Source organism: Pinus tabuliformis, chromosome Q (assembly GCF_031772625.1).
Source record: "Pinus tabuliformis cultivar Carrire ecotype Pingquan chromosome Q, CPIR1, whole genome shotgun sequence".
In the NCBI taxonomy this organism is placed as follows: domain Eukaryota; kingdom Viridiplantae; phylum Streptophyta; class Pinopsida; order Pinales; family Pinaceae; genus Pinus; species Pinus tabuliformis.
The window spans coordinates 1,159,164,071-1,159,236,159 of record NC_142296.1 but is presented as its reverse complement, the minus strand read 5'-3'; the positions used below and the strand labels follow the sequence as shown (position 1 = coordinate 1,159,236,159).

The 72,089-nt window shown below is 38.4% G+C and overlaps 1 protein-coding gene across 1 annotated transcript; it reads left to right on the top strand.

The window, feature by feature from the left end:
• The first annotated feature begins 14,378 nt into the window (after nt 1-14,378).
• LOC149223768 (uncharacterized) lies at nt 14,379-42,823 on the top strand. Its single transcript, XM_089387995.1, has 2 exons — nt 14,379-15,254; nt 42,749-42,823. Exons 1-2 carry the CDS (start codon nt 14,379-14,381, stop codon nt 42,821-42,823), a joined length of 951 nt encoding a protein of 316 aa, XP_089244121.1.
• Nucleotides 42,824-72,089: the final 29,266 nt, after the last annotated feature.

The following is a 72,089-nucleotide window of genomic DNA, read 5'->3' as shown; positions in this document are numbered from 1 at the left end:
TGAGAGAGAATTAGTTGTCCTTGTTAAATCTCAAATAAGTTTCAAATCTCTGTGTTCATATATGCATTCATGACCTGTAGATCTCATGTTCTCAATGTGTCTGACAGAATGACTACCATGGTTAGACCGGGCCAGGTGAAGTCCTTGATTAAGATTTCTGTTACAGGTTTTACATCTATGTTATTTATCATTTCAGGGAGTTTCATTAGGTTCTGGGTAGAGGTCTAGATCCTGGCCTTGAAAAAGTGGCTTAGAGCTCGCTGGCACAGAACTACCTGAAAAAGGCTGTAGCCACTTAGAAGAACGCTTGTGAGCGCAACTAAAGGGTTCCAATCACATGGAGGCCTTGTCATGGGAGCGACTGAGGCTCTAGGTCAATGAAAAATAATTTTAACTCGGGGGTTGGGCACCTGGAGTGGTTGGTTAGCTCCTGATGGTCCTGTAGCACCTGGGGGAAGTCAGTAAGGTCTTGTTTGTTGGATCCACTTCCTTAAGGTTATTTAGGAGGTTGAATCATGTCATAGTAGCACTTAGCTCGTGTTGACCCCAGGAAAGACAGTGAAAGTGGGTAGATATGGGAGGAGGCATTTACAGTGGTCATCTTTGTAATAGACTGGAAGAAAATTTGAAGATCTTATTTTGAGCAAACTTGGAGAGTTTTGAAGTAAACTTTTGGATATGACCTTGAAAAGGGGAAAAACTGATAATATTGCATTTTCCTTTTTCCCTCCAACTATTTATTTTCCCACAATTTCTCTTTAAATTTGGAAGCAATACTATTTTTAATATTATCTTAATTCTACAAGATGATCTCCTCTTTATTCCTCAGTGCTCTAGCCAAGACCAGACATCCTTATGCCACCCTCACTTCAATCGAAGGTGGAGGTTTTGGCTAAAGTTAGAAGCAATTTTAGGAAACCTCTTTACATCCATATTGTATAACTTCTTCTTATACATACCAACAAGGATCAAATCTCTTTTCACTCTAAAAGAGGTTTGCATATTAAGAGATTTGATCACTCTTAGCCCGTGATAGGGTGGTTTAATTTACCCCTTTAAATAGGCTATATTCTACATGAATACTATGGATTCTCAATACCACGGATCAATACCATGGGCCATTTTTATTTTTATTATTTTATTTTGAACAAGTTAAAATGTTTACATTACATTAATTTTTAATTTAATTTAATTTAATTTTTATTTTTGTGTGAAATGTTAAACAGGACATTACGTTAAAACATCTCTACCATAGTGGGTTGAGAGCACCTCTAGGTGCAATAAAATTAAAATAAAATATTTTAATTTTGAAATGAGTTATGATTTTTGGGCAAGTGGTATTGATAAGCCATGGTATTGTAACAAAGCCTATTTACAAGTTAATAATATCCATGGTAAAATGGGGGTGAATATCCATGGTTAAGAATCTTGTTATATTGTATGTTTATTGTAAGTATTAAGTTATAATTTAAAATTTTGGTATAAAATTAAATTAAAATAAAACATTTATAATTTTTTGGTTTTTTTTTTTAATTGAGTTATGGTTTTTGGGTATGTGGTATTGATAAGCCATGGTATGTTAGGGTCCAACCCTAACCCATTTATTTATGTAAGAGGGTTGAGTCATAGTTATAGTTAGTTAAAGAGTCAATAAATCCCATATTAATTGTAAGTGGTTGACCCGCATTTAAGAAAGGGACCACAGATAGTTGAAAACGGGCCATGGTATTATATAGATGGTATTGAGAGAACCATGGTACTGACCCATGGTATTGTATGTATGAATCCTCTATAAAGGATAGAGACTCCCCATTGAGGAATGTCGTGTCTTATTTTGTAATTGAGCTCTGCTCTACTCAAGGTTGCCCCCTCGAAGAGGCAAGTGAACATTGCTTTCATCTCTGAATAATAAAAATACTTGTTGTCTTTCTCATTTTTTTATGTGTTCTGGGTTGTATTTCTTCACATATTTGGTATTCTGGAATTTTCTCATGGGTCAAAAGCATAACAAGTGGTATCAGAGCACTTTCCAGGGCTGATGGTATCTCCATTTTTGGCAGAATTTGTTTTAGGCTAGAGACGTGTTCCGGCATCTTTAAAGCACGGGATCTGTTGTTGAGCGCATAAACCTATGGATTTGGGGAGGCATGCACGTAGGAAAGACAAGAGGAGGTCATTCTTGTTGGACTCCCTTGTAACCCCTGTGGGTACCCCTTCGAGTAGTAGCGCCTTAGATAGAACCGTGCACGGACTACCTCCCACGTACCCTTTGAGTATAATGGAAGCCCCCTAGGCTCACCTGAAACCTCACCTTAGATAAATTGTTGGTCATCTTACTGCTATAGTACACTGAGAACAACACTCAGGGAGATTACTCACGTGTACGATAGGGTAGTCGGGTAATATTGCTAAGGGTATGGTTGATCCTCCTTTGTTAGTGCCCTGAAAGTTGGGCCGAGTACTGTTGTTGGACCCTTATGTATATTGCGATCTGTAGCACCTGACACTCCTTTGAGACCATAGTCCCCTTCACTCTCTGAAGATCACCCATTATCTTATTTGCCATATCAGATCTAGCAGTTGGGGTTTTGTCGCTATAGCAACAATTAGATCCACCAGTTTAGGTTCTACCGCCACAGTACCATTCAGATATAGCAGTTGGGGTTCTGTCGCTGTCACAGTACAACTCACTTTCAGTAGTTGGGGGTTTGGCAGGCAGATCTAACCATGGAGCACATGGCCTATTTGATGGCCTATTTGACCCGAGACGCTTATAAGAGACTTAGCCCATAAGAATCAGGATGACGAGCTAATCGCAGTGGTACCATTCACTTGTCAGCTTCAATTTTCGGCAGGTCCGAAATTTTTTCAAAGTGACGACAAGTGACCAAGATCTGTGTATGGTAGAAACCATAGCTCAAGCCATGACCAATGAGAAGATTGAGAGCCTTGAAAAACAATTGCCTTCATTCAAGAACATAGCGGACCAGATGTAGAAATTCATGGAAACTTTCAAAGAGAGCATGTCGGGGTTGCATCCAGAGGCATATGGTCTTAGTGAAGACCTTGAAGGAGAATCTAGCCATCATCTTCACTTCCATGGAAATCACCAACATTCCCACCCTCGGCCACCCAAGTTGGACATGTATAAATTTCATGACTCTAATCCAATAGTATGGGTAGCACAAATGGAACTATATTTCCTTCTGAATGATATCCAAGATGATCCAACTAAACTACGTGTGGGAGCCCTTTACTTGGACAAAGAGAGATGGCAATGGTGGTAGTGGCATCAGAAATGATATCACGAGAAACTAAATTGGTAGGTGTTCTAAAAATTTCTTTGTGACCGCTTTGATAAAGACTCTAATTTTTTGGGTTGTCTTACCAAGCTCTGACAGACAAGCATAGTGAAAGAATACATTGCAACCTTTGGTACATTAGCCATCTGCACAGAAGGTCTGGGAGATGAATCCTACTTGGAATGTTTTATAAGTGGTCTCAAAGAAGCCATCCAAGCACATGTTCAGATGCACCACCCACCTACATGGATAGACACTTGCAACAAGGCTATCGAAGTGGAATGTGCTTAAGCTACCCATTCTATTCGTCCAAATTTCATAGCCAAGGGATGCCCCACCTAGGCTCTAGGCCCTACCCAAACACTTAAGGTTCAAAACGTGTCTCCAGCAGAAATGGTTGAAAGAAGAAAACAAGGATTGTGTTACTACTGCGATGACAAATACTCCCCCAGGCATAAATGCAAGGAACCCAAATTATTTCAAATTGATGTTATTGATCACAGCTCATCTGAGGAAGCCCCACTCCTTGAGGGACCAGAGGACGAATTTGAGGAAACCCATCAAGATAATGAACTCCCAGCTACGCCTGAGGAACCACTTATCTCGCTACATGCTTTGGCGGGCATTTTTGCACCCCAAACTCTCAAAATCAGAGACATTATTAAAAATCACCCTGTAGTAGTATTGATTGATAGTGGCAGCACTCATAAATTTATCCATCAGCGAGTCGCCGAAGCTATTCATTATTTTGTCAGGGCAGAGTCTAATTTCTAGGTCCAGATCGTTGATGAGGGGACAATGAAATGTGAAGGCCGTTGTGAAAATATCAAACTTCAGATGGGAGACTACCACCTCAAGACCCACATGTTTGCAATTAACATGGGTGGTTGTGACATTGTCTTGGGGGCTGAATGGCTTCGCACACTAGGCCCAATCACCATGGATCTCCAGGAGTTATATATGAGCTTTAAGAAGAATGACCACATGCATACCCTTCGTGGGATCCAGGCAAGTGCTCCTTCTATCATCAGCTCGCATCGCATGGAAAAGTTGTTGAAAAAGGGCCATCATGGAGTTATCACCCAGTTTAATGCCATCCAGGCCATCGAGCCCACTACTCTTCATATTCATCCTGACATGCAACAAGTCTTGAATTGACACTAGTAGGTATTTGACAAACCTAAAGAGCTTCCACCCTCTAGAGGGGAACATGATCATAGCATCACTTTGGCCCCAGGGGCACAACCGCCGAATGTGCGGCCATATCGATATCCTTTCGCCCAAAAGAATGATATTGAAAAAATCATCAAGTAACTCCTTGAAGTCGGTGTCATTCATCCTACCATAAGTCATTATTCATCACCAGTGGTCATGGTGCTCGAGAAAGATGGGGAATGGCGCATGTGTCCAGACTTCAGGGCCCTCAACAAGCTCACGGTTAAAGACAAATTCCCTATCTCGGTTGTTGATGATTTGTTGGATAAACTACATGGGGATCAATTCTTTACTAAGCTAGATCTTCACTCTGGCTATCACCAAATACGCATGAAAGAAGTAGACATTCCTAAGACTGCTATCAGAACTCATGAAGGCCATTATGAATTCTTGCTCATGTCATTTGGCCTCTGTAATGCCCAATCCACTTGTCAAAGCCTCATGAATCACCTGCTGAAACCATATCTCCGAAAATTTGTCCTCATTTTCTTTGAGGACATTTTCATCTACAGCCTCACTTGGGAAAAACATCTTTAGCATGTAGACCTACTCTTGCAACTGCTTCGGAATCATAAATTATTTGTCAAATTGTCCAAGTTCTCTTTTGGCATGGCAGAAGTCAAGTATTTGGGCCACATTGTGGGTCGCGAAGGTGTCCGGGTGGATCCTAAAAAGATACAGACAATGCAAGATTGGCCTCAACCAAAAACCTTGAATAGTTTGAGGGGATTCTTAGGTCTCATTGGCTACTATCGAAAATTTTTCCTCAATTATGGTCGCATTGCTAGACCCCTCACTAACCTTCTCAAAAAAAATTCATTCCTTTGGACTAATGCATCACAACAGGCATTTATGGCTCTCAAACAGGCCATGTGTTCCACTCCCGTCTTGGCACTTCCCGACTTCACCAAATCTTTTGTGATTGAATGTGATGCTTTAGGTACTAGTATTGGTGTTGTCTTAATGCAGGAAGGTTAACCCTTGGCTTTCACCAGCCAACAAATGAGTGGGAAACATCTAGGACAATCTACCTATGAGAAGGACATGATGGCCATCTTACATGCAATAGATAACTGGCGACCATACTTATTGGGGCAGCATTTCCAAATTCGCACAGACCATCAAAGCCTCAAATATTTTTTGGAGCAACGTCTATCATCGCCCCAACAAAATAAATGGCTGGCAAAAATGCTGGGATATGATTATGAGATAATTTACAAGAAAGGGCATGAAAATGTAGTAGCGGATGCTTTATCACGCCAATTTGAGGATGAAAGCACCCTATTATCAATCTCTCTCCCCATACCAGATTGGACTAAAGAAGCCCACAAGAAATGGTTTTCACATCCCTCTCTCTCCAAACTCATTAATAACTTGAGAGAAGATCCTAATTCCTGAGTTGGCTACTCTTGGAAGGATGAGATTCCTCACTACAAGGATAGAGTAGTTATATCGCCGACATCCACCCTCAAAACACGCATTTTGGCAAAGTTGCACTCACCTCCCACTATCGGCCATGCAGGCTTTCAGAAGACTTATGCTCGCACTCGTCATTCTTTCTTTTGGACAGGCATGAAAACTGACATTCTTACTTTTGTAGCTGAATGTGATTTGTGTCAATGCCATAAAGGAGAAACAGTCAAGTCACTAGGCACCTTACAACCATTGCCCATCCTTGACGAATGTTTCTATGGATTTCATTACTGGTCTTCCGAAGTTAGGAAAGGAGTCATTCATCATGGTGGTTGTGGACAGGCTTTCTAAATATGCTCATTTTCGCGCTCTACCCCACCCATTTATCCCCACCTTGGTGGCTCAATCTTTCATGGACCAAATCTTCAAACTACATGGCATGCCCACTTCCATTGTGTCTGATTGTGACCTGACTTTCGCCAGTAACTTTTGGCAAGAACTTTTCAAGCTACAAGGCACCCAACTCCAACTAAGTACTTCTTATCATCCCCAAACTGATGGTCAAACTGAAGCAGTCAACAAATGTTTGGAGACATACCTAAGGTGATTCACTTCAGAAAAGCAACATCAATGGGTACAGTGGCTACCTCTAGCTGAATGGTGGTATAATACTAACTATCATGCAACCACTAAGATGACTCTGTATGAAGTAGTGTATGGTCAACTCCCACCTTCACCTACTTCTTATATCCTGGATGCTCTAAGGTGCAAGCAATGGATCAACTCAAACAAAACCATGCAACCATGCTAGCCCGTCTCAAAGATAATCTCCATCAAGCTCAAAATCGCATGAAGCAATAGGCAAACGAACATCGTTTAGAGTGCACATTTCAAGAAGGGGATCAGGTATTCTTGATGCTACAACCATATAAACAAACATCACTCAAAGACAAGGGCTGTCAAAAATTAGCTCCAAATTTCTACGGACCTTATCAAATACTTCAGCGCATTGAAGAAGTAGCCTACAATCTAGCCTTGCCACCAACTTCAAAAATCCATCCAGTCTTCCATGTATCATGCCTCAAGAAAGTGGTGGGGAACAATTGCAGAATTTAAACCAGTCTACCTGAATTGGATGAAGAAAGTTCACACTAGCTCCAACCTGAACAGGTCCTCGATACGCGAGAACAACATCTGCGTGGTCGCACGATCAAGGAAGTCCTGGTCATGTGGAAAAACACCTCTCCAGAAGATGCGACTTGGGAACCAACCACTATTCTTCAGCAGTTTCCATAGCTTCAGCCTTGAGGACAAGGTTGCTTTAATGGGGGAGAGCATGTTAGGGTCCAACCCTAACCCCTTTATTTATGTAATAGGGTTGAGTCATAGTTATAATTAATTAAAGAGTCAATAAAGCTCGTATTAATTGTAAGTGGTTGACCCGCATTTAAGAAAGGGACTACTGTTAGTTGCAAATGGGCCATGGTATTAGATAGATGGTATTGAGAGAACCATGGTACTGACCCATGGTATTGTATGTATGAATCCTATATAAAGGATAAAGACTCCCCATTGAGGAATGTCGTGTCTTATTTTGTAGTTGAGCTCTGCTCTGTTGGACATTGCCCCCTCGAAGAGGCAAGTGAACATTACTTTCATCTCTGAATAATAAAAATACTTGTTGTCTTTCTCATTTTGTTGTGTGTTCTGGGTTGTATTTCTTTGCATATTTGGTATTCTAGACTTTTCTCACAGGTCAAGAGCATAACATGGTATCGGCCCATGGCATTGTAAAAAAACATATTTTAAAGTTATTAATATCGATGGTAAAATGGGTGTGAATATTCATGGTTAAGAATCTTGTTATATTGTAAATATTAAATTTTTATGGGCTTATTAATTAAATTTAAATATAGTTACAGAATCATTATTTTAATTTATATGGTAAAATGGAACTTATAAGTACTATTTATATGTGTTATATATTTTAATGTGATTTTATTTATAAGTATAGGGTAGATGTGTAGGTGTAATGTAACAATTTTAAATGTCAGCTCAATGAAAAACATTGAACATTTAAATGTTGGCTCAATTAATAATAAAAATTTAAAGTAATAAAAATAATAAAATTCAATTTGTTATATTTTTATTTTGTTATTAACCTGTGAATAGGCTTTGTTACAATACCATGGCTTATTATAACCACATGCTCAAAAACTATAAATTATTTCACAATCAAATATTTTATAACAATATGACAAGATTTTTTAACCATGGATATTCACCCCACTTTTCCATTAATATTATGAACATGTGAATAGGATTTGTTACAATACCATGGCTTATCAATACTACATTCCAAAAAATCATAACTTATTTCGAAATCAAAATATTTTATAACAATATGACAAGATTTTTACCATGGATATTCACCCCACTTTACCATAGATATTCTTAACTTGTAAATAGGCTTTGTTACAATACCATGGCTTATTGATACCACATGCCCAAAAAGCATAACTTATTTCACAATCAAAATATTTTATCAATATTTTATTTTTATTTTATTTTATAATTTTTTTTAATTAAATCTAAAAGGGAAAATGTTATAATTACTTTTGAGATATATCTAAACCCTCTATCCTCACTAATACTAAAAATATTTCCATAGAAATTAAATCAAGGTTTCAATAAAATTAAAAATGAGAATACTTTTATATATAAAGATGTGAAATTTATATAATATAAATAATATTATTAAGAACAAGCATAGATCCATCTTAACTAAGGATCCAAGAAATTAGAGCAAGCAAAGTGACTAACAATAATAGAGGAAAGATAATGCATGATTCTTAAGTTTTTCATTATTGTATTTTCTTTGACATGATTGATCCAAAATATATGTTTAATATTTAACAACCAATTGAGTTTTTTTAATTTAGATACTTTCTTAAACACAATACAATGGGATCAAATTTAAGAGAGAGAGAGGGGAGTAGAGAGTGACAAAGTTGGAGGGTGGAGAGAGAGAGAGAGAGAGAGAAAGAGAGAGAGTGTGTGTGTGATTGGGGGAGGGGGAGAGAGGGAGGTGAGAGAGAGGGAAAGAGAGGAAGGAAGAGAGGTGAGAGAGAGAGAGAGAGAGAGAGAGAGGGAGAGAGATATGGAGTTGGAGGGGGAGAGAGTGGGAGGAAAGAACAAAGACATAGAGAGATGGGGGGAGAGATAGAGGGAGGTGGGAGAGAAAGGGAGAGAGTGATGGGGGGAGAGATAGAGGGAGGTGGGAGAGAAAGGGAGAGAGATAGGACTCAAGAGAGAGGAGAGAGAGAGGGAGATGGAGGGGGAGAGAGAGGGAGGAAAGAAGAAAGGCATAGAGGGAGAAAGGTGGAGAGAGAGAGGGAGTGACAAGGGAGAGATGGAGAGAGAGTGAGGAAGAGAGGAGAGGGGGAGGAAAGAGAGGGAGTGAAGGGGAAGAGAAAGAGAGGGAGAGGAAAAGGGAGTGAGAGAGAGATAGATAGATATGGAGAGAGAGTGTGTATATTTGGGGGGTGAGATAGAGAGAGGGAATAAGAAAGAGACATATACAAATATAGATATTATATAACCAACCTAGATCCATCTTAACCTTGGATCTATCAAGCGCCAAGAGGGATAAAATATCCTTGGATCAATCAAGCGCCAAGAGGGATCAAATATCTCGATCCATCTTAACCTTTCCTCAAGTTTTCACTCAAAAAAGAGGTTTGCACCTCAGCAGATTTGATCCCATCTTAACCTTTCCTCAAGTTTTGCACTCAAAAAAGAGGTTTGCACCTCAAGAGATTTGATCCCTCGGTGCTTGATAGATCTAGGATAGGATGGTTTATCTAAAAAAATGTCCGTAATTTTATTAATAAAAACAAACTTACTATATAAAAAAAATAAAAAATTGAATCTAGAAATTATTTATGTCTAACGCCTAACATCTAACTCGTCTAACTCCTATATATTTAGTGATTAAATAAAGTATTGAAACAAAATTAAAAGAGTAAGGTGAATTGGTACTTTTTTATTGATCTCTTGTGATACTTTTTCACTTGGTAATGTTCTTTTAAGATTTTTCATATTATGATTTATATGTTTTCAGTTGGCAGTTGTCTTAAAATAATATCTTGAACATTCTATTTTTGTAAGACATTTATTAAATTATTTAAATATATATGTTTTTTTTTCTTAATTATTTTACCTCTAATCCTATGTTTTCAACAAGAAAGTGTGTTGGTATCTAAGTTTTATACTAATTTGAATTACTATAAAGTTTTTTACAAATTTTAAACCCATCAATTAAAGCAATTATAGTTCATAATTTTTTTTTAAAACAATATGACAAACATGATTTAAATACTTCACTATTTTAAATAAGGATGGAGGTTCAGAGTTTGTAATTACAAGACAAAAGCTTTGCATTCCATCACCACATAGAACCTTGCCATATAACAATGTATTAACATTTTTTTTATGTTTCCTTGAATTTATGCCTTCTTGTTGAAGTCAAACGGACAAAAAAAAATTGAGTATTATAGAATGACTTGACATATTACAATTAAAAATCCATGATATTTTACCTTAATAGTTGAACTATTTTTCCATTTATCTTATTTATTTAAAAACTTTGTCTATTATATTTTATGGCTAAGCATATTGTGAAACTAAACAAATAACTTAAAATGTAATATGATCCTAAAAAAAGGCTTAACAAAAAAAAGATTAATTTCAAAATAATATATTTGACAACATATTTTTTATTCAAATTAACACTGAGTTCAAATAAGAAATAAATAAATTATTTGATATAAGAAATCTTCTCTCGTTTTTGTCCATTTCATCATAAATAAAATCTCTTGTTTTATTTACGCACCCAAAAGTCTTACCATTTTCAAGTGAGAACTTTTGCATTTGGGAATCCACTAACTTCGAGCCTTTACTGCTATTATTACAAGTTAAGTTAGTTTTGGTAGTAAATGAATAATTTTTGTATTGCTCATTTGAAGTTCTGGAATCAACGAGGCTATAACATCCATCATATTAAAGTAGTCACTCTCTACGAAAAGAATTAACACAGGATTTGAACCAACAATTTCAAAAAAATGTTGCCAACTAATTTATATCTAAGAATTTGTAGAAATTTAAAATATAATTAAAATTGTTTTTATATTTTTGGGTAAGTAGATGTTTTTATTATCAAAAATTTACTTTCAAAAACAAAATAGAGAAAGCCCTACAACCAACATAAGAATATGATGTAAATCTCTACATTCATCATAGAATCGAATCTTGTAGTGTCCAACTGATCTTGAGAGTGGTTTAGTAAATTTTCAATGGATTGTGAATAATTTACACATTTATTTGTATTGGGTTCGAGAATTCATCAATGTCCTATTTGTATTGGGGACTAATTCTTGTTTTTAGAATTATAGTAGTCAATGATTGGGAAACATGAACTGATTTTTTTTAAGAATTAAGGCCAATTTTATAGATTAAGTGTAATATGGTCATACAGACAAAGCAGTTTATCTCAAACAACAACTTCAAACTTAGAAATTGGACAACACTTATTTGATTAATAGTTAATAAAATAATATAATGATATGTAAATGCATCCAGATTACGTCTCTTCTACCAAGAGCGGACTTGCACATCATGAAAGATTTATATTTGAAAATGAATAGAGCAGCCTTAATTTGGTACTCAATTGGAATTAGTTAAGCAGCCTTAAACAAAACACCTTCCAGTAATTTACTAGTTTTTCACAAAATCTTTACCGAATTCCTATTCCATTCGTAATTGAAATAATAATAATAACACTAAAGCAACTAATCTTTGAATTGAGGAAAGATGCGGGAGACGCGTAGGGTTATCGTGCGAACAGGGTTAGGCTAGGGTTTCTGTAACCCTGCAGCTGCTGGTAACTCGCCGCTCTCCGTTTTCACTTCACCGCACCCGCATCCTCCGTCAGCTACTCTGCCGTTTCTGTCACCGTCCGGTTGCTACACGACTCTCGGGGGTTTGCATTACCTGAAGCTGCGTTAACCGAACTCACCTGTGGCGGTTTCTCATCGAACCCTCAACCGCTACACGTCCTTTTCGCCGGGATTCTCTGCTCCGCAAAGTGCTCACCGTTCCGAGGCGCAGCTGGCCATGGAGGACCTGGAGACCGTCGATTACTCTGCTGACCCCTTGGAGGGGGTCTCCATCTGGCGAACCCCCAATGCCAGCTCAGAAGGTATGTATTACGATGACTTCTCTGGGAATTACTCACAGTACTCGCATGGTGAATCTTCTAGATCTATGCCGGTGGTCCTCCCGGATGAGCCTCCCACCTGGCCGGCCCTCTCGACGCCTCCTCACTCCCCGGCGACCCTAGGTTTTGTTACTGGATGCCTAAACCCTAACCCAGGGTTAGCCCCTCAGGCAACTGGTTCATCTTACCGCCTACCTCACAACCCTAACCTGGTACTATCCTCTTCCGGTCCCTTGGGTTATCTTGGTCCCTCATCTGGCTGTTTTACCTCCGTACCCCCGCTCTCGGGCCCCCCTTCTGGGTTTGCTCACGATTTCCCTGCTGGAATCCCTGCCACCCATCAGTCCTCGGCTCCATCTCATTTCTCTTCTCCGGCATCCGGACATCCGCAGAACCCTCCCCCTCCCGGCGGCCCTAAAAGGAAATCTAAGTGTTTCAAATCAAGAGAAGTCGATTATTTCCTCAGACTGGAAGAGGACATACAGTGGGGCGAAGCGATGGATTTTGCAGATCGGGTTTTGGTCGGCCGCATCAGGGGACGCAGCTATTCGGCGGCACGATTGAAGGCTTGGGCTACCGAGATTTGGGGTCATCACTTGGTAGATATCCCATTTGTGCAGACATTTGTGAGGGGATGGTTCGCACTGAGATTCGCGCGTGCCGATCACACAAACTGGGTTCTGTCCTCACATTGGCACTTTGACCATGCGCCTGTGCTCCTTAAGCGATGGACACCCTTGTTTGATCCTGAGACAGAGCAGATTGGGGTCGGACCTATTTGGATTCGGCTCCCCGGACTTCCTCTACAATACTGGTCTGAAGAAATTTTCAAGCGCATAGGTAATGCACTCGGCACTTATATGGGCTATGACAAATCCTATCTTCAGACGGGCATGATGGCTTATGCCAGGATTCTCATATACATGGACACTAGGGGAGGACTATATGAGTACATTACTATCCAGTGGAAAGACACGGCGCGACGGCAGATAATCGACTATGAGGGTATCCCATATCGCTGTCGCAGATGCCACAAAGTAGGGCATCTCTACAAGGATTGCCCGCTCCTCCGGAAATCGCAAAGGAATGAGAAGGAAGAGGTCACTGAAATTACCCGGTCGACCCCACTGGAACAACATCCGGTTCAGCCACCTGAGATTCATCAGCGCATTCATGGGGATGATGCACCTCAGGAAGAGCCAGGGCCTGCAAGTGTAGACACCGATGCACCTACCTCGGCACCGCCAACGTCCTCAGAGGTTCCGGAGCATACTCTGCCCCCTCCGGCGGACTCTGCGGTTACGGGTATGTCATTACCACCTATCTCTTTGTCATCTCATGCATCCTGCATTTCATCGGTCTCATCACACTCTTTTCCACCTGTTACTTCACATTCAACACTCACTCACTCACAATCAACCCTCTCTTGCTCGATTCCTCCCCCTCCTCCTTTGGCTCCCCCCTCATTGATCACATCGACCTTGGTTAATTCCAGGCCATCTCCCCGATATTCCCTTCGTCCTCGGGTTAAAGACCGAGGCCCGGATGTTGTTGGGCTTGACCCTATTAGTCCCCCTACCTCCCTCAAGACCTCACGAGGTCGTCCATCCCGTATTACTAAAGCGAGGCATACTGCGGACGAGGAGGTCGCCCTCGGGCGACAGCAAACTATATTTGGGGCCCTTAGAGCAAAGGATGGCCCTCCCCCTCCCCCCTCATGAAGTTTCTCTCATTCAACTGTAGAGGGTTTGCTAGTTCAGCCAAAAAACTAGCGCTTAGGAGGTTGCTAACCTCGGAACGACTGGATATTATCTTTCTTCAGGAAACCCTCTGCCAGGCGGACTATCTCATACATTCTCTTACCTCTTGGCTCCCGAACTGGACATTCCATGCACTTGATGCATCAGGGAGATCCGGAGGCCTGGCAATAGGGATCTGCAACAAGACAGTGGACATCTGCAATTTTTGGGGAGGCAAAGGGTTCATAGGCCTTGACATATATGATCATACATTTGAGAGGGACTTTCGCATCATAAATGTCTATGGACCCTGTTCTGATCGGGCTACATTCTGGAGATCCCTTCTTGAAACGGAGCTCTTTCAAGCGGATAACATTATATTGGGGGGGGGACTTAAACTTCTCCCTGGGCTATTGCGAATCCTGGGGGCACATGGCACAAGTGGATACACTCTCTGACACCATCTCCTCCCTATTAGAGGACCACCACTGGGTGGACATCCCCACTGCTCGGCTACAGTATACCTGGACAAATAATAGGAGTGGAGATCAGAGTTTGGCCAGGAGACTCGACCGTTTCCTTATTAAAGAACAGTTATACAATGAGCTACCCAGAGCTCGACAATGGGTAGGATCCGGTGGTTTATCCGATCACAGGCCAATCTTCCTGGAGGCAGATGGCCTCACACACAAAATTAAGAGCCCCTTCAAATTCAATGCAACCTGGCTACAAGATCCTTCATACATTCAGCTGGTCCATGAATACTGGCAGAACAACCCTGTCCGGGAAGAAGAGGAACTCTCTGCTGGTTTTGTTAGGAAGCTAACAGAACTTAAGCAGATAACAAAAAATTGGGCACATCAGAAGCGGATCCAGGATAACCACACTCTCAATGAGGCGGAAAGGGTCATCACTGAGTACGAAAATTCTACATCAGGGATTTTCAATACTCCGGAGAGTAAGGAACAGTATAACCTACTACTTGCCAAGCGCTCTCAAATATTGAAGGAAAGAGAAGAAAGTTGGAGACTGAGAAGCAGGGCTATTTGGCTCACTGAGGGAGACAACAACACAAAATTCTATCACAAATTTGCCAATGGTCGAAAAGCCATCAATACTATATGGGAATTAAAGGATGATCATGGCCACACCATCTCTAACCAGCAGAACTTGGCCAGGCTTGCCACTGAACACTTTAGGGGTATCTACAGGGCGCCAGGGAATATAAACATACTGGAAATCATGAGAGTGGCAGAACTCTTTCCTAGATATGTGGACCAGGAAAATTCGGAAGAGATTCTGAAGGAGGTGACCATGGATGAACTGGAAGCCACATTGAAATGGTTTAAAAAGGATAAGAGCCCTGGCCCTGATGGATGGACCATTGAATTCTACATCTCATTTTTTGACATTCTGGGCCATGACTTATTGAATATAGTGGAGGACAGCAGGAGAAGAGGTCGGATATCATCGGCTATCAAATCCACCTTCATCGCCCTCATACCTAAGACTGATGACCCGATCTCTTTCGATGATTTCCGCCCCATATCACTCTGCAACTGCCTCTATAAGATCATTGCTAAGATTATTGCAAACCGCCTCAAGCCCATCCTCTCACAGCACATATCATCTGAACAATTTGCTTTCTTGCATCATAGACAGATCCACGAAGCCATCGCTACAGCACAAGAGCTCATGCATACTCTTCAGATCAAAAAGCAGAAAGGAATGATACTCAAAGTAGACCTCTCTAAGGCATTTGACAGAACAAACTGGCTGTACCTTAGGTTGCTGCTTACACATCTTGGTTTCCCATATGATTTCATCAAATGGACGATGAGCTGCATCACTGATGTAACATACAGTGTCCTCCTCAATGGAGAAGCTACACCCTTTTTCACTGCTGAGAGAGGACTCAGGCAGGGATGTCCTCTCTCACCGCTGCTTTTTCTCCTAATTATGGAAGGATTGAGTAGGATAATCTTATCCACCAGAGATCGGCACCAAATAACTGGCATCAAAATAGCGGATAATTTCTTCCTCACTCACCTATTATTCGTTGATGATATTCTCATCTTCCTGAATGGCAGCATCGGTGACTCCTCTTCTTTACATAACTCCTTCCTTCTATTCCAGCAGGCCACGGGGATGCAGATCAACAATAATAAATCTACTATTACATCGGTTGGTTGCTCGGTGCATGAAATCAACTATGCCTCACAGCGCTTCCCTTTTGTCACCTTGGAATTAACTGATGGAATAAAGTACCTTGGTTTTCGATTGAAACCATCTGGCTATAGAATTGCAGACTGGTTATGGCTTATATCCAAAGTGGAGAAGAGGCTTCAAGTCTGGTACCACAGATACCTCTCGCGGGCGGGCAGACTAGTACTCATCAAAGCTGTAATTGAAGCCACACCTATCTATTGGATGGCCCTTGCTTGGATTCCAAGGGGCATCCTGAACAGGCTCCAGAGCATATGTTGCAGATTCCTATGGAAAGGACACCAGCCGGGGCGTTTATTTGCATGGGTAAAATGGGAACCATAACTAAGCCTAAGAGTTGGGGAGGATGGGGCTTAAAGAGACTGGCTATATTCTCAAGAGCACTGGCGGCCAAACTCGGATGGAGCTTACTCACAGCAGACAGTCTCTGGACCCGGGTGGCATATTCAAAATACATCAAGCCTCTATCCATATTAGACTGGATTTGTACCCGACATGGAAACAATCATCAATTCTCCAACATCTGGAAAGTTGTCATTGACTCCATTCCTCTGCTTCGAGATGGCATCACATGACGGATAAAAGAAGGGAATGCAGTGCGTGTTGGGGTGGACCCTTGGGTTGGATGTGGGAACACCCACAGATTGCCAGCTGATCTCATCCATCATCTCCATGATAGAGGCATCACTCATATCAAACACATTGGTGACCAAGCTAACTCCTCTTTCCTCCAGCAGGCTTGGTTATCCGCCAGAGCTCTAGACCTGCCTAATCAATGGATAAACGATTGGAAGGAATATACTACTGCTCTCACACAAGCACAAATCAGACTTACTGAGGGACCAGATGAGATTATCTGGGCACATGCAAAACATGGTGTATACACTCCTAAGCTGGGATATCTCAGACTCATGGAGCCTCATAAGCCCCCTGACATACAACCCACCTGGAAGTCGATATGGAAACTTAAGGCCGCACCCAGGACGAGACTTCTGATGTGGAATATTATTTTTGATAAAATACCCACAGGTTCTAATCTCATGAAGCGGTCCTTCTATGGACCCTTCCGCTGTCATCTATGTCTTAATGCTGATGAAAGCACAGAGCACCTGTTCCTATCTTGCAGCTCGACCATTACCTTTTGGCAGTCAATATCTTCTCATATCCCGCTTTTGAAGGATTGGCACGGGAACAACCTTCTGGAGGCATGGTCTAACTGGTGCCTTGAGCATACAGGTAAGGCCAAGAACCTGCCTCTGCTGGTTTGTTGGGCTATATGGATCGCCCGTAACCAATCTATCTTCAATCTTAAAATGCCTCACTGGCCTTCGATCATTCTTCACACGGTCGCTGATTATAATTTGTTACCTGATGAAGACCACTCCACCCCACCGAGAACTCTTAGACCTGTACCCATTGATAAATCAAAGCCTTGGGCTTTTTTCGATGGCTCAGCCCAAGATGATGGTTGCGGGGGGGGAGCCATACTCCACATTGACGAAAGGCATTGCTACAAGATCCAAATCAATTTAGGCAGAGGCACCAACAACTTTGCAGAACTCAGCACAGCCAAGCACATAATTCATTTTGCTATCCTTAAACAATGCAGACACTTACAGATTTTTGGTGACTCCAAAATTGTTTGCAATTGGCTCAATAATGCATCACATTGTCATGCTTTTTCTTTGAGACATATTCTTGACGAAGCAAAGAGATTGATCACCTCTTTTGAATCTTTTGTCTGTCATCATATCTACAGGGAACAAAACACCACTGCAGACCAGCTCTCCAAAGAGGCAGCGCACAGAATAGGTGAAGATTGGTGGATCCAAGAGGAAGTTGACGGCACTTTTTATCAGTATTATCATCGCCCTTTTGATGAACAATTGGAATGATGGGCTATAAAGCCTATATTCACATGCAGTTTTTTGCTTATTACAGTATGTAGATACAGCAGATCAGTACATCTTTTTGTTTTATTTCAGCAGTATATATTGCTCTCTCCGAAGAGCCAGCCATAATTTTGAACATAGTTTTGACTCATTTTTTAAATGCTCCTTGCGTGGAGATATTTTGTTTATAGCAGTTATAAAATGAACTCGACAGGCTAAAGCCTGCATATGAATATGCTTCGGCATCTGCAAAATGTAATTTTCTTAACTTAATGAAAATTACGACTTTTTCCCAGGGGAAAAAAAAAACTAATCTTTGAATTCCGAGCGCCCATTTTGAGCCTCCGGATCCCATCCCGCTGCCTTATTTTAAGAAAATTGTATGGGTCCGTAAACTTCAATATCTAAGAGAGAGATAAATTCTAACGGTTAAAATAAGATAGCTAATTTAAATAAAATAAAATATTTATTAAGAAAGGAATAGATTGGAATATTTAATTAAAAAAAATTAAAAACCCAAAAAATTAAATTGTTTCACATTTTAAAAAAAAAAGCGAAAGACAACCCAATAATTATAAATAAAATAATATCAAAGAAATAATAGAAAGTTATTAATTGATTCATATTAAATTAATTAAATAATTACTTAATTTTAATATTATTATTATTACATCACGCAATTAAAATAGTGAAAGGAAAAAGTGAAGATTATTTTAAAAAGTGTGAAAGAGACTAGATTAATAATTAAAAATTGTTTATTTGTTTATTTATTTATTTAGGGAAAAGAAATTTGAGAAAAAAATAATAATAAAAATATAAATAAATAAAAAGATTACATAATGTAAAAAATAATTAATTGTAAATCGAAAATGAAATAAAAATAAAAGTAGCTATAAATTACAAGGTAGGAGAAAAAAGGCAAACAATGACATGAAACAAAGGAATGGTGGAAAATTGGAATATAAAAGACAAAACAACTCGATAAATAGAACCTAAGACTAAATGGCAACAACTACTAATTTTTCATCCATCATCTTTATTTAGATTAATAGGTCTTCTTTCAATCTCTAAAGCCTCCTTAAACTTCCAGTGATGGAAATGATTAATCATTGCAACAACCCGAGCCTCTTCAATGCATATGTGGTGTTTTGTCTTCTCTGCATATTTTGCTAATTCTGAGTAGCGGGTCCTCCCATTCCTGGCTACATAACATTAACACATTTCATATTCTTAGGGTCCCCGAGGTCTTTCACTGATCTTAAGGAGCTATGAATGGTGTTTAGGGGCCTGAAGGTCGAGAGAACCTTATATTTCTTTAAGATTTTTGCAATCTTATCTGTGGTCCCTTGGATAAACAAAAGATGCATCCCTAAACTCTAATCTTTCGGTTCATTTCTAACCTTAGGGCATTTGTGAGCTTGAAGGAAAGCATTGAGATATTGGTGCCTTCTATATACATTATTTAAAGTAGCTAAATGTCTTACTACTTTAGTATAAGTAGCTAAAATATTTAGAACACCTCAAATTTGAGCATGGAAATGATGAGATTAGTGTGAAAGTAGTGCTTAGTATAAGTTTTCTTTCAAAAAAACTGGGTGAGAGAGAATCATTTTTTTTCCCGAACTAATAACATCAAGAAAAAGAAAAAAAAATAATAATAATAATTATGAAAGAAAATTTTAGTTAAAAAATTACTTAATAAAATCGTAAATTTCAATTCAAGCATTTTATTTGTGAGAAAGATCCGTAGGCAGGACTGGCATCTCACAACCATACGCAACAAGCGTCTCGGTTAATCAAATAATAATAACAATAATAATATATATATATAAAGAGAAAGCAACATCGATAGTATAATCCTGAGCTTGTCTGTGGAAAGTGTAGATTTTAGGTCACATCAAACTCACATCAAACAATCCATGGGCAGTATTACAGCGAGCAAAAAACAAAGTTGTTACGAGAAATTTGTTTTACATTTGATGTTACAATTTATTAAAGTCAGATTCCTCATCCTCAGAGTTCCACCAATAATAAGGGTGGTGAAAGTGAGAAGATGCATGGACTAGTAATCCAATTTGATCACGTAATCACTAGCCTTTGAGGGATCCATACAGAGACAGAAAATACATTTTATAATGTGATTGCCATACAACTATTGGATTGTGGACAACTTTGTCTTATAGATAATGTCAAAGGGACAGATTTTATAAAAAAACCATTACTTTCCACTTAATACATTATAGATCTGAGAATTTTGATTAAATTAGTTCTTAAAAAATTGCATCAATTGTTCTGTACATCAATGAAAAGTTGAATTACCTCAATGTTACAGCGATTGCACTATGTTGGATTTATTAAATAATGAAGGCTTAAAAAATCACTTTATAAAAATTGGTGAGTAATATGTCTCATAAATTAACAAATTCAGAGGAGCCCCATTAACAGAATCTAAAAGTTATCATCTTTATCACACCTCAATATCAACCAAATTAATAAAAGCCCTCATTTATCATTAAAAAGAAGAATCTAAAATTATCATCTTCATCACACCTCACCATCAACAAATAATAAATCATTATAATCACTTTTTTTTGTTGTTGTTGCAAAAAGCCTTTCACGGGAATTAGTTGATAGTAGATACTGTGACAACCAATACCAATCTTCATACTTTTTATATATGTGATAGTGTTGTATGAATATATTTCAGTACTTTTTGGCATATGATTATCTTGCACTCCCACTATATTAACATAATCACATATATGCTCTTGGCTGAAACCAGTTTTAAGAATTAAATGATGCTGTTGGATAAAATCAGGTTTGAGAATTATCAGATAGTCTGACATAACCAATACCAGATTTTATATTTAGTGGATTGTGTTGGTATGAAATTTTGTTGGTATGAAACCAGTTTTAACCATTAAATAATGTTATTACATAATCAATTGAGAATTAATTGATAGTGTGACATAATCAATATCAAATTTATCAAATTTAATATTTAGTAGATTGTATTTGTATGAATATATTTAAAAAAATCTTAGTATCATAGTTTAATATATTACATTATTAAAATTTTATATTGAAGTTTTAATATTTAAAATATTATGGAAAAATTTATTTTAGTATAAAGGAATAAAGTATATATAAAGTATAAAAGAGAAAAAAAATGAAATATAAATTCAAGATGCAAACTTTTTTTGAGTGTAAAACTTAAGAAAATATTTGCATCTCAAAAGATTTGATTCTTTTTAAAGGTTCGTAGAACAGGAGTTAAAATGGATCTATACTACTTTTGAGTAACAAGCTAATAAAATGTTTCAATTAAAAAATTTCTTTTTCTTTTTTTAGTTATCACTTGTTTTATAAAAATATATACACATTTGACATTGAATTTTTGTTATGATTCATCTTTTACATACTAAAATGTTAAACACTATAATGTTAATATGTGTCCTTTCATATTGGAAAGTCATAAACATATATCCATACAATTTTTAAAAATGTTACATGTTTATCTATATGTTTGTGTGTATGTGTATATGGTTAGAATTATTTTTGTTATTAATATTTTTTTAAATGTTACATGTCAACTCCATTTAAAACATTAAACATTCAGATGTAAATAAATATACTTATGTCGAGTTACTTCCAACCATTATTTGTGTCTACCGTACCATTTATGTAGGAGTAAAACTATAAATGTGTAGACTTACAAGTGGTTATCATCTACCAAATTTATGTAAGCCTTTGTGCCTTAGCAAGCAATTATTTATTCTACTTCACAACTCAAGTTATTCCTCCCTACCAAAAAAATGTTATAGGATTCAACTGGCCTATTTACCTTTATTAATTTAGCATTGACCAATGTATATTATAAATTTGTATGCAAATTTTGCTAGAGCATAAGTTATAACTTAAGTGGCATGTACTAAGCTTCCTTGTAACACTTGTTTAATATGGGCATTCAAATACTTTATTTATGACTAATAGTAAAGTATTTTTTTATTATTAATACATTTTTGTTTTAAATATTACATGTCAAATGAATATAGAATGAATTACACATCATGTACTATCAATAATATTATTTTTACATGTCATCTTTAAACTCCATATTATATAGTGAATGAATTACATATTATAACTCCTTAATACCAAAAAGTAAATTAAAGATTTTTTTTGTTTTCAATTACTTTATCTCTATATAAAGTTGATGTAAAATTAAGGTAGAAATTGAAGTATTTTATTTACAGCACACATTGATTTTTTTTGTTATTACTATTTTTTAATATGTTAATGTAATACTACTTTTAAATGTAATATTAAAAGACAAAGTGTAAAATGTATCTCACCACAAAGATAAATGATTTGATATATATATATATATATATATATATATATATATATATATATATATATATATATATATATAACCTACCTTTCAATTAGAATCAAAAAATATATACTTAAAATATCATTTCATAGATCAAAAGAAACAAATACCCTTCATCTTTAAAAAGATCTAGGGTTAAAATGATCATTTGATTATAAATATTTCTAACTACTATCATTATTTTTAAACTTTTTAATTATTATTGTTCCTTGTTTTTCCATATTTTCAATTTTAGCTTATATTCAAGTTGGACTTGACATATATACATGAGTTGTAAATGCACATTGTTATTATTTGTGCAAATATTAATTTTAAGGATGGAAATTTATCTTAAAGTATAAAAAGTTCTACCATTCTTGCTAGTTCCTAATTTGTAAATTGTAAATTTTTTGGTAATATTTTTGTAAAATTATTCAAATTTCTAATGATTTTATATAACGTCTATAAATTTTTTGCAATTTTGGCATCAAACATATGAGATTAATCAAAACCTTAAAATTTTGTTTTGCTAAATTTCAATAAGAACCAGTTAAAATGGTTGTGATACATGGGAGGTGTGACTTTTGAAGTTTGGATGAGATTAATACATATAAATTGTAAGAATGACCCTCTATATAAATGATATAAATACTCATAAAAATCCCTAGCCACCAAGTTTAAGGTAAAATATCTATTACTGAAAGTGCAAGCATGTTGTAACCACCCCTCCCATATCTACCCACCTTCACTAGCCTACCAGGGTAAACATGAGTTGAGGGCTACAATGACATGAATCAACCTCCTAAGTATAGTTAAGGAAGTGGAACTGACAAATTGAAATTTTACTTACCTTCCTCAGGAGTTATAGGACCCCCAGGAGATAAACAACCACTCCAAGCGCCACAACCTTGAGTTAACTTGCTTTTTCACTAACCTAGGTTGTCAATTGCATGCATAACAAGGCAAGCCAGTGACTGTAAGCCTCCAGTCACATGGATAACCCTGCCTCCCAGCGACTGCAATCTAATTTACCCAGTTCTGTGCATGCGACCCCAAGATCTGAGCCACTTTTTTAGGGCTAGGATCCATACATCTGCCTAGAACTTGATAAAACTTTCCAAAATGATGAATGACACAAGGCCAAAGATATTAATGGAAAAATTAGACAATAGCTTGACCTAACAAGGCCTGACCATGACAAATATTCCATTAAACACATTGCGAACATGTAATCTATAGGTTATAAATGTTGAAGAATCTAGGGCAAGATAACATTAATGATTCTTCTAACTGTGATAACTACTTATGATGTCTTTTTACTTATTAGGATTAAATTCTTCTTATTATTATTATTATTATCTTGTGTTCTTCAATCATCAAACAACTACCAAAACAAGAAGATCAACAGGATGTAGGCTCCAATCTAGGGCAAAATCTCACCTCTTGAGTGGAAAACCCTTCAATCTCTTCTTATAAATTCTTTATTGACGAATACCAAGACCTTTGACCGACACTGAAGTCCTTCCAAGACCAAGATTAGCTTCTCAATAATGTTCTTGCTTTACTGCTTTCCAAACCCAACAAAATCTCTTCTGGCAACACTTCTTCAACCTCCAGCCACAAATTTTCAACCGTAACTACAGATCTGCAACTTTAGACCCCCAGCAACAGTTGCTACTACACACATGTGGACAATAATTGCTTCTTCTTTACCTCCATCTACCTCACTTTAGCTAATTTGATTTCTGGATCTAGAAGGGGACTTTGTTGGCCCTTCTTTCAGCCCTTTTTCATCAGATCAAACCCTCACAAGGAAACCCTAGCTTGACTGCAGAAACCCTAGTGAAAAGCTACAAAATTGTAGCCTCCTTCTTCACACATGTGGAGAGAAAGAAAGGGAGAGAGACCCAAAACACTTCTTCTTCTTCTTCTTCCTTCTTCACTATCGTTTTTTGCTTCTTCCTTCACTTGAGAGAGAGAGGATTGATTGTGTCCAAATGTGGTCAAATTTCCTCCTATATATATGCTTCCCAGGGTACGAGTTCTAGCTTCTAGGCCGACTTGACAAGTTGGCCAGTCGACTTGGTCTTGGAGGGCTCAGTAAAATAAAAAAATAATTATTTTTGCAATTTACAATGGGACCTTCATATTATGACAATGCCCCTATTTGACTTCTTAACCAAGGAAAATCCTAGAAGCACTTTCAATTAGTGCTTGACCTATAAAACAAATTTCTTGGGCAAGAAATCCAAGCTCAATAATAATAATAATCATTTTTCTTTCTTTTGCAAAATACAAGAATCAAAGGTTCATTTCATATTTATGAAGATTGAATCTAGTTATGCTTTCTTCAATAATAAATGCATATCTGAACATAGGGGTCTCAAACTTATCTGAAAATCATCAAGAAGATCTAATTCCCTCTCACAATAGCTACAATAATATCTATTAGGTCATGCATTCATTAACCATTCATTCACTAATCAAAACATGATGAGAGCCATAACTAAGGTTTGTCATAAAACCATGCTTATAACTAGCATATAACCATAATAATAATAGTGATAGAACAACCTTCAAAGCCACATAATAACAAGTATAAATACTCATGAAAATACAAAAGGAAAAGAGCTCTTATTAACATATGCAAAATTCAACCAAGTCAAGGACTTCCACATACCACCAAACCATAGATTGGGTTGAACCAAATATTTCTTTCAACCAATCACCCTCATGCCATATTCCAAGAACGAATGTGGCACTCGTAACAAAATAACCAGAGCTGCCTCGAGCTTTACCACATATCTTGAAATTACTGGTTAAGGGATTTATAGGCCTGAAGAAATCACCTACCCAACCAGGGTTTACCACAATCCCACTATTACCAATCAAGGGATTCCTAGGCCCAAACAAAGAAATATACACTACCAATCTTTACTGAAATCCCGCCAAAACCGGTCAAGGGATCACTAGGCCCTAAACAAGCATGGATGCCTCCAAATTTCTTCACCAATACCTTGAGGAATTTTCTTATCTCAGCTCTCATCATTTACCGCGTATCCCATCATTACGAGTCAGGGACTTTCATATGCCACCTGACCATAGATTGGGTTGAACTAAATCTTTCTTTCAACCAATCACCCTCATGCCATATTCCAAGAATGAATGTGGCACTCGCAACAAAACAACTAGAGCTACATCAGGCTTTACCACATATCTTGAAATTACTGATTAAGGGATTTCTACGCCTAAAGAAAGCACCTACCCAACCAGGCTTTACTTCAATCCCACTATTACCAGTCAAGGGATTCCTAGGCCCAAAAAAAGAAACATACAATACAAGGCTTTATAGAAATCTCACCAAAACCAGTCAAGGGATAATTAGGCCCTAAACAAGCATGGATGCCTATGAATTTCTTCACCAATACCTTGAGGAATTTTCTTGTATCCACTCTTATGCTTTATCGCGTATCCCTCCATTACTAGTCAAGGGATTTCTAGGCCCTTGGTAATTTTCCTAAGACCACCTCACTTGGTTCCAAAGCTATCTGGTAATCTAAGCTCAACCAAAGAGAGAACTCCATTACAATATGGTTATCGGGAAATGGCAAGGCAAGGTTGAAACCACTGTCACACTTGGAAAAACCCATGTCAATGACAATAAGAGAACTAAACACACACATGCATGTACCATGCATGTCCAAACTAGCAAGGAAATCATACATGCAACTCGATACCTGCAAGTAACCTTGTTGTAGTTGCTTGTTCCAAATCTTCCTTACTTGATCTTTGCTTCCTTTTTCTTTCTTTTCCTTCCTTTGCCTTCCTTTCTCCAATGTTATAGTGCTACAAGAATGTTGTAAGTGTACAAGAGTATGAGAGAATAGAGAGAACTCCAAAACTAAACTAGAAAAAATTATCACGTTGACAAAAGCCATGAACTGATCATCATAAGCCTTTTTATCATCTAGGCCTCTATTTTCTTCAATTTCCATTATTTTTCCTTCAATTTCCCTCTCATGCAAATATTTGACTCTTCATTTTCCTTTTCTCCTATTTTCCTTTATTTTCATAAATAAAATGTCAATTAATGCCTATTTTCCTTTTCAATGCCTTTGTCGATTTCCTTAGCCATAACAAACCAAAAGAACACACATTAGGATTTTCTCCTGCCATTCAGCTTGGAATACGTGTTCCATGACCTTGGTCTTATTTTTCCTTTATTAATTTTATTAAACGAACTTTTAACCTGAGGCTATTACAGACCTCTCCCCCTTAGGGGAACACTGTCCTCGATGTTCTATGACACCTATGACCAACAAACTGCTGAAAACAAAACACACTTCCTATGGAGCTTTATAACCCAACTCGTTGCAGTATCTACAATGACATCCTGCTGAAAATAGGACAAACATATCGTTCACTGGAGCTTTATAACATAGCTCATTACAATACTTACAATAAAAACCATATATAAATATGTACATATACAAAATCTCATTGGCCTCAACTGGAAAACAATGAAGGATACATAGCCCACATCAGCAACAAGGGAATCCAGAGGCTCACACCTCCGCCATCAAAGTAATACCAGGATTCACCTCCTTCCCGGGAAGTCTAGAAGAAAGCACCTACCCAACCAGGCTTTACTGCAATCCCGTTATTACCGGTCAAAGGATTCCTACGACCAAACAAAGAAACATACACTACCAGGCTTCACCAAAATCACGCCAAAACTAGTCAAGGGATCACTAGGCCCTAAACAAGCATGGATGCCTTTGAATTTCTTCACCAATACCTTGAGGAATTTTCTTGTATCCACTCTCATGCTTTACCACGTATCCTGCCACTACCAGTCAATGGATTTCTAGGCCCTTGGGAATTTTCCTGAGACCACCTCACTTGGTTCCAAAACCATCCATAAATCTAAGCTCAACCAAAGAAAGAACTCCATTACACTATGGTTATCGGGAAATGGCAAGGCAAGGTTGAAACCATTGTCACATCTAGAAAAACCCATGCCAATGGCAATAAGAGAACTAAACACACACATGCATGTACCATGCATGTCCAAACTAGTAAGGAAATCATGCATGCAACTCAATACCTGCAAGTAATCTTGTTGTAGTTGCTTGTTCCAAATATTCCTTACTTGATCTTTTCTTCCCTTTAATTTCTTGTCCTCCTTTTCCTTCCTTTCTCCAATGCTAGAGTGCTCCAAGAATGCACTGGAAAAAGTTATCACACTGACAAAAGCCATGAACTGATCCTCATAAGCCTTTTTACCATTCAGGCCTCTATTTTCTTCAATTTCCATTATTTTCCCTTCAATTTCCCTCTCATGCAAATTTGTGACTCTTCATTTTCCTTTTCTCCTATTTCCCTTATTTTCATAAATAAAATGCCAATTAATGCCTCATTGCTTTTTCAATGCCTTTGTTGATTTCATTAGCCATAATAAACCAAAATAACACCCATTATGATGTTTTTACCACCATTCAGCTTGGAATACGTGTCCCATGACCTTGGTCTTATTTTTCCTTTATTAATTTTATAAAATGAACTTTTAACCTGAGGCTATTACAAACTTCTCCCCCTTAGGGGAACACTGTCCTCGGTGTTCTATGACACCTATGACCAACAAACCGCTGAAAAAAAAACACACTTCCTATGAAGCTTTATAACCCAACGCGTTGCAGTATTTACAATGACATCCTACTGAAAGCATGACAAACATATTGTTTACTGGAGCTTTATAACATAGCTCATTACGATACTTACAATAAAACCATATATAAATATGTACATATATCAAAACTCCTTGGCCTCAACTGGAAAACAATGAAGGATACATAGCCCACATCAGAAACAAGGGAATCCAGAGGCTCAAACCTCCACCCTCAAAGTAATACCAGGATTCACCTCCTTCCCAGGAAGTCCAAAATCCACTGCCAGAGTCAAAATCCACATCCAATATCCAACACTACAATCCTTATGCTACTTGTTCTCTCAATGAACAGTTATCGACTCATTGTTCCACCAAACACTCCCAATGTGCTTCTGATTCCATTTGGCAATGCTAATGACCAAAACAAATCCATCCCATGACCTTCCCTTCTCTACTACATAGTCCCTCGGGCAATTTGGTAACCCCCTTTCATGCAACCAATCACCTTCCAAGTTCCCAGGCATCCCCTTTCCCAGGTGATCCATCCCTTGGAAAGGTTTCCTCGCATCAGAAGGTCCAAAAATAAAGGCATATCCTTACCTCAAAACCATCATATCAGTCATAGCATGTTCATGGCAATGAATGGACACTATTGGGTACCATTGTCCCATAATGGCCCTGCTCCTAAATTCTTTACTAGCGCAATATTATCTGTTCCAATTTTTTTTTTTTGCTTCTAATTATCTAGAAGTCAATCCAACCACCCATATCGGGCACATTTTCATGCTTTCATGTACCAAGCACATAATTGTCATTAGACTCAAAATGAATTGAAACAAATTCAAATCATACCTCATTGGTATCCCGTCAATAAGGTACATTTGGAATTATGTTTGCTTCCTATCACAACAAGTCAAACTAGCTCTTTGATCAAATCATCATGAATAAACATATCACATCTGGTTAGCTCAAAACACAACCATCATATATCAAAATCATGAATCACATGTAATCATCATAAAACAGAATCATTGATCACATGTAACAATCATAAATTAGAGTCATAGATCACATGCATAATAAAACTGAAATAAAATACTTAAACTTATCCTTCAATCAATTCTTTGCTTCTTCCTTTTTTCTTTCTGTGCACCCACCGGATCAGTTTCCATACCCAACAAGCACCCAATACTTCTCTTCTCTTCTCTTCAATCACATACACATACACAATGTACATCACAACATATGCATCCACACATGGTGTACAACACCACACAATACATACACCTTCACCTAGTATACATCAAAACACATACACCTACACCCGGTGTACACCACAACACAAACACATACACCTGGTGTACAACACCACATATACACTTACACTCGGTGTACAACACAATACATACACCTACACCTGGTTTACAACACAACACATACATACACCTACACCTGATGTACAATAAAATACATATACGTACATAGAGTACAACACAACGAATACACATGTCAGGATACCACGACTACATAATGCACATTCACATTACCACATGTACATAAGACAACATGTACGACTTGAACAGAATACCACATTTACAACAGTACCATATGAACAACAATGTACACAACACCACCTGTACACAACACCACCCGCACAACGTGTGCACAACACCACATATACACAGCACCACCTACGCAATGTGTACACAACACCACATGTACACAAGTCCACCTCCATAATGTGTACACAGCACCACATTTACCCAACACGACCTGCACAACGTGTACACAACACCACCTACATGACGTGTACGCAACACCACTTGCACAACGTGTACACAGCACCACATGCACGCAACACCGCATGTACCACATGTACATAGTACCACATGCACACAACACTGCATATACAACATGCACACGACACCATATGTACACAGTACTGCATATACAACATGCACTCAGTAGTATATGTACACAGTACCGCATATGAAACATGCACACAACATTATATATACACAGCAACGCATACGCAACATGCACATAACACCATATATGCAACATGCACATAAAACTACAGGTACACAACCTTAGTATTGCACATCCAGATACCACACACTGACTCTACCAAGAAACCTTTCTTCTAGTGTCTTTCCATTATCCTTGCTTATCCTAGTGTGTCGTAGATCACACTTCTTTCATTTCACTGATGTATCCCTCTAGTGTACCTGTCCATAACATAAACATAGACATAGTATAATCACATAATATTAATTTATATCCACATGATACTAACCTCACGAATTTTTCAGAGCTACTCTTCCCACTCGATTCCTCATAAGATTAGGAACCGCTTCATGCCATTCACCTACCTAAGAAATCATTCCTCCACAAGAATGATCCCTGGCAACCTTGTCATACAACAACATACATACATGCATATATACATATAAACGTTAGCATAAAACAATCATGATCCCTGATGACCCTGTCATACAATGACATACATACATAGATATACATGTAGTCATCAGCATAAGCATGATCACAACATAATTACCAGATATCATAAGGTCTGAGTTAAGAGAAATCCATTTATTCGTGCACAATATGCACAAAATTGAGAACAATTCCCAACTTAGCCAAGGTATCTGTTACCTTAAGCCCATTTACTTTACCTTTCTCATGATTGTCCTCCCCCCATTCATTTACCCTAATGGACCCAACCATTTCAACTGGTTGTCATATTATTGCCTTCAGTTTCTCTTTACTCATGCATTGGGCTTCATCCGAGTTCTTACATTACCTGTTGGGTTCCACACAGCTCTTCCCGAGCTCCATTAACTTTCTCTTTTCCCAACCATTTCCCACGACCCTCAAACATAAAAGGAAAGAACAAGAAGCAACAAGAAGAAAGCCATGAAAAACCAATAGCAGTATGACACCACAAACAAAGTGGCCTGGTCATGCACTAGACATAATAAAAGCTACAAATCAGGAGAAAACAAATCACAAAAGACCGAAAGAAAAAAAAAATCAATAGACACCATAACTCAACCCCATGGTTCCCAATTCTTCCAAAGGAAAGCTCAATGCAAGCCTTATCCAAGATTTCACGACAGTCTCTTTTGTCATGCAATTACTGGTATTATACTTCCATAAACACATATTTTTCAGTGCATAAATAAACATAAAATATATCGATTACCTTACCTTGTTGTACCCAGCACAATGACCTGTAACTGAACACGTACATATTTCATCTCTCAAGGAACTCTAATTCCTTGATGAATCCATCATAACTGAAAGCCAGTTTTTATACATGTCAAGTACATGTTCATGAATATAACACATATCTACACAATGTCAGAGAAAATCAAGGTAACGAATACTTCCTGTATGCAAAGCACTCATTTTTTTAGAACTGCGATTTCCAAACGTAGCCAAATGAATTCTTACCCAATTCATTTCTTTAAACCTTTACCTTGTTTCTATTAAGTCTTATTATGTCTTGTCACATCATCCAACTATTAGTTATATAAACAAATCAACTATTACCTTGTCATGCTAATGTCAAGCATGTTTCCCTGCAGTTGTTCACACATGTCAGTCACATGTTCCAAAGATCAAAACATCATGTCTATTAATTTGAAATCTATTTTTGCCAAGACTAACAACCATGTCATAATCTGCAATCAACGCATAATCATAGTCATAATACTAGAACTAGCACTCACTTGTGCTCAAGTTCATATCAACTATATCAACACATATTACGTTAGTACAACCGTCTTAAAACAAGATCATTCCTTCATGCAATCTTATAGACACATACCCATATCATGAAATTAATCAAACATTCAAACAACCTGTAAGTATACCATGTTAGATAAACCAAATAGATGACATAATCAAACTCATACCTCAATGTATCTTAGGGGAGGTTATCACATCTGCACAAGTCAATCTAGATTAGTATGACACAATATAACAAATATATCAACTCATACCTGGATATCATAACCATAACCATCTGCACAGGCCAATTCAAACTAGCACGATACATATCAAATCAATATGTTAGTTGCAATAACCATAATCGTCATGTGTACGATCACAATGGATATAACAACAAGTTAACTGCCATGCATGACTAGTCGACACACGTGCATATGACCAAACTAATTAACTAGCTTCTCCTATGCATGTAACCACAACAAAAATAGAATGACAGGCATGTATATAACCATAATGCATATGAAAACCATTAACAAACATACATGCATGCCCAACATACAAACCTTCATGACGATCTTCTCTTACCCTAAAGTCCAGTGCTACAAACTCGCTCTGATGATCTGCATCTCTTGCCCTTCTCAGCCAACATATCAACATCATACATTATAACATAAAATATGACATCGGATATATACATGACAACCATATCGATGAAAATGCATGCATAACAACATGCATCTATCCAAATGGGTTGAATGGGCTAGCCATAACCATATCCAGTCCAAGAGAACATGAACCCGCTTTGATACCACCCTATAACCACCCCTTCCATATCTGCCCGCTTTCACCAACCTACGAGGGTAAACATGAGTTGAGGGTTGTTATGACATGAATCAACCTCCTAAGTATAGTTAAGGAAGTGGAATCGACAAATTAAAACTTTACTTACCTTCCTTAGGAGCTACAGGACTCCTAGGAGCTAAACAACCACTCTAGGTGCCATAACCCTGAGTTAACTTGCTTTTTCACTGACCTAGGCTGTTATTCGCATGCATAGAAAGGCAATCCAATGACTGTAAGCTTCCAATCGCATGGATAAGCCTACCTCCCAACGACTTCATTCTAATTTACCTAGTTCTGTGCATGCGACCCCAATATGTGAGCCACTTTTTCAAGGCTAGGATCCACATCTCTGCCCAAAACTTGATAGAACTTTCCAAAATGATGAATGACATAAGGAAAAATCCATTAATGCAAAACTTAGACAAGACCTTTACCTAACAAGGCCTAACCATGACATACATTTCGTCAAACACATTGCGAACATGTAATATGTAGGTTATAAATGCATATTTGAACATAGGGGTCTCATACTTATCTGAAAATCATCAAGAAGGTTTGATTCCCTCTCACACTAACTAAAATAACATATATTAGGTGATTCATTCATTAACCATTCATTCATTAATCAAATCATGATGATATCCATAACTAAGTTTTGTCATAAAACCATGCTTATAACCAGCATATAACCAAAACAAGTATAAATACTCACTAAATACAATAGGAAAAGATCTCTTATTAACATATGAAAAAGCCAACCAATTCAAGGACTTCCACATACCACATGATCATTGATTGGGTTGAACCAAATATTTCTTTCACCCAATCACCCCCATGTCATATTCCAAACATGAATGTGGGACTTGCAACAAAACAACCAGGCCTTGCTCAGGATTTACCGCATATCCCACCATTATCGGTCAAGGGATTTCTATTCCCGAAGCAAGCACCTACCTAACTAGGCTTTACCGCAATCTCGTCATTAGCGGTCAAGGGATTCCTAGGCCCAAACAAAGAAGCATAGACTACCAGGATTTTTCGCAATCCTGCCATAACCATTCAAGGGACCACTAGGCCCTAAACAAGCATGGATGCCTCTAGATTTCTTCACCAATACCTTGAGGAATTTTCCCATATCCACCCTCATGTTTTACCACATATCTTGCCATTACCAGTCAAAGGATTTCTAGGTGCTTGGGAATTTTCCTGAGACCACCTCACCCAGTTCCAAAACCATCAGACAATCCAATCTCAACCAAAAAGAGAACTCCATCACACTATGGTTATCCATAAATGGAAAGGAAGGGATGAAACCATTGTCACGCCTGGCAAAACCCATGCTAATGACAGCAATAGAACCAAATACACACATGCATGTCCCAAACTAGCAATGAAATCATACATGCAACTCGATACCTGTAAGAAATCTCGATGTAACCGCTTGTTCCAACTCTTCCTTGCTTGATGATCGCTTCCCTTTTCTTTCTTGTCCTTCCTTTTCCTTCCTTTCTGCAATGCTACAATGCTCCAAGAATTCTCTAAGTGTGTAAGAGTATGAGAGAATAGAGAGGGCTCCAAAAATGAACCGGAAAAATATATCACACTAACAAAAACCATGAATTGATCCTTAGAAGCATTTTTATCATTCAAGCCTCTATTTTCTTCAATTTCTATTATTTTTCCTTCAATTTCCCTCTCATGCAAATTTGTGACTCTTCATCTTCCTTTTCTCCTATTTACCTTTATTTTCATAAATAAAATGTCAATTAATGCCTCTTTGCCTTTTCAATGCCTTTTTCATTTCCTTTGTCAATTTTCTTAGCCATAATAAACCAAATGAACACCCACTAGGATGGTTCGCCCACCATTCAACTTGGAATACGTGTCCCATGAGCTTGGTCTGATTTTTCCTTTAATAATTTTATTACTTGAACTTGTAACCTGAGGCTATTAGACATGTATTTTCGATCAATGTGATTTCTATATGCTATGATGTATACTTGCCTATTATGATGTATACTTTCCATGGAACTCTTGATATATGTGCATATTAGTTCAGAATTGAATATAAAGGTAAGGATGGATACTAAGAGCACTAGGAGGGATATGATTCCACTAGAGGGAGAAAGTAAAAGGGGTTCAAGTGGTTGAATAATAATTATAGGTTGTATAAGTCTCCCAACCTTCATCTTTTCATCACGTGTCCTATTAAAAGCCCCAAATATCAATCACTAAATGTATCTGGTGTTTGGTGTTTAAGTTGACCTTTAATAATTTTTAGAGCATGGGGGTTGAGTACAAGTGATGAGTATTCTATAAGACTAATCTACATAGAGATACAAACCATATCAAAATTTAAACTATCTATTTTTCCATGCTCTCTCTTCATGGAAAATTGTAATTGACCAATATATTATCTCATTTGATTATATTCATCACTTCAACCATGAACATTCATGTATTTCTATGTCACACTCATGAGTTCTCATTTTGAACACTGTAATTCAAAACCAATAAAAAAGATGATGAAGGGGAGTTGAGGAAGAGAAGAGTATGGTGGGGGGGGGGGGGTGGGACGAAGAGAAATAAAAGTGTAAATGGTCCTATAGGTTGGATTGAAAGGAATTCATTCCCATTCCTCATATATTTTTGCATATTTAGTGCTCAAGAGCCAAGAAAAAAATCTATTTGATTTTCCTAAAAGTGGGCAGAATGTTAGACACCTTTTTCACACACTAGAGAGCATTAGAGGAATAATATATGTGAATGTATCTTCCTTGTGTTACATGGGTGATTGAAGGGAGTGATATGGTTAGGTTATTAGGATGGTTACCTAAGGTGTTTTGGAGTGATTTCTATGGCTTAACCTAAGAGAAATTGGGTTGGGTGAGTGACTCTGAAATTCATAACCTTGTTCTCCTCCCTAATTGACTTATTCATGTTTGGTTACATAATTAAAAGAATAGATATTGAACTCCATAGATAACTTTAAATTTCCAGTCAAGAATCACACAATCTTATAAGATGATGTACAATGTATACACAAAATTATAGAAGTTCAATCTATTCAAGATATTAGTGATGTTGCAGTAAAATAAATGATAATATATGGACAATGCGTTCTACTTTATTTCAAGTAGCCTAAAATAATATTTTTAGCCTCCATTCCTTCTTGTAATTTTCCAAAATCAGATAGGAGTGAGATCAAATCCTAATGAAATGAGAAGGATCTATGGAATCAATAATTAATATCAAAATAAATAAATAAATACAACACAGCCATCATACTTATAGAGATTGACAAGGCCCGTTCCAAAGCGCTAATCATTTCAATTAAGAGAAAAAAATCATAAAAAATCATTAAATTGAAAGTATAATTGTAAATGGGATTACTTGACAATACAAAACCAATAAAAGTATATAATATATTCTACAATAATATAGATAAAGTAACAAACAAAAATAAAAATGGAAATAATAAATTGAGGATTCATATGGCCTCCCCTTTGAATGGGCCCTACCTAAGGGATATTTCGGAATCTTGTAGATAACATAATGAACATAACCATATTAAGATATTTATTCCTTTATTCACACGTGTTTCATATCAAGATAAGATAAAACTCTAGTCTCTTAAAAAAATAAAAATGAAAATGAAAATTTTGGCCTCTTTATCTCTCCTTATATCTATATCTATATATATATATATATATATATATATATATATATATATATATATATATATATATATATTGATTTAGTGTGTGTGTAGAAAGGGTACTACAAAACTATAACTATATAAATCAACTAAATCCTAATTTGCTTAGATATTGTCTACCTAATGTCCTTTTACCAAACACAATGGAGTTTTAGAAGATTATCCTCCCTTTAATTAATTCTAATTTTGAAACACAATGAGGTTTGGAGGGATCAAGCTACTTCAAGAGTTAACTATTATATTTTAGTATTGGTAGTTTGGTGTTCACCTTTGAATGAGAAGTACAAGAACCCCTGAATTTATCTTCCCTTATCTCTTGATTGAGATGTGCTTGATATTAAAAATGAGCAATTATGTAAGGGGAAATTCCCCTCATATTGTATCATCATAGAATTAATTCCAAAGTCCTCAACCATTGCTACATTGAACTCTCTACTTTCCAATTGACAATATTCCATATGATATAAATCACAAAATCAGCATGAGAATACTTGACACATCATATATGAATTATATCTTCTTGAAATTAAGGCAAGAAAACATTCAAATAATCATATGTCAATGTCATTTAGTTTGACCATTAAAATAAGAGTTATTAGTGTTGGGTATATGTTATATTATTTGCATGATTGGACCCTTGTACAACCCATGTATTACACACTAATTTGGGAGAAAGGGAGGGTCACGGGGGCTTGTCATTCCCCTCCATTAAGGATATGAAGGTGGATATCCTGAAAAAATGGATGGTTTTTTCATCCATTTTAGGTGGTTTTCGATGCATGGTTTTCACTTTTGGAACTTTTTGACACATGTTTCTTCAACCTATGGTTTTCAATTTGATTAAGTAATTAAGTTTGTAATATAATTTGGGTCAAAAAATTATGGTTTTATATGTTATGATATCATATATCTTGTATTATAAAAGATGAAGTTATTTGGTGAAAGTTAGATGTGCGGCTCTGAGGTGTAAAGCATAGGAATTATCTCCTTAATTGATGTTTATTTCATTGACTAAAAGTTACATATATACAAAAGGAAGTGACTATTTTCTTTGAATTCCATGAGGACCTCTTGGTCTTTCTCGAAATTGTTCATTTCATTTTCCTTTGTATTATGTATAATAACAATACAATAATAGCTTTGAAGGATTGTGTCTAATATTTCCCCTTTTGAGCTAAAGGGTTGTTTGTTAGTCCAAACATCATTCTAAATAATTTAGGAGGATCTTCATAACCTCAAAAATTGATGCTCCCAATTTTTTCTAAAAAGGTATCCATATTGAAGAGCTTAGCGAGAGCTTTCCAATCATTCTTAAACGAGTTCAAACATATTTTGTATGAGGAAGTTATGGAATTTTGAAGTTTTGGAGAAACTGACAAAAAGGTTAGCAAGGGTGTCATGTGGAAATATCATAGGAGGATATGTGGTTATATGAGAAATACAGAGCTAACGTGGTAGGTCATGTGGTATTGTTGACTTTGCATATGGGTTGGTGCGGTAGGGTGACTCAATAGTGGCATGACAGGTGATGTGGTATTGTTGGCTATGCAGATGAGTTAATGTGGCAAGGTGACTAAGCAGCAACATGGAATTTATGTGGGAGTTGATGAAATGATGATGTGGCAGGCTTATTGGAAGGGCGACTATGCATGACATGGGCCAATCAGAAGCCACCACATGGAAACCTATGATTGGCCAAGTTTGGCTAGGTCATATCCAACCAAATGTTATATTTGGCTGGACAACCATCAGGCGGGTGGTTTCAACCCCCAAACTCATAAAAAATAAACTTATGGATTACCATTAGGCCAATATCAATTTACTTGAAATAGATTTGAATAAACTCTATTTAAAAAGTATTGTTCCAACCAATGGATACAATTAGCGGTGACAAGGATCAACACGCAACATACATGCTGACAGTTCAACGAATTCAAGTGTACCAACAAAATGATCATATACAACAAGTAGGTATTCTATTATTTGTGTGGACAATATGAAAAAGGGATGAATATCCCAATGGTGCATGGGACTTGATTCTAAGACCTTTCCTATGTAACACTATGGCTTTTTCCAATGGGAAAAAAAAGTGGTCGATGGTTTGGAAATGAGACACAAACTCTATTTTGTGCAGAGTCCATAGTCCCATGCCTAAGCAAAGGGATGGTCAGGTCTGAACCTACAACTAATTTATTAACAACCAAATTATTTCTCCAATATTCCTGAAGTTGAAGGAAAAGTAACTAGGTTCGATTTTCATTATGACTTGTAACGATAATATTATAAAGAAAATTGCTATTCCTTGCATCATGGGTTTCATGAGCAAGATGTGTTTACCATAGGTCAAAGACTTCTTCTTGGTGTCTTTAAGATTTTTATGTTTCATCATAAATATTATGAAGGTCAAAGGTCAAAGTGATCCAAAATGGATCCAGTTTTGCCTCCATATCAAAGTCTTCAAATGTAGATGAAAGTAATATCAAGTCGAAGTGCTCATAGATACGATTTCAATGGTGTGAATGACACGTAAATCCGAGTCCGGATGAAGAAGTTAAAGCCAGTCAAAGTTTATGGAAAATTAGGGCAAAAAGTCAAAGGTCAATAGTCAACGATCAACAAGGTGATGTCAGAAGGTCACATGTCATCCCGGCAATACACCACTTGTTTTGGATGACATCAGCAGAGGAGATGACATGTCGCGATGTGATTAGTTGAAATGGGCCAATCCGGTGCTCACATGTGGCAACCCAAATTTTTCCCAATCTGGCCTTATTTCCAAAATTTTGGGGATCAAGGAGGATCAAACCCCTGAACTCCCAGAATGGCTAAGTTTTCACTAGAGAACCACACTAGACGGGCTACGCTGGGACTTGTTAAGATTCATGATGAAATTATATTTATGGTGAGCGGGATTGAGTTGCCGGAAAAAGGCTGGACGGTCGGGGTCAACCCCACGACCGTCCGACCTTTGGAGATATTAAGTTATATATAGTCCCAAAACCTTATCAAAATCACCACGAATATATCATATATCACCACCAAATGAATCATATACAATGTAATACATATCCAACGACAGAACGGTCGGGCGGGGGTTTCAAACCTCTAACCCACCAAAACCATATATACCAAGGACTTCAACGCAATATGATAACCAATATGCCAAGGACGGGACTTGGTAAACCAAGCGCCCAAAAATTTATTTGGAGGTGCCGAACAACCAAACCACCAGCGCATGGACCGAGGTAGTTTTGTGCAGGCAGAGGCGGTTTTGGTGTAGACAGAGGCGGTTTTGCAGAAGGCAGAGGTGGTTTTTCTCATTCCAGGGGGTCTGGAGGTCACAGTGGAAAAATATTGGCAAGTTTATACTCGTTTGACTCGAAATTTCGGCCTAAACGCAATGGTGAGGTCCATTTTCTCATTTGAGTCTCTGGTTTTGAGCTCGTACTTGTAAAAGCATTTTGAAGACAAAAGAAAGCGGTCAACACTAGAAGCTAAAGGACCAAGAGACGTAGTCAGGAATTCTGGTGAACTCCTTGTTTAAATTTTGTTGTGTCGATGTGTTTGAATGCGTTTTCAATTTGCTTATGTGTTTATGTTATTTGCAATATTTTTGATCCATTGCACTAAGTAACATAAGAAACTTCACATAAAGTCTATAATACCTTTTTCATTAACGGATCACAAAGGATATTCTCTAAGATAAGTATCTCTATCATCTTGCAAATTTGCTCTACGAACTATAGTAAGTCTCCTTGATATGTCAACTTAGATTCAAAGACTCTCTTGTCGGCTTGATGTATCATTGTTGACCTATATATATATATATATATATAGGGGTAACATAGAGTCATTGTATATAGATCTTTGGAATAAGATATATATTACAATTATCAAAAAAGGGAACGAATACACAGTGATATTTCTTGATAAGTTAAATTTGGATATCTCTTGAGAAGATTGATATATCTCTCGAGGTCTATAAGTGAATCTCAGGTATATCTCGGAAAGATTGTCTCAACATATCTCTCAAAGTCTTCAGATCTCATATTACAGTCATCGAATATACAATGGACATATCTCGAAGGATAGAGTCTCAACATATATCTCAGAAGCTCGAACATATCTCGAAGGACAGAGTCTTGGCATATATCTCAGAAGCTCAGACATATCTCGAAGGCAGAGTCTCGATGTTTATCTCAGAGTCTTGGTATTTATCTCAAGGTCTCGGTATATCTATATGTGAAGCTTAGTATGATTTCCGAAATCCTGTAAGGATATCTCGAAGCCTCTCAATCATGCTCGGATATATAAGCCTGAAAGATATCCTCGGGACATCCTTTAGAAGTACGATATATCACTCACTATAATGTATATACTTTAGTACTTATAAAAGGACTACACATATGCAACCACAACAAGAAGTGCTCAACATAATATTATCTAGTGTCATAACATATCTCTAATGTAATCAACAAGGAATCAAAGGACTATGGCGAGTCAATAAGAGAAGGAATTGAAGATAGTGATCGAACATTGAAGACATAAGGAGAAGGAGAAAATTGAATTCAAGACATTGAATCAAAGACCAACAAGTGCAGAGAATAGTGACACTTACCTTGGAGGTAACCTTGTGTTTATTTTTTCAAGGGTCTTGGTACTCATCTAAATATCTATAAGAAGAGATTCAAGGGTTTTACTCTCAAGAGGAGAGGTTTTTCCTTGGCTTAGAGCCAACATCTTGTGTACTTGTTTTTATTGTTGATCATCCATGTTGGTAATTGTTTGAAGAATTGAAGAACACACCAATAACACAAAGCTAATTGAAGAAGACAACACAAACTGTTATCAACAAGTGTGGGAATAATCACTAAATCATGAATTTCCCTAGATTATTCAACACTTGAGAGGTCAAAGATTGGAGTAGGTGCACAAAATATGTCTTATGCAGGGATTAAAGGCCCGAAATATAATAGCAACTAGTGGATTGAACTTGTGACCACTCGATTATTAACCAAGCCTTTTGACACTAAACCATAGAGTTGGTGTGTGTAAGGAAAACTGAGAAAATGTTATTTTCTGTTAAGCCTTAGTCTATTTATTAAATAAAATAATGGATTTCATCCTTGTTTTGGGAATTCTAAAGGGAATAAAGTGGATTTAAAGTTACCACTACCTCCAAAGAAGAGTTGTAGGAAAGTTGAATGTTGTTTTAGGAGATCAAGTGGATGTATATAAATTTTTTCATCTTAATAAAAGTGGTCACTCGATGGAAGTAGGACCCAGGGAGATAGCCCTAACATTGGGTGAAATTTGTTATCAATTCTCTCTCTCTCTCTATTGTTATTTATTAATTTTTAGACTTCCATTTGCTCATTAATATTCTTAATTGAGTTAATTAAATTTATAAACAATGCTGAGGGTTAGCTCAACTGGTTGAGTTACCGTGGTTAAAACACCTCACAATTGAGAGATCATAGGTTCATTTTCCTCGACGCTCTTGGGTTTAGGCTTGGTTAATGAGCCAGTGGGTATTGATCCCTTTAGGTGGCTCCGTCTGGAACAATATTTCTATGGATTGAGTGGTCACCAATTTTTAGAGTCCATGAACTTGTTGTGGCCAGCAACAACCCCCCTTTTTATTTAGTATTAGTAATAACACTAAATAAATGGGGACCCTTCTAAAATAAAAAAAATAGCACTTAGAATTCCCTTTTAATAAAACACACTATCATAAACTTAGGAAAAACATCCGCAAATGCAAAGTCTTAAGTATTATGAAAAGTCTCAAATAAAATCATTCTCTTAATGATGAACATCGCATTGCAAAAAGGTAATGGAGGGCATCATATATAAAGAAACTATTGGAATTGAAAAACGCGATGATGCGAGATCGCAAGCCACATAGATTCATCGCATATCACAAATCCCATCTAAGATAAAATGTCCTGATATTGCGAAATGTGATAAAGCATCTTGCAAATTGCATCTCATAGTTGCATAATGAAGCAAATGATTGTTAACAATGAAGGATTAACGATATTGCAATCTGAGATATTGCGAAGAAAATCGCAAAATCGCTTTATCGCAGACCAAAAGGGCTCACAGTTCGATGAAATATTTCTCGTCATCCGATACTAGGCTATGGGCATTAATGTCAACTTAGTGGTTTGTTGATGGTTATTTATGAGAAATGATTTAGATCTGATCAAAAGGGTTATTTCACGCAAGGTGATATATTTGATGTGATTTTAAAATTAAAAGCTTTCCTGTCACCTTATTATTTACCATCATTTGTTATCTTTCTTATTGTCTCTTAGTTCTCTACTTGTGAACTTACAGGAACGGTACGCAAAACGATACACAAAGCAGTGTGCAAAACGTGATGGGGAAGAAAGGAAAAGCTCCGGTATCTGAAAAATCAGAGATGACTCCATTATTCATGGACACCACTTGTACCAGAGAAGCAGGGATATCTACTTGGGAAGGCATGTATAGACTGTTGGAGGAAGAAAACCCAAGAGTCATGGAGGTTACAGCTACAGCAGATGGACGCGGGTCATCCCAAGCATCACTTACAGAGCTTGCATGCTCATTCTTGCACCGTATCGTAGTAAGACCAAAAATACTTCCCTATATAGATATGGTCAAATGGTTGATAGATCATGCTGAGATAACGGATAGGCAATTCAAGACGTGGAACCAGGAAATTATAGGGTCATTTACCCCACAGAATTTAAGATGCATGTATCATTTGCCAGAGCCGCAGGCTAGCTATAACAAATAGTTCATGGAGAAATTCGCCAAGGAGAACGAAGATTTGGCAGAATGCACCAAAAGCTGGTCAGTGAAGGAAGAGTCGTTAAAGAAGGACAAAAATGGTATGTACAACACTAGTTCCCTCTCTTCTCTGTATTGTTTCGTTGCTGCAATGTTATGTAGGCTATTCGGAAAACTTGATATCAATAAGTTTTCATCCGAGTGGCTACCCCTACTAGATGCGGCCACCAACGCCACGATAATGGATTGGGCCCAAATATTGTCTCATAACTTAGCATCTGTTATCTGGAATTATCAGACTAAAAGGAGTTTTTCTCAGAGGTTTTATCCTCCCTTCTTTCTAGCTGCCTATGTCATGGATGCTATCTGTTTTGTTTCTAAATTTCCTCTCATGGGTTGGAAATGGACGGTACAGAATCCCTTACCCATTCAAGTCTACCATAAGGAACTGTGGGATTCTAAGTTCACCCCATATTTTTATAAAATCTGCCATGGAGTTATGCTACCCATTCACAAGATGTTGTATAATACAGATGCCCCAAGATTTTCTCCTGAAGCCGAAATTGATATTCTCCCTGTGGGAAGATGGTTCAGAGAAGAATTTTTCACTTATATCAGAGTATTCGGAAGCATTGCCTCTCCTCATATACTTCCCTTGTATGTTCCTGACAAATTGATGGCCCGAGAAATAGCCTACCAAACCTGTGGGGTTGGGGGAATGAGTAGAGAACTTAAGGACAAGAAAAAGGAAATCTGGCCGCAATTCCCTGTGGTCTATGGAGCTTTTGCATTGTTTGATCTAGGTCATGCTTTCAAGGAAGTAGACAACATGTTGAGTCTACGATTTCCTAAGTTCCCAGGGAGACAGTTTGATCCCTTTGATGTGATAAAGAATTTTACCATTACAGTTAAAATAAAGATGTTCACCAAGGAATATGATCTCTTCGACAGTGTTTTCCAATAGAAGAGCACACTCAGAGACATCTTACACATGGCCCAAATCAAGTTTGGCCCAGCAGAACTCCAAGAGTTTAAACTCTACATAGAACAAAGATTGGAAAATGTCCCATTGGACAAATTGCATGTAGAACCAATGAGGGAACCCACTCCCAACATTAGCATGAGTGGAAGCTTGGGGCAAGACAAGTCTAAATCTAAGTCTGAAAGAGAATCACCAAAAAGGTTTGACGGTCAGAGAGCGATCACAACAAGAGTGAAGGATCAGTCAGGGATATTGCCCAATCCAAGGAGAATCCTGAGCAACAAGTGTTGTTGCCAAAATAGGTGGAAATTCCCGATCCCCTCATCCAGCCAACAAGGCCATTAAGAACAGAGCTGGAGAAAGAATGGGAAAACTTTAATGAATTGATCAGCACGGAGGAGAAAAACGTAGAGACACCAAAGAATCTAGCACAGAAAACCATAGAAATGGTGATTGAAACAATCGTCAATGCTCCAGAAACTGAGCACATTCCCATAGCTCCATCATCTGAAATTATACTAAAGATAGAGGAAATTCCTCCTTTGGATGTGTCTTACAGTCCGCAGCACAAAGCTATGGTTAGAAGATAGAGAAAGAAGCGAAAACTAGACAACATGCTCTCACCTGAAGCAAAACCGCTGGATGTCCTTTGGAAAGACCCTACCACTGATCTGATAGAGAACCTAATTAGATTATCTTATGCTTATTCTACTATTGACAAAGCATCTAAAGTTCAGCTATTGCTCAAAGATAAAGAGGATAAAATCCTATTTTTGCAGCAACAATTACAACAAGTTAGTGTCAGCCGGGAAGCAGAAGAAAAATTGGTAAAATTACAACAGGACTTTCAGCAAATGCAGCTGGGTTATCAAAGTATTTTGGCCGAAAAAGAACAACATTTACAGGCCACGTTAGAAATTCACAAATATGACCCTAAAGTCTCAAAATTTGTCATAGAATCTCTTGCCCTGAATGATCAACTCTTGCAACAATAGGAAACGCTTTGCCAAAGAATATCACAATGGAACTCTCACTACGAAATGAGTGACAATATCCCAAGTCAAGTTGTAGATTTATGACTTGATTATGATTTAATTTATAAGAAAGTTTTTGACTATTTGAATTGGCAGGAACCAGAGGAAGGCAAGAAAGCAGGGTTGCCCAAGATCAATGAATCCCACAAAGAAATGTTGTTTAATAAATGGGATGCACAGATCAAAAAAGCTGAATGAGCAACAGAAGAAGCAGCAACAGCAGCAAGCAATATCATTGACTGTGTCAATGAAAATATGCATAGAGCCAACCTAATATCGAAAATCGCTCCAGGATTTCTCCCAAAAACGCAGCAACTACAAACGAGTTGGAGATAGAAAGCTGAAGAAAAGGCAGAGTCAATAAAAAATTTAACTAAGTTAAATTGGGACACTTACTGGCAATATTTTGTGAAACCACACAGTCAGTGTATGACTCTGAAGTGCCTTACAAATTCTGTCGAGAAGATAGCACCAGTGCTTGCTGATTTCATTTTCATAGGACAATTAAATTGGAGGTCGGCCAACCGACACTCCTGAAGCCGATGCTGGATACTTACAACTTAAGAGAACAGATGCATAGTTGATATTTAGATACAGTTTTAGTTTAATTTCATTTTATTTTTGCTTTAAATAAGGATGGTCATTTAAACCTCGTCCTATATTTTTGTAATAACTATTTTTAATCTTTAGTCAGTAGTATTTAAACCCCTCTCATGTATTTAGAGAAGGGTCCATAAATTTATCAAAAAACAGTTCTTTAGAACATGCACTTTTTCCCCCCTAAGGAGGTTTTGATAAGTGAATGGAACGAGATTTATTTATATCGGTGTTTAATGTCTACTACTGAAATGCACTTCTGTACTCTTAGTAGATATTGAACTATGAGAAGATATATCTATATTGTTGAAGCTCATGAGTAGGACTTATTATCAATGATACTTTTATCTCTTAATGATTTTTGCTTATGCGTCAAGTGATATGTTATTTTCAGTGGTTTATATATGAAGGCATGAATGTTTAGTTATCATCTTTTCACTTTTGTATGGTGGTAACTATTCTTTTTATGTTGAGTGTATGAATAACTTATTATGCGATATGCTTATCATAATTGTTTCGACTAATTTGTTATACAAAACAATTTACTTTTAATGGATTCTTTTCTCATAGCAATTGAATAATCTTTATTACCGATTGCTGTTGGAAACTATTTTAGATTGCATAAGTGAAGAGTTAATCCCAGGATAGTTTTTTAGAATTAGATGTTTCCGTTCATTAGAATAAAATTGCATGTGTTAGATTAGATTTAGATTAAAAGCATTCTCTTTAGAAACTTTTAGGAAGGAAAACATCATCCCTTAGCATCATCACAAACAAATTGGGAAACTAGTCCCATTACCCCCAGTCGAAGCCACTATCCCAAATGGAAAAGGAGCTTCTTTCAAGGTCTGGACCGGGTGGTTATCCCCCTTGTTGTAGACCCAATTTTCGAGGCTTCAACATATTTGGCGCTAGAAGGAGGGCCCGAACTGTGAATGGCTAGTAAATCTAAATCTAAAACCCATTCTGAGAGTAAATCGCCCTCAACATCTCCCCCGACTTCTCCATCGCATTCTAAGTCTTTAAATCTTAACCGAGACGTTGAGAAAACAACAACCGCTTCTGCAAACCCAAACATTTCAGATAAATCTACTATCAAACCCCCTAAAGTTCAGTCTTTGATCCATAAACTTCAAGGATTTTCCATATCATCGCAGAAATTTGAATTATATCAAGGTAGTGTGACTTCACAGTATATTCCTTCTCATCCTCTTACTAGATTAGAGAGTGAAAAGCTTGGTATTGAACCAACCGAATTACCTCTGCCTAAAAGGAAAAGAGCAAAGAAGACACCTCAAGGGTCTGATAGTGAGACTCTTTCATCATCATCATTCATTTCGTCTTCTCCATTGCAAAGTAAACCATCCACTCCTCCACTTCATATTGTTGTTCAACAGAGTACCAGAACTTCGACATCTTCATCCCCACCACAAGGAACTTCATCTGTGCTTTCCTATGTTAGTAGTTCAATAATGGCTCAAAACCCATGGAACAATCCAGGGGCAATCTCAATACCTACGCCCTTGAGTCAATTACCAGCCCATCCTGAGAAATGGATGCCCAAGTTTAATCCTAAAATAGGCATGCTAGCAGAAGAACACATAAATAACTTTATGTTATCAATAAATTTAAATGGAGTCACAAATGAAGACGTTGTTGTTAGACTTTTTCCATATACTTTGAAAGGAGCAGTTGGGTCTTGGTATTTTTCATTACCATCAGGATCCATTACTACTTGGGACATTTTCCGAGAGCAATTCTTGACAAAGTTCGGAGATGATAGGTCTACGACAACTTTGATCAATGATCTATCAAATCTTAAGACTGAATCAAGAGAACCTATCAAAGATTTCAATTTGTGTTTCAACAAACTCTTGAATAAAATCCCAACCACTTCCAAGCCTAGCGAAGAAGTTCGAAGTGAATGGTACATATCTACTCTACCATCGAATATAGAAATCTTTGTTGATAGGGCCGCCAATCCAACATTGGCTGAAAACATGAAGGAAGCGATAGCAGTAGAAAAGTGTATCTTAGCTTTAGAAAAGAAAAACGCTATTGATGAAAGAAAATCTAAGAAGGTTTCCTTTAGATATGATCCTAAGAAAAAGCAGTTAAAGGACCCATTTGATTTGGAAGGATTACAAAAAGTTTTAAAAACCATGTCTAACGAAATGGTTGACATTAAAAGACAAGTAGCAAAGACTTCTTCTAAGAAACCCTACAAGCCTTTTAGAAAAAACCCTTCAACTGATCCACATCCTCCCAATGCTATAACAAATGCAGAATCTGAAGGCGAAGAAGAAGAAGTTTCCAATGAAGAACCTATTGATGAAGATGAGGTTGTAGAACTACAGGGAATGTGGGACTTCATTCTTCCAGACAAAAAGGATCAAGAGGCATCACCAATTAGTACCAGAAGTAGAAATCAACTTGATCCTCCATAGCCCAGTTCTAAACAAAAGAACGCAAGCTCGGTTTCCGAGGATAAAGTCACAGGTAAGAAATCATCACCAAAAGTGACTCAAGCAAACCCACTCCAATATGAGTCATTAACTCCATCTAAAACATTGATCGTTTCCGATGAGATGGAGTATAATATTGTTGAAGACATGAAGAAGACTAGGGCCAACATTAGTTTTCATGAACTGAGTAAATTAAAGCATCAACAAAAACTACTTTTGAAAGAGTTGCATGCAGTACCCACTGCACCTCTTCCTGTCACTGTAATCTCGCAAGCTTCTCATGAAATGGGAATACATCCAACTAGTATGGAAAATAAAGTTGACCCAAATGATATTGCTTTAATTGGAGGTAGATCAAAATGCCATACTCCTCCATTCTTCCTTACTTTCGAAATTTTCAATAAAAATTTGCATAATTGTTTGGTAGATTCAGGTGCTTCATCTAATATTTTGCCCAAAACAATTTTGCGAAGTTAAACGTCCAACCTTAGAAATCCGCAGTACGCATAGTTCAGTTGGACTGGTCGCAAGTTGAAGTAATTGGTGAACTAAATCAAGTGACCATAAGGCTCTCATCGAATCCAAAGGTATGTCAAGTCATTGATATTTTAGTTGTAGACATTCTTGAATTTTATGGTTTAATTCTTAGCAGGGATTGGTCTGAAAATCTTCATGAATACTTTGCAACCAACTGGTCACATATGTGGCTCCCTTACAATGGTAAACCAAATTAGATAAATGTTGAGCGAGAAAGACACCAAAAATACATAGTGACGGAACTAGAAGGAGAAAATAAACCTATAGCATACAGCAACAATATAATTGGGAACTATTCTATTAACTCTTTCTTAGGAAATTTTAATGCTCATACTTCACCTTATTTAGAACATTTTGTTTTGTCTCAAGTAGAAAACTTTTCTCAAACAGACAGTTCTAAATGCGTTAATTTTGTAGATAGTCCTGTAAATAACTCTTTGTTTTGGAAATTATTTTTTGACGGTTCTAAGTCTAATGATGGAGCAAGAGCAGGATGTGTATTAATTAGTCTAGAAGGGAATAAAACCATGCTAACTTATAGACTCGAGTTCGATTGCACAAACAACACTGCAGAATACGAAGCTTTAGTGCAAGGGTTGTACAAAGCAATCGGACTAGACATCAAGTATCTACAAGTCTTTGGAGATTCTGAGATTGTTATTAAACAGGTACGAAATACTATACATTGTCAATCAGGTCATTTAAAGCATTATCAATCTTTAGTACAAGATCTGACTGCACATTTTATAGCATTCAATATTTCATCCATCCCCAGACTCCAAAATGTTAGTGCTGACCTATTGGCTAATGTAGCTTCCAAGCTCATTCCCTCATAAGACTATAGCCCAAACAGATTCTCAATCGAATTGATCTTTAGGCCCTCCATCCCTGATAATGTTACCAACTGGAGAATTTTTAACGATGACCTTGATATTGTAAGTTTCCTGACTTCAAAAGGATCTTACAGTAATCAGATAATTAACGAGGACCAACATGACAAGAAGTTACAACAACAGAGCACCAATAATGCCATACCAAAATTTGTAGTCAAGTTATAAGACTTATACGATTTAAAAGACAGATTCAAAAGGTCTACCAATTCAAAACTTCAGAGTTCAACTCTTAATTATGAATTAGTAAATCTAGGAATGGATACTAAACCGTAGAATATCAACTTAGGTCTTGGTCTAGCCCCAGAAGAAAAATTAGCCTTTGTTCGACTCCTGAAGCAGTATAAAAATGTCTTTGCCTGGAATTACGATGACCTTAAGACTTACGACACTTCAATCATTCAGCATACTATCCTGATGATCACTGATGAAAGACCAGTCTAGCAAAAGTTGAGGAAGATCCATCCTAATCAGGAAATTGACATTAAGTCTGAGCTCAATAAATTGTTGAAAGCCAAAATTATTTTTCTTGTTCGACATTCTAGATGGGTTTCCAATCTGGTTCTAGTCAGAAAGAAAAATGGAGACATTCGAATTTGTATTGACTTTCAAAATCTTAATAAAGCCTGCCAAAAGGATAATTTTCCTCTACCTCCTATGGAACAAATATTACAAGCAATTGCGGGATCAGAATTGATGTCCTTTTTATATGGTTTCTCCGGCTATAACCAAGTCTTAGTCCATCCGGATGATCAGCTAAAAACCACATTCAGAACCAAATGGGGTACATATGCATATCAAAAGATGCCTTTTGGGCTGATTAACGCTGGCACCACATTTCAAAGGGCCATGGATATTACATTTAAGGGATTAGTAAACAAATCAATGGTGATTTACTTAGATGACATAACAGTATATTCTAAAAAACATAGTAATCACCTTAAAGATTTAAAGTAGATCTTTCAACGTTGTCAAAGGTATGAGATTTCACTTAATCCAAAAAGTTCCTTTTTTTCATTAAGTGAAGGAAAACTTCTTGGATTTATAGTGTCTAAGTCTGGAATCCATATTGATCCAGATAGGATTAAGGAGATTTCTGAAATATCCTTACCACATAATAAGAAAGCAATGCAATCCTTCCTTGGTCAAATTAATTTTTTTAAAAGATTTGTCCTAAACTCCTCAAGAATTTTGTCACCATTACAAGCAATGATCAAGAAAAATTTACTCTTTAAATGGGGTCGGGAAAAATATGAAGCGTTCAATCTGATTAAGCAAGCGATTGTTAATGCCCCATCCCTAGCGACTCCAAATTTTTCTGATCCTTTCATTTTGTATACATTTGCCTCTGAGAAGTCATATGATGCAATACTCATGCAAGCCAATCAAGACAAAGCAAAAGCACCAATTGCCTTCTTTAGTTAAAATTTGCCAGGGGCTGAATTAAATTATTCTGATGTTGAGAAACAAGCTTATGTCGTTTTCAAAGCAATAAAATAGTTTAGACCCTTTCTTCTTAAGATCCATACAAAGATAATAGTGCCATTTCCAGCAGTAAGAAATCTCTTGGTACAGAAAGACGTGGGTGAAAAGAGAGAAAATTGGGTCACTACCCTACAAGAATACGATGCTGAGATCAAGCCAACAAATATTGTAAAAGGTCAAGGCTTTTGCAGAATGTTGGCTGGAGCATCGCTTATATCAGAAATACCATCTCCTAATCAAGAGGTACAAATGTATGAGGTAAGCCTAAATGATATTGAATCGAGATATGTTGATATCATGTTTTATTTAAAAAATGGATATGCTCCTTCAAATCTGAATCATACAAAGAAAAGAGCCCTAAGATTGAAAGCTAAGCAATATCAACTTGTAAACGATGTACTTTTTAGGATGAATTATGATTATGTTCTTCTTCGATGTCTTGAGAAATCTGAAGCTGAAAAAGTGTTGCAGGAACTCCATGATGGACCAACAGGTGGACATTACGCAGGAGATGCAACAACACACAAAATTTTGCGCATAGGATACTATTGGCCTACTTTATTTAAAGATGCACATAGCTATGTAAGGAAATGTCAAGTTTGTCAAATTGTTGCTGGAAGACAGAAGAAACCATCATTGCCATTGCAACCAGTTAATATTGACCAACCATTTGAGCAATGGGGATTGGATATAATAGGTGAGATCATTCCTCACTCTTCTAAACAACATAGGTACATCCTTATAGCTACAGATTATTTTACTAAATGGGTAGAAGTAGTTCCTCTCAAGATAGCTAATGCTAAACATATCATCGATTTCATAGATCAGTTCATAATTACCAGGTTTGGCTTACCTTCTGCTTTAATGTTTGATAATGCATCATATTTTTCTGGCAATGCTATGACTGAATTTGCACTTAAAAGAGGTTTTAAACTTAAGTATTCTGCCAATTATTACCCACAAGGGAACGGGTTGGTTGAATCAACAAATAAAAACCTAATCAGAATCATTAAGCGAACTATTGATCAGAATCATAGAAATTGGCACAAATCTTTGATGTATGCTCTTTGGGTAGATTGAATAACTCAAAAGGGTTCCATTGGCACTTCTCCCTTTAATTTAGTTTATGGGAAAGAAGTAGTTCTCCTAACTCATCTAGCAATTCCTTCTTTAGCCTTAGTTCAATTTATTGAAGAAACACCTTCTTCATCTTTGCAACTAAAACAATTGCAGATCCTTAAGCTAGAAGAGCAACGAGAACAGGCCAAAATTACCCATGCACATCATCAAGCATTAGTAAAGGCTTCTTTCGATTCAAACATGGTATCTAAGAAGGATTTTCAAATTGGAGATTTAGTATTAAAATGGTATAAGGCTCACGAAGAAAAAGGCAAACATTCTAAATTCCAATGGATGTGGCTTGGGCCATTCCAAATTGTTGAAATCATAGGTCCATCGACTTTAATGTTGCAAGATTTAGTAGGGAAAAGAGAATCTTTACATGTTAATGGGAAGATCCTTAAAAAATACTTTCCATAGAAGATGACCTCTTCTATTTTTGTAGATTATTATTTATAGCTTTATTTTGATAATAAAACAGGTTGTAAATGGTTACTTTTGGATTTCATGAAAAAGATTAGTGTCACTTGTAAATTTTGTTTTTTTCGCTTGTATAAATGGAACTGATTTGGAGAATTAATCATTATTATTGAAAAATATAGTCAAATGCTACAAGCCTGAAAATTTTACTAGTTTCAACCTTACAAATTTTGATTAAAAAACAACCTTTAGTGGGAATTTGTTTTATATCGGTCATAAAAAGCATCAATAACAAAATGAAGGTTCTCTGTAGAAACGTTGTCTTCAAAATCACTATAATTGTCGTCCAGAGCTATTCTTAAGGAACCAACGACTTCCTCCCCACTTAGGGAATTACAAGTTTCAAATAGTAATCCACCTATGCACTATAAACTTAAAGAATAAGAGGTATCATCAAGAGCTGACTTATCATGATCATAAAGATTATAACTAGCTGGCATTGCCAAGATGCGTACCAAAACAGGGCAATGACTCAAGATTGTTGCAATCAAAAGACAAGGGGTCTCATCACGAGCCAGCTTGTTTAGTAAAGTTATAAATCAAGTGAATGGCACTATAAAAATTTTGCCACCAAACCAAGACATTGTTCTTTAAGAATTAAAAGAAAATGAAAGCAATAAGTGTGAATGTGGATTTATCTTTGAAAATTTTATACTTATTGAAGTAGGATACTGGATCATTGTTGGGTAATAGGTAACCCTGTCGAGGCTATAAACGCCTGCTGGCAGTAGAGGCTCTACCTATCACAAATGATCATATTTAAAACTGATCTACAGAGATGTCTTTTTTTTATCCTTATAAACCAAGTAGTGACTAATGTAAATGCAATGAATAGCTTTGGGAAGAAAATAATCAGAATTAGCACAGAAGGAGGAAACTATTGTTAATGGCAAAGAGCATTATGCACTTTATATTTCTTTAATAAAGTTTGATTTTCCAGAAAACTTTTCTGTTTTTGATGTTTTAGAAAATTCCAAAGATAATCAAAGATAACTGGTTCTTTCTAGTGAATCGCCAATTGTTGTGGCCTAAACATGTTGTTCCTACCCCTAGAGGAACAAGGTCAGCAAACCACAGCACTAAAAATAAATTCTCCACCTGAAAACACTCAAAAACAAGCTAATTCTGGATCATGTCAACTGCTCCACTGAGCATCTGCGCTGAATGTCAACTGCTCCACTCTGTACCTACGCTGAATGTCAAATCTAATGAAGGCTACCTGCGCTCGGCGAGATTGGCCAAGTGGCACAGTCATTCTGCAAGGTGTCAAATGCCCAGGAAGCTTCCAAAATGACACTTGGATCAGGGAATTCGCCTTGTGATGAGTAAGAGGATCTAGATCTCCAAGTGGAAGCAAGAAACTCCAAGTGGACTCAAGAACTGAAGTGGGAGAGGACACTAGTCAGCTTCATGCCAACCTCAAGCTGACTCATCCTTCCTCCAAATCTCCTATATATAGAGCTCTCTCATGAGGTCTAAGGAGGCTGGAATCTGGTGAATGTAAGGAAGTGCTGTTGGTTTGAGAATAGAACTATTGGGTGATTGCTTTGAAGGAGGTGAAGAGGAGATTTCTTTATGCTGGGAAGTGTTGCTGGATTGGGCCTATTATGGTTGTAACACTCTCAGAACTTTACTTCTTCCATTAATAAAGCATTTGAGGTTCTTCTATATGCATGTGTCTTTGTGGCGTATTGATGCTTGTATATTTGATTTATTCTAATCCTTGAATCAGTTATGGATGTATGCTTCTTGTAGTTTCCTTTTCTTGTGCTTTTGTAGGATCTTTGTGTAGCTGGGCCAGTGAAAGAGCAAGGAGCTGGGAGCAAGCAGCAAGGAGAGAAGATTGGATCAAACATTAGCGGAAGATAACGGTTAGTGGATCTCTTTCTCCCCTCTCTTACATCTTATAAAGAAGTAATCTTGAATAGCTTTGCATTCGGTTGTTGCTGAGGTACTATCACCCTTAGAGTGGGATAGGGTCATTCCGTATTGGATACTTTTCCCAACAACAAATTGGCGACTCCACTGGGGATCGTATCTTGTTGGTTGTTTGTGTTTTTGCTATTCATTTCATAAACAAAGGGAGTACCGAATCGAACTGCATTTGGATCTTTCAAATGCAAAGTAGAGGGCAGCTACTCTAGCTCAGTTTTTGGGCAAGTTTATGATTTGAAGATCTGATCCACAAGGACTCTAATAAGCTCTTAGTGATAGCTTTTCATCCTCCTTGTCATCCCTTAGTGTGTCCTTGACCGATAGCTTCTGATTTGGCCAAAAACTGTGAATTTTTGAGCAATCTGTGACCCGGAAACCAAGAGAAACGAAAGTTTCGTTCTTCAGTGCAACTGCTGTGAAGGTTGTCTGCATTTCAGCGCAGTTCTCGAAGGGGCTACCTGCGCTGAAGGTCAAACAGACAGTGTCCCACCTGCGCTGGACCAGTCTTGCCTTGTGCTACTGGGGTTTCCTGCTGTTTCTTGCCCTGTTTTCACCCTTGTTTTTGTTGCCTGTTACCAATCAATGTGCCTATCTGAAACCAACTTTCCTTGCCACTATTCCGCCTCGGTTGTATAAAGAAACTGTATTTGTTCTTTGTGTATTTCTCCCATCATTTACAGTTTCCCATAACGAAAGTGAACTAGTCTTGTTGTGGCCTCTTAGATCTAGACCTGTGATAAAGTGTCGTTTTGATCTTAAGAGTTAGTTTGTTTGTTGTTCATAGCTGATTGAGCTTTTGCTTTCGTCATATGGTTTGAATTTATATATTTCTAGTGTCGAAACAAGTAAATCTTAAGGTGTCTTTTGATTTTGGACAAGCTTGTTTGCTTTCACTTGAAATTGAATTCAAAATTATACAACAGCTTTCTTTTTTGCATTACGCCAACATTAAGAAAGAGAAAAGAAATACTTGCATTGTGCATGTGCATTATGACAGTTTGCATGTTGATTTAGGGAAAAGTGCATTAGTGTGTGCTCTATGATCTGTGTGAAAAGATGTTGTCTTTCTTTTCCCTCAGTAGTTAAGATTTTCAAAGTTGAAAGATTGAAAAGCTTGCTTATCATCTTAGACTGCATTTAGGAGTGTTACTATACATCTCGTGGTGATCCATAAAGGCAAACTGCTAAACAAGATCAACCTTAAAATAAATTGAATTTACATAACAACGCATTGAAACATAACGCAAACACATAGAGGTCTAAGCTAGAGACGTGTGCTGGCGTCGTTAAACGTGATATCTTAGCATTGAGTGGTTGGGTGATTCCTCCACGGTGAAGCGATAAGTATCAATACGGACTTGTGCTCCCACGTACCGTCGCGTATATATTGGGAGACCCCTATAGGAACAAAGCCTTTATCCAATAGGAAACCGTGTCGGCCGCCCTACTGATCGCAATGCAGTGAACACAGCATTCACGAAGATCGACCACTCGTACCGTAAAACGTATTCTGTGGTTTTGCGAAAAGTTTGGCACACCCTCTGCCTAGAACTCCAGAGCAGTTTCTTTTGGCCTTTTTCAAACTCTATAACTGAAAAAGTCCATCCGAGCATTTGTCACTTCGGGCTCGTTAAAACATCGAAGGAGACTAGAGTCATCTTTAGCTTTTTCTCGACTCTTAAAAAGTGAAAAAGCAAGTTGTGTCTAAAGCGTCGTTATAAAATTTATTTTAAACGGAACATAATCACCTCCTATTCCCGCGTTGATCTGTAGGTTGAGAACATGGAACGCCCCAACCAAGGAATTCCACATGATGGAAATCCTAGTCCATTCTCCTCTTGGGGAGAAGTTGGTGTGCCCCACATGGCCACATTGTCGCTTCCAGGACTGACAATTGGCCTGCCTATTTGGCTATTCTCAACTAATGTAGTTCAGACCACCATGGTTCCTGAACAGTCGAGTCAACAGTTAGATGAGTCTAGAGCTGCCCACCAGCCTTCAACTTCCTATAACTCTTCCTCCAATCCTTCGTCTTCGCAAGGTAGAGCCGGCAAAAGCCAAGCTCCCATGGAGAAGAAGGAGAAGAAGAAGAAGGAGCCTAAGGCGACTGGGGGCAAACAAAAGACATCTAACAAAAATCCACACACAGCACAGACCGGGCCTAAATCGCCATGTGTCATATGTAGAGGAGACCACTTCCATAGAGATTGTCCCTGTATTCCCCGGATACTAAGGGACTAGTCCCCTCGGTTGCACAATTCGGGAGCGTCAACCTCTGATAGTCATGTTGATTGCTTGCCGTCAACCAGCGAAAGTGAAGGTTCAAGACAAAGAGGGGGAGCAAGATCCCCCTGCAGACTGTGTGAAGGCGATCACGCCATCCACTATTGTCCCTTCTTAGACGAAGCGAAGAGAGTTTTGGAAGGTCGCCCGGTTTCACCGTTGAGACTTCCTCCTGGATACAAAAAACTCGTGCCAAGTCCTTCGTTGGTTGAAAATACAGCTGGCCCGCTCAAGTGGTCAGCTGAAGCGTCAGTCATTGAAAATGAACCTACTGAATCCAGACCAGACGAAAGTCTAAAGGTCGATACGGCAGTTGACCCGGTTCTTCCTTCAGAGGTTTCATCCTCAAATGACACCGTCACTGAAGATTCATCTTCAAATGACACCCTCACTGAAGAGAATAAGGATGACACCATCCAGATTATTTTCATCAACACCGACTCTGATGAGCATCAGGGCAATGTGCCCATTCCTTTATCGCAGGAAGGAACATCGTCAAGGTCATATCCGGCCGTGTATTCGGTCCCACCACCAAGCAACCTGGTTGTATCCTTTGATTGGAACCAACTAGGCAGACCCCAGTTACCAGCCAGTATACCATTCAGAATCATAGTCCAAATTTATAGGATGGTAATGGCTGGAACTATCATTGATGAAGGGGCATCTGTGAGTATCCTTTCCTCTATTGCTTGGAAAGCACTGGGTTCCCCGGAGCTTTTGCCTGAGATAAGAAATCTCTCGGGTTTTGATAAAGGAACCAGTCGACCATTAGGGATCCTCCCCAATGTGCCTGTTACATTGAAAGGGAAGATCATTCAGATGAACGTGATGGTTGTTCAAGGACCCTTGGATTATAACCCACTCCTTGGACGAGACTATATATATTGCATGGGAGCTATAGTCTCCTCACTCTTTAGAGTAATGTGTTTTCCACACGAAGGAAGAATGGTCAAGCTCGTAGACCAACTTTCATTTCCGGGATCACGCATCGCAAATAGTCACATACCAACCCTCAATGGTCTATTCACCCAAGAAATGTCTCCACCCCCAGTCCTCCTTCCCGATGAGTGCGAGTGATTCGGAAAGATGGGACTGGAACCCAGGGGGCATGCATCCTGGTCTGCTTCGGGCAGAGGAAACCTTGGGTATAAGGTAGAATTTCCGCGAAGGAATATGACTAGTCCGTACCCCGTCCGTGGAAGGAAGAGGGGTTGTTCTAGAACAGGATTCTTTTGTCAAGGTTACTTGTTTGACAAAGAGTCATTCACCCTTGTCTATTTCGGTAGACATTGCCGAAGAAAGAGATTGATTTGCGGCAGCAAATAGAACCATCTTTGGGTAACCAGAAAGAGGCAATCCTCAACCTTTAAAACAAATGTTTTATCGGATAAGTAGGGGCAGCCTTGAAATTATACCTTACACCTGGGGGCATGCAACCTTTTGGAGTGCAAGCAAGGGACGACTATTTATTTTTTAAATTTTTAGGTCCTCCCTTTAAACCTGTAGGTCTAACCCTTTAAACTCGTAGGATTAGCCGTTTCCAAACTTGCATAAAGAAAGAATATGAGGAGCATAGCTTCGTGAGATAAAGCTCCATAAAAATAGCTATCTCACAGGAGACATTTCTTATCTTATGACTGGTATATCGAGCAGTTTTACCGCGGAATTTATGCTCGTTAAAAAATAGAAAAGCGAGATCCGAGCAGTTTTAGCGTCATAGTTCATGCTCGTTAAAAAATAAACATAAGCTTTTGAGCAAGTTTAAGCTCGTTAAAAAATGAACTTCCCGGTAAATAACCATTAAGAATGTACCCTGATCAACCGTAAAAAGACCTTGGTCGTGTTTTGCTGCAGCCATCACCTCCACCGTTCATTTGGCCGATCGTTTACCTCCATATGATTGTTTACCCATTTTGAGGAACAGCTGCGAAGAGTGATTTCACCTAGCCATCCTTGTGACACTGCTGTGATTGGAAAATTCCAACCTGTACCTGGAATCTGCTGCTATCCCTGTTTATCACTCGTTCCTCAAAAGACGAGTCTTCTTTGAGCTCTTTTCTCCTGACTCGTAAAATATGAAAAGTTTGCCGAGTTTTGGCCTTCCAGCTCGTTAAAGTGACCGGAAGAGCTATCCCTCCTCTAGATTTTAATCTTTTTGGACCTGAGGGATTATTACACAAAAAGGTCGAGTGCTTGTTTTATTCGGCTCGTTAAAGTTATCGAAAACTCATCCCTTCTGTATTGTTTTATACTTTTTTGGACTTAAGGGATTAGGTGACGAAAAATAAATTTTGGAGTTAACTTTCTGTACCTTTTCAGACTCTCTAAAAATGAAAAGGACCGAGTTTTCCTTGTCGTTAGACTCGTTAAAATGATTAAATAGCAACAAACTTGTCTTTAGACGAGAACGAGTTTCCCTATCGCTAGGCTCGTTAAAACATAGCGATGGGCTTGCCCGAAGGGCAGGTTATAGAACAAGCATATGTTATCCTCCTCAAGCTTGACAAAAATAAAGAGGTACTGGTCAGAAATGACTGGGGAAAAATTGGGAGAACCTCAAAGCTTTAATGGTAGCAAGTCACTCTTGAACATGACACTTTGTCCTCCGTATCACATCAGGTTGGGTTGTTTTCATTCACCGGTCTCATCACCATGGTCCTCGCCAAACCATCCACATTTGGGGTAATGCTACCGATCCATCACATCAGTGTCGTTATATGTTCAAGAGATGTTGTTCAGAAAGAGTCAACCGTGTCCCATCCACTGCCATACATTATCCTTCATCCACCCATGATCGCCACCCTGAATCATATTTCACAGATTGTTTTCACCTCCACTAAAATCATTAGCTCTGTTCCGTGTCACTGATGTGGGATTCATCAAGGCCCTCCTTTGACGGATTGCTTCTTGTCGACTTCAGCTCATTATCCAAGAAGTTGATCTAGGAACAACCCCCTCAGTACTTTGAAGCTTGCATGCCTCAATGGCAAGTTTCTCACTTCCGGCGACAGGTATACATCAATGACCTTCGACCAGAAGATTTTGCGTGGTGTTCGACGCCAAGTCCTTTATTCACACCACGAGAATTGTACTGCAGTACCTTGAGGGTCATTGTCATTATTGGTGATTCCTCTCGCGCTTGTTAACGGTTTACATTATTGACCGGTAATCAAGCGATGTCTTTCCATGTTCGACTTCAGCGCAATTCTCACATGGATCGACTTGTACTTAGAGTGAAGATCGAACGAGTTTGAAGACCCCAGATCTAGTTTCATCCATCCGAGCTGCGATATATATTCAGGAAATATAAAGACATTTGATATGTACATCATTACAGCAGATGATCATCCTACTCAAAGGATGATAATTTCAGCAGAGAATTATCAGTCTACCATCAGACGATCGTCTGTTCTATGTACCAAAATGAATTTATAAAGCTGAGCATGGGAATGCCCGCCTCAGCTAGATCATGAAAGCAGAATGAAAAATAATGTATTGTATTGTATTCTATTACAGGGCACCTCTCAGCGATTGAATGAACTTCGGATCCTCCTGATAAAGCATTTCACCCGATAAACGACCTCATACTTTAGGGGGCAACTGTTATAGACATTTTTGTGCCTTACAGCATGAAGCATGAAATGTCAATAATCTAAGGGATCCAAAGTCCCTAAACATGTTGTTCCTACCCCTAGAGGAACAAGGTCAGCAAACCACAGCACTAAAAATCAGTTCTCCACCTGAAAACACTCAAAAACAAGCTAATTTTGGATCATGTCAACTGCTCCACTGAGCATCTGCGCTGAATGTCAACTGCTCCACTCTGTACCTGCGCTGAATGTCAAATCTAATGAAGGCTACCTGCGCTGGGTGAGATTGGCCAAGTGGCACAGTCATTCTGCAAGGTGTCAAATGCCCAGGAAGCTTCCAAAATGACACTTGGATCATGGAATTCGCCTTGTGATGAGTAAGCGGATCTAGATCTCCAAGTGGAAGCAAGAAACTCCAAGTGGACTCAAGAACTGAAGTATAACTGAAGTGGGAGAGGACACTAGTCAGCTTCATGCCAGCCTCAATCTGACTCATCCTTCCTCCAAATCTCCTATATATAGAGCTCTCTCATGAGGTCTAAGGAGGCTGGAATCTGGTGAATGTAAGGAAGTGCTGTTGGTTTGAGTATAGAACTATTGGGTGATTACTTTGAAGGAGGTGAAGAGGAGATTTCTTTCTGCTGGGAAGTGTTGCTGGATTGGGCCTATTATGGTTGTAACACTCTCAGAACTTTACTTCTTCCATTAATAAAGCATTTGAGGTTCTTCTATATGCATGTGTCTTTGTGGCGTATTGATGCTTGTATATTTGATTTATTCTAATCCTTGAATCAGTTATGGATGTATGCTTCTTGTAGTTTCCTTTTCTTGTGCTTTTGCAGGATCTTTGTGTAGCTGGGCCAGTGAAAGAGCAAGGAGCTGGGAGCAAGCAGCAAGGAGAGAAGATTGGATCAAACATTAGCGGAAGATAACGGTTAGTGGATCTCTTTCTCCCCTCTCTTACATCTTATAAAGAAGTAATCTTGAATAGCTTTGCATTCGTTTGTTGCTGAGGTACTATCACCCTTAGAGTGGGATAGGGTCATTCCGTATTGGATACTTTTCCCAACAACAAACAACCCCCCTTTTTATTTAGTATTAGTAATAACACTAAATAAATGGGGACCCTTCTAAAATAAAAAACTATCACTTATAATTCCATTTTAATAAAACACACTATCATAAACTTAGGAAAAACATCTGTAAACGCAAAGTCTTAAGTATTATGAAAAGTCTCAAATCAAATCATTGTCTTAATGATGAACATCACATCACAAAAAGGTAACGAAGGGCATCATATATAAAGAAACTGTTGAAATTGCGAAAACGCGATGATGCGAGATCGCGAGCCACATAGATTCATCGCATATCGCAGATCCCATATATCGCAGCGCCACCTAAGATAAAACGTCATGATATTGCGAAATGCGATAAAGCATCTCACAAATCGCATCTCGCAGTCGCATAATGAAGCAAATGATTGTTAACAATGAAGGATTAGCGGTATTGTGATCTGCGATATTGTGAAGAAAATCACAAAATCACTTTATCACAGACCAAAAGGACTCATAGTTCGATGAAATATTTCTCGTCTTCTGATGCTGAGCCATGGGCATTAATGTCAACTTAGTGGTTTATTGATGGTTATTTATGAGAAATGATTTAGATCTGATCAAAAAGGTTATTTCACGCAAGGTGATATATTTGATGTGATTTTAAAATTAAGAGCTTTCCCGTCACCTTATTATTTACCATCATTCGTTATATTTCTTATTGTGTCTCAGTTCTCTACTTGTGAACTTACAGGAACAGTACGCAGAACCATACATAGAGCAGTGCGCAGAATGCGATGGGGAAGAAAGGAAAATCTCTGGTATTTGAAAAATCAGAGATGACTCCATTATTCACAGACACCACCTGTACCAGAGAAGCAGGGATATCTACTTGGGAAGGCATGTATAGACTGCTGAAGGAAGAAAACCCAAGAGTCATGGAGGTTATAGCTACGGAAGATGGATGCGGGTCATCCGAGGCATCACTTACAGAGCTTGCATGCTCATTCTTGCACCGTATCGCAGCAAGACCAAAAATACTTCCCTATACAGATATGGTCAAATGGGTGATAGATCATGCTAAGATAACGGACAGGCAATTCAAGACGTGGAACCAGGAAGTTATAGGGTCATTTACCCCACAGAATTTAAGACACATGTATCATTTTCCAGAGCCGCAGGCTAGCTATAACAAATAGTTCGTGGAGAAATTCTCCAAGGAAAACAAAGATTTGGAAGAATGCACCAAAAGTTGGTCAGCGAAGGAAGAGCCATTAAAGAAGCACAAAAATGGTATGTACAGCACGGGTTCCCTCTCTTCTCCGTATTGTTTCGCTGCTGTAATGTTATGTAGGCTATTCAGAAAACCTGATATCAATAAGTTTTCATCTGAGTGGCTACCCCTACTAGATGCGGCCACCAACGCCACGATAATGGACTGGGCCCAAATATTGTCTGATAACTTAGCCTCTTCTATTTGGAATTATCAGACTAAAAGGAGTTTTGTTCAGAGGTTTTATCCTCCCTTCTTTCTAGCTACCTATGTCATGGATGCTATCTATTTTGTTTCTAAATTTCCTCTCATGGGTTGGGAATGGACGGTATAGAATCCCTTACCCATTCAAGTCTACCATAAGGAACTGTGGGATTCCAAGTTCACCCCATATTTTTATAAAATCTGCCATGGAGTTATGCTACCCATTCACAAGATTTTGCATAATACAGATGCCCCAAGCTTTTGTCCTAAAGCCAAAATTGATATTCTCCCTGTGGGAAGATGATTTAGAGAATAATTTTTCACTTATATCAGAGTATTTGGAAGCATTGCCTCTCCTCATATATTTCCCTTGTATGTTCCTGACAAACTGATGGCTTGGGAAATAGCCTACCAAACCTGTGGGGCTGGGGGAATGAGCAGAGAACTTAAGGACAAGAAAAAGGCAATCTGGCTGCAATTCCCTGTGGTCTGTGGAGCTTTTGCATTGTTTGATCTAGGTCACACTTTCAAGGAAGTAGACAACATGTTGAGTCTACGATTGCCTAAGTTCCCAAGGAGACAGTTTGATCCCTTTGATGTGATAAAGAATTTTACCACGACAGTTAAAATAAAGGTGTTCACCAAGGAAGATGATCTCTTCGATGACGTTTTCCAGCAAAAGAGCACACTCAGAGACATCTTACACATGGCCCAAATCAAGTTTGGCCCAGAAAAACTCCAAGAGTTTAAACTCTACAGAGAACGAAGATTGGCAAATGTCCCATTAGACAAATTGCATGTAGAACCAATGAGGGAATCCACTCCCAGCATTAGCATGAGTGGAAGCTCGGGGCAAGACAAGTCTAAATCTAAGTCTAAAAGAGAATCTCTAGAAACGTCTAGACGGTCAGAGAGCGATCACAACAAGAGTGAAGGATCAGTCATGGATATTGCCCAATCCAAGGAGAATCCTGAGCAGCAAGTGTTTTCGCCAAAACAAGTGGAAATTACCGCTCCCCTCATCCATCCAACAAAGCCATTAAGAACAGAGCTGTAGAAATAATGTGAAAACTTTAATGAATTGATCAGCACGAAGGAGCAAAACATAGAAACACTAAAGAATCCAGCACAGACAAGCATAGAAATGGTGATTGAAATGGTCGTTAATGCTCCAGAAACTGAGCACATTCCCATAGCTCTGTCATCTAAAATTATACTAAAGATAGAGGAAATTCCTCCTCTGGATGTGTTTTACAGTCCATAGCAAAAAGTTGTGGTCAGAAGACAGAGAAAGAACCGAAAACTAGACTGCATGCTCTCACCTGAAGCAGAGCCACTAGATGTCCTTTGGTAAGACCCTACCACTAATCCGACGGAGAACTTGACTAGATTATCCCAAATCGCAGGAGCTTATGCTTCTGCTACTATTGACAAAGCATCTGAAGTTCAGCTATTGCTCAAAGATAAAGAGGATAAAATCCTATTTTTGCAGCAACAGTTACAGCAGGCCAGCATTAGCCGGGAAGCAGAAGAAAAATTGGTAAAGTTACAACAGGACTTTCAGCAAATGCAGTTGGGTTATCAAAGTAGTCTAGCCGAAAAATAACATCATTTACAAGCCACATTAGAAATGCACAAAGATGACCCTAAAGTCACATAATTTGTCACAGAAGCCCTTGCCCTGAATGATCAACTCTTGCAACAGCAGGAAACGCTTTGCCAAAGAATATCGCAATGGAACTCTCACTGCGAAATGAGTGACAATATCACAAGTCAAGTCGTAGATTTGCGACTTTATTATGATTTAATTTATATGAAAGTTTCTGGCTATTTGAATTGACAGGAATCAGAGGAAGGCAAGAAAGGAGGGTTGCCCAAGATTAATGAATCCCACAAAGAAATGTTGTTTAATAAATGGGATGCACAGATCAAAAAAATAGAAAAGGAAGCGGAAGAAGCAGCGACAACAACAAGCAATATCATTCACTGTGTCAATGAAAATCTTCACAGAGCCAACCTAATATCAGAAACCACTCCAAGATTTCTCCCAAAAACGCAGCAACTACAAATGAGTTGGAGACAGAAAGCTGGAGAAAAGGCAGAGTCAATCAAAAAGTTAATTAAGTTAAATTGAGACACTTACTGGCAATATTTGGTGAAACCACACAGTCAGTGTATGACTCTGAAGTGCCTTACAAATTCCGCCGAGAGGATAGCGCTAGCGCTTGTTGCTTCCATTTTCGTAGGACAATTAAAATTAGAGGTCGGCCAACCGACACTCCTGAAGCCGATGCTGGATACTTGCAACTTAAGAGAATAGATGCATAGTTGATCTTTAGATACAGTTTCAGTTTAATTTCATTTTGTTTTTTCTTTAAATGTGGATGGTCATTTAAACCTACTTCTACATTTTTGTAATAACTATTTTTAGTCTTTAGTTAGTAGTATTTAAACCCCTCTCATGTATTTAGAGAAGGGTCTAGAAATTTATCAAAAACAGTTCTTCAGAACATGCACTTTTGCCCCCCTTAGGAGGTTTCGATAAATGAATGCAATGAGATTTATTTATATCAGTGTTTAATGTCTGCTACTGAAATGCACTTCTGTATTCTTAGTAGATATTGAATTATGGGAAGATAAATCTATATTGTTGAAGCTCATGAGTAGGACATATTATTAATGGTACTTTTATCTCTTAATGATTTCTACTTATGCATCAAGTGATATGTTATTTTTAGTTGTTTATATATCAAGGCCTGAATGTTCAGTTATCATCTTTGAACTTTTTTATAGTGGTAACTATTCTTTTTTATGTTGAATGTATGAATAACTTATTATGCGATATGCTTATCATAATTGTTTCGGCTAATTTGTTATACGAAACAATTTACTTTTAATGGATTCTTTTCTCGTAGCAATTGAATAATCTTTATCACCGATTGCTGTTGGAAACTATTTTAGATCCCATAAGTGAAGAGTTAATCTCGGGGTAGTTTTTTAGAATTAGATGTTTACGTTCATTAGAATAAAATTGCATGTGTTAGATTATATTTAGATTAAAATCATTCTCTTTAGAAACTTTTAGGAAGGAAAACATCATCCCTTAGCATCATGTTATGCTCTTAACTTGCAAAATGATACCCAAATACAGAATATGCGAAGAAAAGATACCCAGAACACAGAATAGCAATGATTTTATTATTCAAAGAGTAATGTTCACTTGCCTCTTCGAGGGGGCAACCTCCAATAGAGCAGAGCTCGACTAAAAAATAAGACACGACGCCCCTCGCAAGGAGTCTCTATCCTTTATATATGACTCATACATGCAATACCACGGGCCAATACCGTGGGTTTTATTAATACCATCTATCTAATACTACGGCCCATTTGCAACTAACTGTGGTTCTTTCATTAATTGCGGATTAACCACTTACAATTATTAATATGGGCTTTATTGACTCTTGACTATGACGTGATCCCATTACATAAATAAGGGGGTTAGGGTGGGACCCTAACATGCCCTCCCCCTTAAGACTAGCCTTGTCCTCAAGGCTGAAGCTGCGGAAACTGTTGAAGAATAGTGGTTGGTTCCCAAGTTGCATCTTCCGGAGAGGTGTCTTTCCATTTGACGAGGACTTCCTTAATCATGCGTCCGCGCAGTTGCTTGTCTCATGTGTCTAGGACCTGTTCGGGTTGAAGCCAGATGGACCCTTCTTCGTCCAATTCAGGTAGACTAGTCTGAATTCTGCAATTGTTCCCAATCACTTTCTTGAGGCATGAGACATGGAAAACTGGATGGATTTTTGCAGTAGGTGGCAAGGCCAACTTGTAGGCCACTTCTCCAATGCACTGAAGTACTTGATATGGTCCATAGAATTTGGGAGAGAGTTTTTGACACCCCTTGTCTTTGAGTGATGTTTGCTTATATGGTTGTAGCCATAAAAAGACCTGGTCCCCTTCTTGAAATTGGTGCTCTGAGCGATGCTGGTCTACCTGTTGCTTCATGCAGTTCTGAGCTTGATGAAGATTCTCTCGAAGATGGGCGAGCATGGTTGCGTGGTGTTGTAGGAGTTGATCCATTGCTTGTACTTTTGAGCATCCCTTGAGATACGAAGTAGGTGAAGGCGGGAGTTTACCATATACTGCTTCATAGGGAGTCATTTTGGTGGTGGCATGGTAGTTGGTGTTATACCACCATTCAGCCAGAGGTAACCACTGTACCCAAAGGTGTTGCTTTTCTGAAGTGAAACACCTAAGGTAGGTTTCTAGACATTTGTTGACGGCTTCGATTTGACCATCTGTTTGCGGATGATAGGAAGTACTGAGTTTTAGTTGAGTTCCTTGTATTCTGAAGAGTTCCTGCCAAAAATTACTGGTGAAGATCGGGTCGCGGTCGGACACAATAGAAGTGGGCATGCCATGCAATTTGAAGATCTGATCCATGAAAGATTGAGCAACAAAAGTTGGTGTAAATGGGTGGGGTAGGGCGCAGAAATGAGCATAATTTGACAGTCTGTCCACAACCACCATGATGACTGACTTGTTCCCTGACTTTGGAAGACCTGTAATGAAATCCATAGAAACCTCCGTCCAAATTGATGCCGGAATGGGTAATGGTTGTAATGTGCCTGGTGTGTTGACGGTTTCCCCTTTGTGGCATTGACAGATATCAGATTCTGCTACGATAGTAAGGATGTCCTTTTTCATGCCTATCCAAAAAAATGATCTTCTGGTGCGAGCATACGTCTTCTGAAAGCCTGAATGTCCTGCAATGGGAGATGAGTGCAATTCTGCCAAAATGCGACTTTTGAGGGTGGATGTTGGTGATATTACGACTTTGTCCTTGTAGCGAAGAATATCATCTTGCCACGAGTAGCCCTTGGTGGAATTTGGATCTACCTTCAATTGAGAAATGAGTTGGGAGAGCCCGGGGTGTGAAAACCATTCCCTGTGAGCCTCTTCAATCCATTCTGGAATGGGGAGGGAAATTGCTAGCAGAGTACTTTCCTCCTCAAATTGGCGAGATAATGCATCTGCTACACTATTTTATTTCCCTTTCTTGTAAATGATCTCATAATCATATCCCAGCATTTTGGCTAGCCATTTATTTTGTTGTGGGGAGGATAGGCGTTGCTCCAAAAAATATTTAAGACTGTGATGATTTGTGCGGATTTGGAAACGTCTCCCCAATAAGTAAGGTCACCAGGTCTCGACTGCATGTAAGATGGTCATCATTTCCTTCTTGTAGGTAGATTGGCCCAGATTCCTCCCACTGAGTTGTTGGCTTGTGAAGGCCAACGGTCGCCCTTCCTGCATTAAGACCGCCCCAATACCTGTACCCGAAGCATCACATTCAATGACAAAAGATTTGGTGAAGTCAGGTAGTGCTAAGACTGGAGTGGAACAAATGGCATTTTTTAGAGATGTAAAGGCTTGTTGTGCTTCCTCATTCCAGAAGAATGAATTTTTCTTTAGGAGTTGGGTGAGGGGCTTCGCTATGCGACCATAGTTGTGGACGAATTTACGATAATAGCCTGTGAGACCCAAAAATCCTCTCAAGCTCTTCAAGGTCTTAGGTTGAGGCCATTCCTGCATTGCCTGGATCTTTTTGGGGTCCACCTTGACACCTTCACGCCCCACAATGTGGCCCAAATACTCTACTTCTTCCATGCCAAACGAACACTTGGACATCTTGACAAATAATTTATGCTTGCGGAGCAGTTGCAAGAGTAGATCTACATGCTGAAGATGTGCAGCCCAAGTGCAACTATAGATGAGGATGTCATCGAAGAAGACAAGGACAAATTTCCTGAGATATGGTTTGAGAATGTGGTTCATAAGGCTCTGAAAAGTAGAGGGGGCATTACAAAGACCAAATGGCATGACCAGGAATTCATAATGGCCTTCATGAGTTCTGAAAGCAGTCTTGGGGATGTCGACTTCCTTCATGCGAATTTGGTGGTAGCCTGAGCGAAGATCCAGCTTCGTGAAGAATTGAGCCCCATTGAGTTCATCCAGCAAATCATCAACCATGGGAAATTTATCTTTGACTGTCAACTTATTGAGGGCCCTGAAGTCGGGACACATCTGCCACTCCCCATCTTTCTTGAGCACCATGACCACTAGGGATGAATAAGGACTAATGTTGGGACGAATGACACCTGCTTCCAAAAGTTCCTTAATGATTTTTTCTATTTCATTCTTTTGGGTGAACGGATATCTGTATGGGCGCACATTTGGGGGTTGGGCCCCTGGAACCAAGGTGATGTTATGATCATGTTCCCCTCGTGAGGGTGGAAGCTCATGAGGCTTGTCAAAGACCGACAGATGGTTATTTAAAATCTGTTGCATCTCAGGATGAATTGGCAGAGGCTTGGTTTCGACTGCCTGGATGGCATTAAATTGAGCTACAACTCCATGATTGCCCTTTTTTAACAATTTTTCCATCCTATGCGAGCTGATGATAGAGGGGGCTCCCGCCTGGAGTCCACGGAGGGTATGTGTGTAGTTGTTCTGCTTAAAACTCACATATAACTCCTGGAAATACATTGTGATTGGCCCAAGAGTGCGGAGCCATTCAGCGCCGAGGACAATGTCGCAACCCCCCATGTGTATGGCAAACATGTGGGTTTTCAACTGATAATCCCCCATTTGAAGTTTGACATTTTCACAGCGGCCTTCACATTTCATTGTGCCTCCATCCGCAATTTGAACTTGGAAGTTAGAAACTGCTCGTACAAAACAATGCACTGCTTCTGCGACTTTTTGATGGATGAAATTATGTGTACTTCCACTATCAATCAAGACTACTACTGGGCGATGTTTAATAAAACCTATGATTTTGAGAGTTTGAGGGGAAGAAATTCCTGCCAAAGCATGCAACGAAATAACTGGTTCGTCAGAGACATTGTCCTTTTGGTTGTCTTCTTCTAGCGGCTCATGTTCCTCCAGTGGGGGATCTTCCTCTGTTGAGCTGTAGTCAGTGGCATCAATTTGAAAAAATTTGGGCTCCTTGCATTTATGACCTAGGGAGTATTTTTCATCACAATAGTAACATAGGCCTTGCTTTCTTCTTTCGGCCATTTCCGCAGGTGACACCTTTTGGACCTTAAGTGTTTGAGTCGTGTTGTGAGCCTGGGGGGGGCGACTTTTAGCAGAGAAATTTGGGCGACTGTATTGGGCTGCTAATGCACGTTCCACGTTACGGGCTACCTTGCAAGCCTCTGTCCATGTGGGAGGGTGGTGCAGTAGGACTTGGGCTTTGATAGCTTCTTTAAGACCGCTGATAAAACATTTCGTGTAGAACACATCTAAGAGACCCCAAGTGCGGAAGGCTAAGGCTTCAAAAGCTGTAATATATTCATCCACTGTACCAGTCTGTCGGAGCTTAGTAAGATGACCCAAAAAATATGATTCCTAGTCAAAGCGGTCTTGAAGAGCTTTGGTGAATTTGTTCCAAGTCCTAAAAGGTCCAGTGCAACGTTGATGCCATTCCCACCATTGCCACCTTTCATTGTCCAAGTACATGCTCCCCAACATAAGCTGAGTCGCATCATCGAAGATGTGATTCAGTTTGAAATACTACTCCATTTGTGCTATCCATGCCAACGGGTGAGAACCATCAAATTTATGCATATCCAACTTGGGAGGTCGTTGACTAGGTTGTTGGTGGGTGTGCCAGACGTGAGGAGAGTGGCTAGACTCACCCTCATTGTGTTCATTGCCATTATACGCCTCCTCGTGGGCTTGCTCCTTGCCCTTCGGGACTATTTTCTCGACCATGCTACATAGTCCGCTAAGCTGAATGTGGAGGGATTGCACTGATTCTTCAAGTTTGTCCATCCTTTCATTGGCCATCGCTTGAGCTCTAGTTTCTACCATACACCAACCTGATTTTTTTGAAAATTGGGACCGCCTAAAAAATTTTCACTAAGAAGTGAATGGTACAATCGTGCTCAGATCGTCGTCCTGATTCTGATGGGCTAGATCACCAATAAGCGCCCCGAAAGATCTCAGACTCTTTTTTTTTTTTTAAACTCCTAACGGAGTTTTACTCCTTCCTTATCAATACTGCAGTGGCCAAATCCTCAAAATGTCAATGCGGCCAAAAGTCCTATAAAAATTATACCCCAGTATAGGAACCCTTCACAACAACTCCGATCTGGTGGATCTGAGAGATCTGAATGGCTGATCTGTGAACTCGAGACTGCGGGATTGATGTCTGCTGCTGCTACACTCCTTTGCACAAGTGGATCTGGAAGAGATGATGTGTGATCCCCTGATAGAAAAGGGAACTATGGTCTTGAGGAGTGTCAGGTGCTACAGATCGCAATATACATAAGGGTCTGGTAGTAGTACTCGGCCCAATGTTTCAGGGCTCTAACTAAGGAGGATTGACCGTACCCTTAGCCGTACAACCCGACTACCCTATCGTACGGGCGAGTAATCTCTCCGAGTGTTGTTCTCGGTGTACTGTAGCCACAAGACGGCCGACGGTTTATCTATGGCGAGGTTTCAAGGGAGGCTAGGGGGCTTCCGATATACCCATAGGGAACGTGGAAGACAGTCCGTGTGCGGTTCTGTCTAATGCGCTACTACTCGAAGGGGTACCCAAAGGGGTTACAAGGGAGTCCAACAGACGTGACCACCTCTTGTATTTCCTGCGTGCATGCCTCCCCAAATCCGCAGGTTTATGCGCTCAACGACAAATCCCGTGATTTAAAGATGCCAGAACACGTCTCTAGCCAAAAAAAAAAAAAAAAAAAATCTAAGAAATGGAGATCCCACCGGCCCTGGAAAGTGCTCTGATACCACTTGTTATGCTCTTAACCTGCAAAATGATACCCAAATATAGAATATGCGAAGAAAAGATACCCAGAACACAGAATAGAAATGATTTTATTATTCAGAGAATAATGTTCACTTGCCTCTTCGAGGGGGCAACCTCCAATAGATCAGAGCTCGACTACAAAATAAG

What these genes read in the sequence shown, in the direction of transcription:
- LOC149223768 (XM_089387995.1), top strand. Translation starts at nt 14,379, where the DNA reads ATGGCACAAGTGGATACACTCTCTGACACCATCTCCTCCCTATTAGAG. An exon ending in CGGAAGAGATTCTGAAGGAG is followed by an intron (nt 15,255 to 42,748) that starts GTGACCATGGAT and finishes GTGAACTTACAG; the next exon opens with GAACGGTACGCAAAACGATA.